Raw genomic sequence first — 72,089 nt, 5'->3', positions numbered from 1 at the left:
ACTATTCATGCCATCTAGTGGGAAAAAGTGAAAGCAAACAGCTGGAGGTAATTAAGCATTTCCTCCTTTGCCCTGTAGATGTTTTACAAAAAAAATATTATAGGTAAATACAAAAGTGCTTGTAATAATGCTAAATGAAATTAGATCAAGTATAATATGTTAATACTTAAACAAAAATGCTTAAACAAAAATGGAAAATTGTAACAATGCTCAAGGAACTATTGTAACAGTTATTTTAAAGAAAAGATTTGAAAATTAATAAAAGTTAATGCAAAAAAATTAATAATTTTTTTTCTGCATCTCCAAATTTAATTGAGCTTTTAGTTGGACAATGAGCCTATTATGCTTATATGTGGTATGCAGCTGGATTGAGCTTTTAGTTGGACAATGAGTCTATTATGCTTATATGTGGTATGCAGCTAGATGGAAAACAGCGTAGTTTCATTTAAAAGATATAAACACACTTCAAATTTATGTTGGAAATGTGAACAGCAAAAGAAGGACTACTTCATCATGTTTGATAGATGTATAAAAAAAGCTAGACTATTTTTGATTAAAATACATACATTGATTCAGAAGATTTTAAAGATTAATATACAATTAATCAGAGTTACTGTGCGGTAAGATGGGTGGCCAATAAATTTTCTAAGTAACTACCGGTAAATTAAAATCAGAGGTTTTTCTTTTGGCATTGATAGACAAAAGAGTTGGGAAATATTAATGGAACTTTGACAGCTACAGTTAGAATATAGTATGCACAAAGATACAAAGATTAATTATTACTCATAATGGAGGAATGATTGGTGAAGATGATAAGAGCATGCTAAAATGGCTGAATTACCATATTCTTTGGAATATAAAATGCATTCCCTACCCAAAGGTGGTTGAAAATGTCAGGGTGTCCTATAGACTGAATATGGGCCCATTTTTGGCCTTCCAAACCCTCGATGCATCACATTTTGCCCTCCCCGGCCCCCAGGAGCACTCTGCAGGCCAAAAATGGGTGCGGTTTTGGCAAAAACAGGATGAATGGAGGGTTTGGGAGACCAAAAACCGGCCTGTTTTTGGCTTGCAAAGTGCTTCTGAGTGCCAGGGAAGCCAAAACCTTTTTTCCTTTGCTCTAAATCTAGGTGCACGGACAGCCTGCCTGGAGCTTTCACCAGCGGCAGTGCGAAGCAGCTCTGGTCACCTCTGCCGTGGTGGCTATGTATCAGAAAGAATTGAATCGAAAATTGGAAGTCATTTGGAGAGAAAAGGGTCTGTAAGTTTTTGTGCTGGAGGAAGAAGAGAAAGAGAGCACTTGGAATATGGCGAGCTTTTTTACAGGAGGAAAAACCTTTTTAAAACTGTCCTTTTGGACTTGCGTGTTAAAGATAAAGATAAGAGGGGGGGGGGAGCAGCTAATTAACATTGGAAGTGTTCAATTGTTATTGAAGAGACTCAGAAAGCCACAGCTAAAACCCACGTAATTGTTTTTCTTTGGGACTTACAATGTGGACTTATAAAGAACTTAAAAAAGGAAGCTTAAAATTTTTCCTGCTTCTAAAATAAATATAAAAGAATATAAAAGGAATTTGGTTTTTAAGTGGTGGTGCCATCTGCTGGTGGAAGATTTGTTGTGTGGGATGTGAATTGAGGTCTGTCTAATTGTGGACTGTGTGACTTTCTGGGCTTTCAGATTGAAACCACTGACTAAAATCACTATTTTCAGATTTAAATCACACTATTTATTAGAACACACAACATTTTGAAAAAGAGATATGGTTAAAGTGTTCATGGAGTATTTTTTCTTTGCTATGAAGTTATCAGATTAAAAGGTGCCAGCTTTGGCCTGATGGCATTCCAAATGAGATAAGAAAGAGAATGCAGTACAGTGATCCCTCGGTTAGCGCGGGGGTTACGTTCCAAGACCTCCCGCGCTAACCGATTTCCGCGTTATACTGGATGCGGAAGTAAAAAACCTTCTGCGCATGCGCGCCCTGGCCGCACATGCGCAGAAGGTGGAGCGACGCAAATTCGGAGGCTGGCAATGCAATGGTGATTTTTCCGGGCTCCTTGCCGCTACCCCCCGCCCGCCCGATTCGCCCCGCTCACCGGCTTTCTTGGGGCAGCGCTGGCGGCAATGGCAAACCTCCCTCCTTCCCTTCTCTCCTTCCTCTCACCGGCTTTCTTGGGGCAGCGCTGGCGGCAATGGCAAACCTCCCTCCTTCCCTTCTCTCCTTCCTCTCACCGGCTTTCTTGGGGCAGCACTGGCGGCAATTGCAACCCTCCCTCCTCTCCTTCCTCTCACCGGCTTTCTTGGGGCAGTGCTGGCGGCAATGGCAAACCTCCCTCCTTCCCTTCTCTCCTTCCTCTCACCGGCTTTCTTGGGGCAGCGCTGGCGGCAATTGCAACCCTCCCTCCTCTCCTTCCTCTCACCGGCTTTCTTGGGGCAGCGCTGGCGGCAATGGCAACCCTCCCTCCCTCCCTCCTTCTCTTCTCTCCCTCCCTCCTTCCCTCCTTCTCTCCCTCCCTCCTTCCTTCCCTCCTTCTCTTCTCTCCCTCCCTCCCTTCTCTCCCTCCTTCCTTCCCTCCTTCTCTTCTCTCCCTCCCTCCCTTCTCTCCCTCCTTCCTTCCCTCCTTCTCTTCTCTCCCTCCCTCCCTTCTCTCCCTCCCTCCTTCCTTCCCTCCTTCTCTTCTCTCCCTCCCTCCCTTCTCTCCCTCCCTCCTTCCTTCCCTCCTTCTCTTCTCTTCTCTCCCTCCCTCCCTTCTCTCCCTCCCTCCCTTCTCTCCCTCCTTTCTCAAAAAGCACTTAAACTGTAACTGTACTGTACTGTACTGTGTAATGACAGAATAAAACCCCCCAGCCCTCACCTGTGTTTGAATTTCATTCATTCACTCAGTCATTCATTCATTCATTCTTCTGTACAGACTGTGTGCCACTCAGTCCCAACACTTTTAACCCATAAATTACCATTTCCCATCCCCTTAATTACCATTACTGTACACATTGAATAAGACTCTTAAGTTATGAACAATAACATATTTATTTACATTTTTTGGGGTGGGGTGGGGGTTAGCATAACTGGGATACAGTAACTAGGGATCTTCTTCTATCACCATTTCTACAATGGACGCTGCAGGTGACAGACCTCTTGGTTTTTGTGACAAACATGGTCATGGGCAGTTGTTGGCGCCGTTTCTTTTTCTGGGCTAACATGGATCTGTATGGTGCAAAGATGTTGTCAAGGGAGGCGTTAAACTGTATAGAGCGAGTCATGTTGGGATCCCAAAGTTCCACCATGCGTTGTACATTTGAAGTGGCTCTGTTCAGTTCTGCAAGCCGCTCAAGCGTTAGGCCAACATCTTCTTCTTCCTCAGCTTGTTCAGCTTCCGCTTCCTCCTCTTCTTCACTCGCTGACCTGGTCAGCTCCTCCAGATCTTTGTCTGTCAGCGGTAGGCCATGCTCATCAAGCAAACCATTGACTTCCTCTGGTGTCATGTCAACGAAGCCTTCTCCACCCAGTGCCTGTGCCAGCTTCACAGAGGTCTGGACTGCAGCATCTTGGATTTCTTCGGGAGCAAATCCCTTGTAATCATGCACCACTTCTGGCCACAATTTCCTCCAGCAGGCATTCATTGTCTGTGTCTTCATATCCGTCAAGGCATTCTGAATGTTCTTCAGACAAGATGCAATTGTGTACTGACGCCAGTAGGCCTTCAATGTGAAGTTGTCATCAGCATCCATTGCTTCCACGATGCTTCCAAGAGAATTGCGCGTGTACAGTGCCTTAAATGCACGGATAATACCTTGATCCATCGGCTGGATAAGCGATGTGGTGTTTGGTGGCAAGAATTCAACTTGCACCCCATCATGTTCATGGTCCAGGTGATCATGGCCGCCAGCATTGTCCATTAGGAGAAGCACTTTGAAATCGATTCCTTTGCGAGCCAAATACACCTCCACCTGTGGGATGAAGCAGTGATGAAACCAGTCCCGCGTGAGGGGTTTTGTAATCCATGCTTTAGCATTATGCATCCAGTACACTGGCAATGCATTCTTATTTCTGTTCTTGAGGGCTCTTGGATTTTGTGACTTATAAATTAGCCCTGGCTTCAGCAAAAAGCCTGCTGCATTCCCACACATGATCAAAGTCACTCGATCTTTCATGGCCTTAAAGCCAGGGGCTTTGGCTTCATCTTGCATCAAGAAAGTCCTTGAAGGCATCCTCTTCCAGAACAGGCCTGTTTCGTCCATGTTGAACACCTGTTCTGGAAGGTAGCCCCCTTCTGCAATTAGGTCTTTAAACGTGCGCTGGACAAAGTTTTCTGCTGCACCTGTATCTGCTGAGGCAGCTTCTCCATGCAATGACACACTCTTCAGGCCATAGCGCCGTTGAAATTTCTCAAACCACCCTTTGCTTGCTGTGAATGTGGCTGGGGCTGAGGCTGAGGCTGCAGAATGACAGGAAAGGGAGAGAGAAGTGACTTGAATGAAAGCATAAAGAGTAAATGCCCACCTCCTTCCCTCCTTCCTTCCTTCCCTCTCTTCTCTCCCTCCCTCCCTCTCTTCTCTCCCTCCCTCCCTCCTTCCCTCCCTCTCTTCTCTTCCTCCCTCCCTCCTTCCCTCCTTCCTTCTCTTCCCTCCCTCCCTCCTTCCCTCCTTCCTTCTCTTCTCTCCCTCCCTCCTTCTCTTCTCTCCCTCCCTCCTTCCCTCCTTCTCTCCCTCCCTCCTTCCCTCCCTCCCTCCCTCCTCTCCCTCCCTCCTTCCCTCCTTCCCTGCTCCTTCCTTAAAAAACACTTAAATACAGTATCTAATGACAGAATAAAAAACCCCAGCCCTTACCTGCGTTTCCCTCATCTGCATCGCCTTCTTCTGTGTCTTCAAGACGGTTGTACAATTGTTGTGCCTTGGTTCTTATAGTGTTGGTATCCAAAGCAATGCTCTTTTTGCGGCAGTCTTGTACCCACAGGGACAAAGCAGCTTCCATCTTCATAAGCCGTTTGTTTCTAGGCGTCACCATTCTTTTTGCAGCCTTGTTGAATGCCATCAGAGAACTTTGCCTTATCTTTTTCTCGTCGTCACGAATGGTTCGCACACTCGATTCGTTGATCCCATACTGCCGACCAACATCTGCATAAGAGCGTCCCTCTTTCAGCATGTCCAAAATGTCAATTTTCTCTTTAATTGTGAGTATCCTCCTGGTCTTTTTAGCGTCGCCGCCAGCACTCCGTGCACAACGTTTAGGAGGCATCTTGCAACAAGTCTGAACAAGTTCCAAAAGTTCAGTTGCAAAGCTTTTTTTTGCGTTTGCAACGATTGGTCGAGATTTTGGCCAATCAGCAATCAGCATGACGTCATCGGGCGGGAAAAACCGTGGTATAGCAAAAAAAAACGCGGACTTATTTTTTAATTAATATTTTTTGAAAAACCGCGTTGCAGCGTTTCGCGCTAATCGAGAACGCGTAAATCGAGGGACCACTGTATAGAAGGGAAAAATCAGCTCACCAATTTTCTAACAGTCATTAAGCATCTGGGAAAAAGTTTTTAACAAGGTAGAAACCAGGTTTTGGGAGGGGCATCTTGGAGCCCTCTAACTCTAACACAGTCTCCATGAAGTGACCTTGAAACCCCACCCTTGAATTTCCCCAAATCCTTTGTTTTTATCCTAGCTGGGAGTGGCATCAAACCCCCAAGAGGTAGAGCTGCAAGCTTATTTCCTTTTGCTGTGCAAGTTCTGTTGTCTTCTCAGTAACCTCCTGTATCTAACATCTATAAGTGGGCCATCCCCTCTAATGTCTGCTTCATCCTCTGACTGGGACCACTCCCCCATTGGTATAACTGTCCTCTCTGGTGGTTCCTCAGGTTGCTCCAGGTCACTTTCTCCCTCACTCTCACTCTCTGCATCAGCTGGCAACCCCACTGGCCCAGGGTATCCAGAGGGGCCTGGCTCATCCTCCTCTGAATTTGACATGACCTGATGTGGACAAGGAGCGCTCACAACAGTGACCAGCTTTGACCTTGGAGAAAGAAAGAAAGAAAGAAAGACATGCAATAGGTGATAAAGAAGAAATGAAAGAAAACATTGTGAATACTGAATTTGAACTTTGAATGAACTCTGGGGTGGTGGAGATAAAGCTACTTTATATTAAAAATAACATAATGATTCCTGCAGAGGAAATAATGGAAGCGATGTATTAGGTTGAATTCTTTCTAGAGTCTCAACATCCTTTTTGCATTGTGGCAACAAAAACTGAACGCAGTATTCCAAGACGGCCTTACCAAGGCATTTTATTTTCAGCCATTTCCATATACAGTGGTACCTCTACTTAAGAACTTAATTTGTTCCATGACCAGGTTCTTAAGTAGAAACGTTCTTAAGTAGAAGCAATTTTTCCCATAGGAATCAATGTAAAAGCAAATAATGCGTGCAAACCCATTAGGAAAGAAATAAAAGTTTGGAATTTGGGTGAGAGGAGGAGGAGGAAGAAGAGGAGGAGGACAGTCGCTGCCGAAGGAAGAAGGTGAGGTGAGAGGAATTTTAAAAAATCCAAAACTTTAAGTTTTGTTTTTTTTAAAAAAGAGGGGCTCTGAGACAGCGAGGAGGAGCACACGCCTCCCATACACCAGGCCGAGGCTGTCTCCCATACACTGCGCCAGAGAGAGAAACCCAGGTGGGTGAGAGGGGGGAACCTCCTACCCCATTTGACCGAAAGGCAGTGGCTGCTGCTTCTCATGCTGAAGGGCTCCCCTCTTCTCTCGTTCGCTCACTTTGTAGCCGGCGTCTTTCCTTCATTGTGGTGATTCCTCGGTTTGACTGAAGCCGAGTTGATTCAGCCAGGGTGAAGTGCCCCCTTTTGCCTTTCCGTGCCCAGATGCTCTGGGAGGCAATCTCGTGCCGGGTGTGTGGGATGCAGCGCGAGGGAGTCACCACAGCGAAGTGGTTTATTCCCTCTCCAAGTGCCCAGAGAAAGGAAAATGCTTTGTTCGCTCTGGATTGCCAAAGCCTCCTTAAGCGCCACCAAAAGGCTCCTCTGGCAGCCCAGAAAAGTCCGAGATGGCCAGGATTAAAGGGGGAATGGCAGGAAACTGGCTGGTTCTTATCTAGAAAAGTTCTTAAGTAGAGGCGTTCTTAAGTAGAGGTACCACTGTACAGTGATATTATTAAGATATAGGAATAGTCCATTCAACTCATCTGGAAGGTATCATACTGATCGGGACAATTTTTGTTATCTCACATTTTTTCTGGGTAAAGGTTTTAAGTGGTGCTTCCACAGAGCATTCCACTGTCCTTCAGTCCCTCCTCCAATCCTCGGTTCCTTCTCCAAAGCATCTGAAACTTTTCATGTGAAGCCAAGTATATAATTATCCTCACCTCTGCTGATTGTAAAATGATGTGAATAGGCAGGGAACACATATTCTCCAACTGACCTACAGAAAAGCTCTGAAGTCATCATTCAGTCAAGGTCATTCCCCACTGAGCTAACACAGCTTCTGGAATAACAAGAATCTCTTCATTCCTGCTCCACACAGAAAGTGCAAAAATAATTCCCCATCCCCATGTTTGCGCTATTCAAACTATGCATAGTTTATGATCGTAGTGCACACAATCTGAATGTTGTTAGAAGATCAAATGTGACTGGCCAACAAGACACCGTTCTTCCTGAATATAAACTAGCACAGAGAGCCATTGTGGTGGCATGCTCTCTAGTTTTGATACCAGACATGTTACACAACAGTTTCAACTGAGTTTCATAAGTGTAGAATGGAACATTTATGACTGTCTCTCATTGTATGTGTGCATGTATGTGTGCCTGTGTGAGAGAGATGAAACAATAAAAAGTTTGATTTGTTGAAATTGACAAGACTTTTGCCAGTTTTGGCTTCTGGAATAGGGTTTCTCAACCATAGCAGCAGGTCAGCTGGGGAATTCTGAGAGATAAAGTCATTTTAAACATCTTTTTAAAGATCCCTCTGTTAAAGTACTGAAGTTTTCAGGTGATGCAACAATGATTGGTCTCATTCGAGACAACGAAGAAGCTGCATACAGATGGGAGGTTGAACAACTAACCTTGTGATACAACCAGAACAATCTTGAACTAAATACACTCAAAACCATAGAAATTGTGGTAGATTTTAGGAGAAACCATCCTATAATAAGACCTCTTAAAATACTAGACAACACAGTATCAACAGTAGAGTCCTTCAAGTTTCTATGTTCTATCATATCACAAGGCTTAAAATGGACACCTAACATAAAAAAAAACCCGGTAGGAAAAAATATGAATTTACAGCTATTCTTTCCACCTATTTTCTGTCCAGGCCTGGCCTAATCTGTTATCCTCCTGCATGTTGCCCGCTCTCCCTTTGCCAGTTGCACGAGTAGTCCTTTTTCCCCTTCTTCACAGGCCCTGGCCTTAGCCCCACTTCTTCACTTAGGACCACCTCTTTCTTTGGCCTTCTTTTCCTCTCATGGCAGCTAGTGGCAGAGGGGAAGGCAAGCTCTCTTTCTTGGTGTAACTACAAGAAGCCTTTGCAGCAGCAAGACCCTTAATTGCAGCAGCAGGTAATGGGGTGCACCTGCATGGCCAGGGCATAGGACAGGGAGGCGGCAGCCACAACATGTTGGAGAAGTAAAAGAAGTAAAAGACTGTAAAAAATATGATTTCAACAACCGAGTTATCGAAGCATGGAAGTCATTGCCGGACTCAATTGTGTCAACCCCTAACCCCCAACATTTCTCCCTTAGACTCTCCACGATTGACCTCTCCAGGTCCCTAATAGGCCAGTAAGGGGCGTACATAAGTGCACTGGAGTGCCTTTCGTCCCCTGTCCAATTATATTTCCTTTCTCTCACTTATCATATATATTTTCTTTCTTTCATATATCCTCTCCTCTAAGTTCACTTTTACCCTTATATATATTACTACATGTCTATTTTTTGTTCCTATGTATTTGTGTATTGGACAAATGAGTAGAATGAATAAATGAATAAATAAATAAATAAATAAAAAAGTGGAGTGGAGGTAATTTTCACTGCATTTTTGGTGTAGCTGGACTCCAGCCACCACACCGAAAAAACTGTGGCAACTGCAGGCATCTCGCAACAAGGGGAGTGAGATGTGGCCTGGCAGGTAGCCAGCGGTGACAACGGCTCAGCCCTGGCTTCCCTTTCCTGGCCAGCCACAGGAGGAAGGTAAGGTTGTAGCCATGGGATGATGAAAGAAGCATCTGTGGGGGAAGCAGGAAGATTAAGGGCTCAGGGTCTCTGAAGCAGGGGGAATGGGGCAATGCATCGCACTTAAGGGAGAGCAGGTGGCAACTGGGCGACAGCTCTGGGGCAAGGCTGGAGTCAGTGAGGCAACTGGTGAGGTGATTAGCTGGACTGGCAACATATATAGGGTGGAGGTGGGCAGGACAAGCATTGAGCGGGGGGCGGAGCGAGCAAGCTTGGAGTGGGCTGGAATGGCAAGTGAGTGGCAACCAGGCACAGTAAGCAAGCTGTGACTGGGCAACCAGGCAGGGGTGCAATGTACCGTCTAATTTTTTTCCGGTGTGGGCGGAAAAGTATAGTGTCTGAGCGACAGTCCCTTTGGGACTGGGTGGCATAGAATAATAAATAAATAAATAAATAAATAAATAAATAAATAAATAAGAAAAAAATCCCTTTTATTAAAATAAATTAATAATTTTAAAAAAACCAAAATCCATTACTATTAAAACTAAATCAACCAGCAAAACCAAAAACATAACTATTAATAAAAACAGGTGAGGGCTGGGTTTTTTTTCTCTGTTATTATTTAAGTGCTTTTACCATATGCTTTAAATCAAGTCACTTCTCTCTCTGTTTCTCTCTCCTGTCATTCTCTGCCTCAATCATTTTCTCATTTCTCTTTTCTCCCTTTTTTTGTATCATTTCTCTCTATCTCTTCCTTCCACTCTTCTCTCTCTCTCTTGCTTTCTCTGTCTCTCTCTCTCACTCTCTTCCTTCCTCTCTCCTCTCTCTCTTTCTTTCTTTCTTTCTTTCTTTCTTTCTTTCTTTCTTTCTTTCTTTCTCTTTCTCTCTCTTTCCCCCTCTTGGTCTCTTTCTTTTTCTCACTTTCTCCCTCTCTTGCTTTCTCTCTCTCTCTCACTCTTTCTTGTTTTCTTTCTCACACTCTTTCTCTCTCTTGTTCTCTCTCTTGCTATCTCTTTCTCTCCCCCCTTTCTCTCTCTCTCTCTTTCTCACTTTCTCTCTATCTTGCTGTCTGTTGCTCTCACTCACTCTCGTTCTCTCTCCGTTCTTCTCAGCGGAGGCTGGTAATAATATTCAATGTCGGGGGGGCGCGCGCTGTTGCGCGCGCTCCCTATCTCCATACCAGGCCACTCGGAACATTCAAAATAAGAAAAGCCTTCGCCGGCAGGCGTTCTTTCAGCAGAGGCCGGCGAAGGTGATATTCAATGTCGGGGGCGCGCACGCGGTTGCGCACGCTCCGTATCTCCATACCAGGCCACTCGGAACATTCAAAATAAGAAAAGCCTTCGCTGGCGAAAGTTTTTCTTATTTTGAATGTTCCGAGTGGCCCCGCCTCTCCTGCAACCCCCTTGCTGAGAGCCCAGGATGAAAGTGCTCTCAGCAAAGGGACTGAGATGGGCAAGGCGTGCGTTCCAGGTGCGGAGGAGCCGCGCCCAAAGGTAGGAGGCGGCGGCGGAGCAGAGGGGGCGGATTGGGCGGGGGGCAGTGACGAAAGGCCGAGGGGGCCGGAAGCAACATGGGGAGGCAGGGGCGACTGCGGCTCCCTTCCCTTCTGCTGCCGGCGCCTCCCCGCCCCCGCCCCGTGGGACTGCGCACCCATGGAAAATGGGGACTGCGCACCCATGGAAAAGGGCGCGTGACCCGGTATTTTGGAGCGCGCGCGCTCGCACATGCGCAGCCTACAGGGAACGGTGCAGGGGTGTGTGGCGAGCCAGAAGTTGCTACAGGTTTGGCAACCTAGGCCAACCTAGGCCAAATTGTTGCTATCGGTTTGCCTGAATTATTGTGAACTGGCTAAATACACCTCTGGTGACCCCCCTTTCCCACCCCTGTTGCATTGCCCAAGGTTGGATAAATCCAGATTGAAATCTAACGAGATATCACAGGTAGTGATGGGCGAACCGAACCTGCACAATTCGGGTCCGTACTGAATTTTGCGGTGTTCGGTATGCCGAACACGAACCCAATTTTTTTTTAAACTTCGGGCAAAGTTCGGGGTCGTGTTCGGCGTTCGGAGCTTTGATGTCACTGGCAGGTTGCTAAGGATGCCAAGGTGATCACTTCCTGGATTCCATGGAATCCAGGAAGTGATCACCTTGGCGTCCTTAGCAACCTGCCGGTGACATCAAAGCTCCACCCCCGGAATCTCTTCATGGGAGGGATTCCCCATTCGGGATCGAGTTCGGGTTTGGTTCAGGTTCGGCTGAATTTTGCGTAAAGCTCATCCGAACTTGCCGAACCCAAACACGGGTGGGTTTACCCATCACTAATCACAGGACATGTACGACAAAACTGACCTGCTTCTTTCACATTTTCTGATTGTGAGAGCAATCAACCCACAAAACAGCTTGCCTTCAGAAGTTGTGTGAATTTTCAATACTGGAAGCTTTCAAGAAAAAACCTGGACATCTAACAGATGGGATTCTTCAGTCAAGTTAACTTTTGGTTCAGTTTGGAGAGTCAGCTGAAGCCTCAATCCTTTCCATCCCTCACAGCCACAGCCATTCCTCACCTTGTCGAGAGGGAGGGAGATGCCCCAGCTGCAAGGAAGCTCAGCAAAAAGGCTACAATAGGCTACAATAAACGCAGTGTTTCCCATCTCTTGTTCTTTCCCTCCCCAATGTCACAGCCTGCCTGGATGTCTTCTCCCTCACCGCCCGTCTTGCAGCCTTTTGTGGGGATTTATTTTTCTTTTTTTTGGTCTCTTTTATTTTCTTTTTGAATAAACTCTTCATGTCAAGATTCATCTGCTGCCAAGCTCCCCTTACCTGCCTCCAGGGAAATGAAGCAAAATGTACTGAACCACTTTAAGGCAGCTTAAATAATTTTTTCGCCCACTGCAAACAACTCAGCTTTTGTTGCTGTGATGTCCTTCCTGGCTGCCACGTGCATGCCGGCCCCTCCGCCCTTGCTGTGGGTTTGGATGGAAGCAAAGTTTGTCTCTGTGTGTGTCTATGTGTGTGTCTTGGATAGTAATGGCCAATTTCATCGAAATGAGTTTTTGTTTCAGGTTGGTCCCCTACCTTTACAAGAGGAGAAGGAAAAAGGAAAGGAAGGAATAGAAAGAGAGAGAGATAGAAGAGAAAGAAAGGAAGAAAGAAAGAAAGAAAGAAAGAGAAAGAATGAGAGAGAGAAGGGAGAGACAAGAAAAGAAAGAAAGAAAAGGGAAAGAAAGAAAAAGGGGGAGAGAAAGAAAGAAAAAAGAAGAAAAGGGAAAGATAAGAAAGAAAGAGGGAAGAACGTAAAGAAGGAAGGGAAAGAAAGAAAGAGAAAGAAAGAGACAGACAGAGACAGACAGAGAGAGGGGGGGAGTGAGGAGAAAATGAAATAGATATAGTTGGATGGATGGATGGATAAGATACATGGAGGGAGGGAAAGAGAAAAAAAAGAAAGGAAGGAAGGACCACAAACCCTGGCTTCAGAAGACTCTTTGAAACAGCACAGCAATCTTGTGCTGGAAGGGGTCATCTTCTAGTCCACCTCCTGCTCCAATAGGAGATCCTTACAGAATCATAGAATAGCAGGGTTAGAAGGGACTTTAGTGGCCATCTAGTCCAACTCCCTGCTCCAGCAGGAGAACTTATATCCTCTGAATTATTTTGGGGCCTCTGAGAGAGAGGAAAAATGCCAGAAAAGGGAAGGAGTTTATTAGGACAAGGCTGTCATGCAGAGATAGTTCTTCACTTATGAGCACAATTGAACCCAAAATTTTGGTTGTTAAGCAAGAGCGTTGGTAAGTGAGTTTTTCCATATTTTACTCAATCCATGGCATCTCCTGCTCTTTAATGGACATGTCTAGGCTAGGGAAGTAAATCTGCATGTGGAATGTTCTAATGTACAGAAGTTATAGTTAAATATGTGGCAGAAAATGGACTCTGGGTGTGTTTTTCGAAATGCAGTAGGTGAGGTTGGATGTGTATAGAGGTGTGTATGTACATACACATACAGTATATATAGTAGATAATGTATCTTTTTGTGTGCCTATACACACACTATACTATGTAATATGTCTGTACACATATGGCATGCATACATAGGATTAAATAGTGTACAGTGATCCCTCGATTAGTGCGGGGGTTACGTTCCAAGACCTCCCGCACTAATCGATTTTCCGCGGTATAGTGGTGCGGAAGTAAAAACACCATCTGTGCATGCGCGCCCTTTTTCCATGACCGCGCATGCGCAGATGGTGGAGCCAGGGAGCAACGAAAGTGCGGAAGCCGAAAAAGATTGCTTTGAATGTCGGCTGCCCCCACCCCCCAACACCCGCCCGCCCGCCGTTCACCCGTCTGCCCGGCCGCTCGCTCGCCGTTCACCCGTCCGGCCGCTCACTCGCCCGTTCACCCGCCCGGCCGCTCGCTCGCCCGCCGCTCGCCCATTCACCCATCCGGCCGCTCGCTCGCTCGCCGCTCGAGAGCAAGAGGGGGAGAGATAGAGAAAGAGAGAGAAGGAAAGAAAGAGATGAGAGAGGGAGGAAGAGAGTGTGAGAGGAAGAAGCAAGATAGAGAAAGAGAGAGAGAAAGAAAGATGAGAAAGGAAGGAAGAGAGTGAGAGAGAGGAAGAAAGAGAGAGAGAGAAGAGTGGAAGGAAGAGAGAGAGAAATGATAGAAAAAAGGGGAGAAAAAAAGAGAAATGAGAAAATGATTGAAGCAGAGAATGACAGGAAAGAAAGAGAAAGAGACAGAGAAGTGACTCTTGGTGATGACGTATGACGTCATCGGGTGGGAAAAACCGTGGTATAGCAAAAAAACCGTGGAGTATTTTTTAATTAATATTTTTTGAAAAACCGTGGTATAGCGTTTCGCACTAATCGAGACCGCACTAATCGAGGGATCACTGTATTTTGGATGTTCAATAGTAGTAAATAAATTGTATATCGTTGAGGCCTTTGTGGTGAGGAGAGGCCAGGCCAGGCACTCTTTGACATGACTGATGTCAATTTGGCCACGCCCACCCAGTCACATGACCACCCAGTCACACTCATCTAGTCACATGGCCACCAAGCCATAGCTACAGAGCTGGTTGTTAAAAAAAATTGAATCCTACCAGAAAAGCCCCAAGGAGACATAAAACCAACACTAGGAAAATACTGATTATGTGCAATAACATATAATTATATATGTACTGAAGTAGCTACTGAAATAATAAGTTTTCTGTGATATACAGCAGTTGAGTTAGTACTGATAGTGTTTGCTTGCTGAAGAAAAGGAGCAAACAAAATCCTTAGCTACTATGATTAAGTGATCCTGTTCCTGTTAACAGTGGTGTACCCCAAGGCAGCAAACTAGGACCAACATTCTTCATACTCTATATAAATGTCCTTTGCGATCACATTACAAGCAGCCGTGTTTTCTTCACCGATGATGTAAAACTCTTCAACACCATTGATGACACTGCTACCCTCCAAAAGGACCTTGACCTTGTGTCAGAATGATCAAACATCTGGCAACTCAAAACCTCAACCAGCAAATGCTCTGTCCTACACATTGGCAAAAGGAATCAGAACACCAAATACAAGTTGAATAAACAAGACTTTGCAGACAACCGTCACTGTGTAAAAGACCTTGGAATACTCATTTCAAATGAGTGCCCACAGCCCAAAGCCCACTATAATAACATTGTCAAAAAGGCTTCAAGAGTTGTTACATCGCTTCTTCTCCAGCAATATCACACTACTAACCAGAGCATAAAAAACTTTCACCAGACAAATCCTTGAATACAGCTCTGGAACCCACACCACATTTTGGACATAAATACATTAGAAAGGGACCCTTAGACTATCCACTGTTGACCTCATCTGATTCCTAAGAGGTCATTAAGGGGTGTGCATAAGTGCACCATCGTGCCTAATGTCCCTGTCCTAATGTTTCTCTCTTATTAGTACCCATCTCATGTATATAAACAGCGTTACAGTATATTTATGCATACTATCCATACACAATCTGAAGTTAGTTGGGGGAAAGATCAAAAGCAACATGAGAAAATATTATTTTACTGAAAGAGTAGTAGATCCTTGGAACAAACTTCCAGCAGACGTGGTAGATAAATCCACAGTAACTGAATTTAAATATGCATGGGATAAACATATATCCACCCTAAGATAAAATACAGAAAATAGTATAAGGGCAGACTAGATGGATCATGAGGTCTTTTTCTGCCGTCAGTCTTCTATGTTTCTATGTTTCTATACGTACTTGACAAAATAAATAAATAAATAAAATAATATTTTGACTCGCCACCAGATGGAGATGTTGCTCCATGGAGAAATATTGGGACAAAAAGTACTTGCTCCAGAGATCAGCCTCCACAATTTGTTATTTGGACGAATCTTTGTCCCTGTCTCACACATCCAAGTGGCAGAGCACATGCTTTGTATGCAGGAGGTGCCATGTTCAATTTCAATAATCTTCAATAATCTTTGGTAGGAGAAATGGTTTCTGCCAAACTCCCTGGACAGCAGCTGAAAATCCAGCATACAGAGTTCTGCAGCAGATGGAGAAACAGTTTACTGTCGTCCAAGAGAACTGAGGGAAATGTCTGACAATCTTCCAGACAAATAAACAAGGATCAGATTATTCCTAAGAATGAGCTAACCTCATTAGCCTTTCAGAAGCTGTGATCCAAAGACTTAGATTTCAAGGATGTAACAAATACCTCTTAGTATTGCTCTGCTAGCTCAAAACCATCTAGGTTATTTCATTCATGTAACAATGGAACGTAATTTTCTGTTTAGTTTTTCGAGCTAGACTCTCACAGGCCCATTTACAAACATAAAATAGAATATATATTTCTGTATATCCCAGATACAAGCACAGCTGCAGAAATGGGAAGATAAGAAATGAATAACTAAAGTAACTAAATAACTATTGTATCTATTTTATTGAACTTTATGTACTTTTAAAATTGATTATATGGCATCAATTTGTTTTGATTCCTAGCAACCACATAGAATTTCTTCATGATGATATTTCCATTTTTCAAGCCTCTCAACCATGCATTTGTCACCACTTACTAGTGTTATAAATGTAAATGTGAAACAGAGTTTATGCTGCTTTTCTACTTTAAAAGCATTCATTATAAAAACTGTACAAGGGGAATTTTTGTGTTCCTAAATTTTGACACAGAAGGCGGCTGATAACTGATATGGACGATGCAAATTTTCCAATTACTTTGAAGAACTTTCAGAGCCCTTTGCACTGAACAATAATTGGCACACAAGGTGTAGGTCCATCCCCAAGCGGTGTTTGAGAACAGCTGTGGCTTCCCTTTTATGATAACCAGCATAACTGGTTGAATTTCTTATATTTAACCTAGCCCTTAATTTCCAGTTTATTCTGTTATTCATCAATTATATCACTGAAGCTCTTCTGTTGCATTATTCAGTTGCCTCTTAACACTAGAGTGAAGATGACTGAACTCAATGGTAAAACATAAAATATGCTGCAATAGTACCTCATACTTGTAAGTAAAAATGAGTGTGAGAAGATTGAGTATGGGTCAGCATTGCATTGTAGATATTTTTGCTTTGGCATATTAGTTGGCATAACATTTAATTTCTTGCATCTTCCCTTGCACAGCATGATTAGGGAATTATGTTTCCTTGTGGTACAAAAGCAGAGAAAGACTGGAAATCAAGTAGTAGCTAACAACAGAAATTCAAGAACAGCCCAACAGACCTATTACATAGTACTTTCACAACGTTGGGGTGTAAACCAGGATTTTCTATCAGGTGTGTTGATCATACTCAACACACGGAGCAATGCTTTGATTTGGACCAATTCTTGTTGTTGGGGGAGTGTAGTTGTAGACTTGGCCCTGCTGGCTGGAATCTCTGTTCCTGTCCACTGCTGACCCACAGGATGAAAAAAAAAGTCCCTATATTTTCTTATTGACATATGTTATGGTTCGTTGCACAGTCAACTAGATGTTCAGATGGCATTTGGCATTTTTATCCACCTATTGAGACCTTCTCAAGGACCTGGGTTAGGCAAATGTTGATATTTAGAGTTAGAGTTGTTTGTTTGATATTTGTTTGTTAAATGGTGTTAGAGGTATTGTCGTGGGCTGTAAACTGTTCCAAGTAACGTTGCCTTTTGTAATTGACTAATAGTGAATTTGTCAATGCCAATAATATTCAAGAGATGCTCCAATTGTTTTGAGATTGTACCCAAAGTGCCTATTACTATGGATACAACCCCTTACTACTGGTTCATGTATACACGCGATGCTTCTGTGCATGCACAGAAGTGTCACAGATGGGTGGGCGGAATCTCCCACCACCGGTGCTACCAGTTCTTAGAACTGGGCCGAACCAGGAACAACCCACTGCTGGTACAAGCCTTGCTTTCTTTTGCAACAGCTGCTCTATTTCTATTTGCAGGTCTTTGTATCTTTTTATCTTTTCCAGCTCTTTTTATTCTATACCTTGCTTTCAGGGACTGCCATGTCCACTATCCAGACTTTTTGATGATGATGATAATAATGACGACGATGATGATGATGTTCATCTACTACTATGCAAGTCTCTCCTGGAGATTTTGATTCCCAGAACCAGAACTGGAAATGGTATCTGTAATGACGTATTTCTGTTTGTGCTCCAAGAGACAAGCAGAAACTACTTGTTCAGATTCTCTGCTAATCACTGACTTAATGAGCTACTTAGCAAAGGAAAAGGACAACCTTAATTTATTATAAATTCCCATCAGCAGACAGGCATATTTTTTTTTGCTTTCTGCATATTATACAGAGACATTACATCAGTACTTAACAAGGCTGGTCTGTCAGAAAGCATGGCATTGTGACATAGAACAAGCCTGCAATAAATCTTTAACAGCATCTTTCTGCATCTCCCCTTCAAAAAGTGTGTCTCTGAAAAGTGGAGAAGCCGACCAACAGCAAGGGCACTGCTGGCCCTTGGTTTCATCCAGAGTTGGACTCTTCTCTCCCTCAAATGTCCAACATATTTATCTTTTCAATAGTTTTTTTAAGCTTCGGTGCCTTATTGCACTATTGATCAGGCAAAGCCCAGAATAATCAATGAGGCATAAAGAATTTTCCCCAGATGACAGGAGAGCAATTAACTGAAGTAAAGGGACAGAGCCTTGGCTCTTTTAATTAATTAATGAGGTCACTTTGGCAAGCGTTTCATTAAAAAAAAGAGAGAGGAAAACCTCTGGGAAGGAGGTTTCAAGCAGGGTGGGTCCCATGAGGGAAGCCATTTTATATCACACGCTTAGACTCTTCACCTGGGCTGTTGGAGGGGAATCCAGATGCTTTGAAGCCCAGTGCAGAAAGAGTTAGATTCAAGGAGGGGGAAAAATTATATTTCATTTTAACTCAGCAGGGGATGACATGACTTTTCTTTTCAAAAAAGCAGGCCAATTTTTTGAGTGATGTGGCAAATTTCCCATTAGGAGAATGGCATGAGCAGGGAGAGAAGAGAATGGTAATCAGGATTATGATGCAAATTCAACATCCCAGTTAACCGTGACAGAAATACCACCTAAGAATACCGTTAACCCTTAGAGACTGGAGTTCATTTCATCAGGCACATGAAGAGGATTCTGTCCCTTGTGCATTTAGGCTGTTAAAAAAAATTGCGAAATGTCAAGATGTTATACAGTATCATTGCTTTTGCTGCACTAAATTCACAAGGGTGCTACCTTCAATTAAATGCAGGCTTCATTGTTTTTGGAAAGATAGCGGCTTTTTGAACCTGGTGGGAATTCCTTCTGCATTTGAATGTATTGTTCATAGGTTGGTGCAGGTACTTCTTCAGAACAAAGTAAGACTTTTGTACATGGACTAATTTGTAAGTTGGCCTTCTCCGGGTCCCGTCGACTAAGCAATGTCGTTTGGCGGGACCCAGGAGAAGAGCCTTCTCTGTGGTGGCCCCGACCCTCTGGAACCAGCTCCCCCCAGATATCAGAGTTGCCCCCACCCTCCTTGCCTTTCACAAGCTCCTTAAAACCCACCTCTGTCGTCAGGCATGGGGGAATTGAAATTTCCCTTCCCCCTAGGCTTATAGAATTTATACATGGTATGCTTGTATGTATGAGTGGTTCTTTAAATTTGGGTTTTTAAGATTATTTTTAATATTAGATTTGTTTACATTGTCTTTTTATATTGTTGTTAGGAGAGGGGCGGCATACAAATCTAATAAATACAAATACAAATAATTTGTAAGGACTGGTTTGTAAGGGCTCCCAGAACTATTATGAAAATGTCTATAAGGAAAAGTATTGTCTGTAAGAGATCTTCCACTAAATAAGGAAGCTTTAGATTTGGCTGTTTCTTATCTTTCCTATAGAACGGGACACATGTAGGAATCTTTTTGAAGATGCCAATAAAGGAGAATATTTGTAGCTCAGGGTTGAAATGAGAGATCCTTGGTGCTCTCTGAGTTTGACTGGTTTCTTGCAGACATTTCATTACCTAACTAGGTAATATCAACAGTGCTAGTACTGACACTGATGATGTTACCTAGTTTGGGTAATGAAATGCCTGCGAGAAAGATGCAAGATGCTGTTCTGATTATTTTGGATTTCAGCTCACTTCATTCTCAGCAGGTATGTATCAATGGCATGATATTGGGAGAGTTGTAGCGAGACGTCCAGCGGGCATCTAGTTGCCTAACCCTGTCCTATGACATATTCTGACCTAAGTGACAAATTAGTCCATATACAAAGTGTTACTTTGTTCTGAAGATGTACCTGCACCAACTTGTGAATAATGCATTCAAATGCAGAAGGAATTCCTGCTGTGCTCAAAACCACTATCTTTCTGAAAACAATGACCTAAAAGATGCAAAGAAAGATCTCACATTTTGCACTGATATGAGTTTAAAATATTTGGGTGAACCATATAGCATCATAAATTTCTGCATCAGTGTTCTTCAGGTGGCAATAGCAATAGCATTTAGCAATAGCATTTAGATTTATATACTGCTTAATAGTACTTTCTAGCCCTCTCTAAGTGGTTTACAGAATCAGCATATTGCCCCCAATAATCTGGGTCCCCATTTTACCCACCTTGGAAGATGGAAGGCTGAGTCAACCTTAAGCCAGTTGTGAGATCTGAACTGGCAGTTAGCTGAAGTAGCCTAACCACTGCGCCACCCCAGCTCCTGGCTTGGACTAAAATTGCCATAAACCTCAAATTAAGGGAATTCTGAACGAAACTTTTAGGAGTGGTACCCAATCTCACCTGAAGAGCACTAGGTTCTGCACCAGGTCGCTCTGTCTCTCTCTCTTTCTCTCTCTCTCTCTCTCTGTCTCTCTCTCTCTCTCTCACTCCTTCTCCCTCCCTCCCCACCTCTCTTTATCATTATTTGTTTGTTTGTTTGTTTGTTTGTTTGTTTGTTTGTTTGTATGCCGCCCCTCTCCGTGGACTCGGGGTGGCTAACAACAGTGATAAAAACAGCATGTAACAATCTAATACTAAAACAACTAAAAAACCCTTATTTATAAAACCAAACATACATACAAACATGCCAGGCATAAATTGTAGAGGCCTAGGGGGAAAGAATATCTCAGTTCCCCCATGGCTGACGGCAGAGCTCAAAGAGAGAAGTGAAGGATGCTACATACAGAAGGCTGCCTCCTAAAGCAAGGGTTCCTAACCCCTGGTCTGTGGCCCGGTACCAGACTGTAACCCATTTTGAACTGGACCATGCAAGCGGTGGGTCAGCAAGTGAAGCTCCATTTACACAAGTGGTGGGCATGGGTGTGAAACATCAATCACACACACACACACACACACACTTGCCGCTGCTAGTCTATGGAGCTGGAAATATTTGGGATTGCTGCTCTAAAGAATATTAGATTAACACTCTTCTAATACTTTATATAAGTATTTGGGGAATATTTCCCCATACTTGGGAAAGTATGGTAGATAAACAGAACAGGACTATCTCTGGTCTAAGTACTCTGTTAGCCATCCTGCTAGGAACTGGACCAGCTATGTGCAGAAGAGACCTGCCTGCACACTATTTATATTGCCACTTTATTTATTAATCCTCTAAATGTGACTTTTAAGGCCCCAGTGTTGCCTTGTGAATAATGAAGCATGTCCCACTAAAGAGTGTACATCTAGACACCGAATGCATTTGACTGGCAGCGTGGCTGATGAATGCTGAGTTTTACAGCCATCCTGTGTATGCAAAAATTAATCCATCTCCTTGGGGAAATTAGCTATGCCAGAGGAAGAGGGAAGGGCAGGCAATGTCTCTGTAGAAAAAGAAAGCTTATCCCTCCATCATTCTCATGTATGGGCTAGACAATTAACAAGAGGGCAAATTGGAGGCTTGGTGTAATGTGGGCATGTTGGACAATGGTGGGAGAGGGGGATATTGGTACGAGAGTGGAAACCCCACCATGAATCAAGGAAAGTTATTCAGTCCAAATGCAATTCAAAATTCAACAAGTTGCTTAAAATATGTTTGATTATGCTCCTTCAATTTCTATCAGATCTAGGCAGTGAACCCCAGACCATAATTTGAACAAATAGAGCCCAAAAATTATCCGCTGCAGCCTAATTAGTTGTCTATCCATATATGAAAGCCCTAGACATGTTTTCCTTTATTGCTGGAAAGAGCAATAAATTATTGAGCTGTGTGGAGTTGCATGAATCTTAAAGGAGCTTCAAAATAAGGCACCTTCAGACTGAACCTTCAGCACTTTGAGACTATTCAGGATTTGCTTCTGAAAATCAAAAGACAATGTAGAGATTCAATGTATGCATGCATTACAACATATATATATATGTTGTAATGCATGCGTACATTGAATCTCTACATTGTCTTTTGATTTTCAGAAGCAAATCCTATATATATATCAACTATATATTAACTACATGGGAAGTAGGATTCAGAGATTTCTGGTGACGTTTCAGCGACGTCCCACTCATCATCTTCAGGCTGGTGCTTCTGTCCTTCTTCTAGGGCAAACACATCGAGACCTCAGCTGCCCTCCCTCTATAAATACTGGTGGGTGGGTGTGGTTTGATGGCTCAGCAGCTGCAAGCTGTGTTGAAACTTCCTGGTGAGTCAGTGGGATAACTCCTGGGGTCGTTCATGTAATTGATGCATGCTGATTAGTTGATGTTTGTGGATTGGGGGTGATATCCTGAGTAGTTGGAGCTTGCAGGCTACTTAGCTGTTTTGTAATGTGTATCTGGAGTGTAACAATTTTTGTTTGGCTGCGAGTTTGTGGTCTGGTCATGTGTTTATGGTGTTTGTCGATTTGCTTTGTGTGCAAGTCAGAGGGGGCTGCAACAGTTGGGAGCACTGCTGTATTTTGGCTTCTGGGTGGTGGTTGTATTTGGTCTGTAGGGTGGTTGTGGGTTTGGGTCTGGTGGAGATGATTGGTGTAGTGTCCTGTGTTGTTCTGAGTCTGGTTTCAGTTTGTATGGCTGGGATACGTTTGTTAATGAGGGCTGGTTTCCAGATGTCTGGTAGGCGGGAGGTATCATCCCGCTTGTTCATATTGTGGGGATGTTTTTCTATCGCAATGACTACCATGATTATTCTTTGGTTGTATTGTTCTGTTTTAAAAATTAATTTAGTTCTGTCAAAATCAATTTCATGTCCTGTAGTTTTGAAGTGTTGGAAAAGGGAGGAAGTTTTTTCTTCTTTTTTTAATGCATTCTTATGTTCTGCATAAGCCCTTTGACTTGCATCTTCTTTCTTCAAATTTCTTCAAGAAAAGAGACAAAAACAGAAATAACAGATTTATTCTATTACTCTTGTTTCCATCTGGATTGCTCTTGTGTGATTTTGTTTATCCTCCACAATCCATATTTTTCCTTATCTCTTAATCTATTTGTATGATCTATATACATTATAATCCATTAGTCTATCTGCCCCATTTGTTAACACTTTCAATATTTATTTTATTCATCCTAAATCACAGTAAAAAAGAAAATCTTTTCTGGTTTCATTTGGCTTTTTGTCCATTCTTTATTGAATAAACGTCATTGTACAAGCAAGTCTGACAAAATCTGCTTTCTGATATATTACTGTACTAAATTGTAAACAATGTAGTGCATTGTAGTAATAGCTACTGGTTAAAATCCTGGCCTAGAAACCAAGAGATTATAAATTCTAGCTTTCCCTTAGCATGAAACATCGTGCTAAGGGAAATGAAAACCAGAGCCAGACCTCATGCTAAGCATGAAACCTGGGCCAGATGGGTATGATCTGGTTTCTTTCAACCAAGGCATGATGGATGGTTGGGACTAGAAGATGTGCCTCCTTAGATTAGAATGACCCTTACCCTGTTTTGGCCTTTCAGAAGGCCTTGAATACCTGGTTATGTGCTTGGGACTGAGCTTGTGAATATATGGGGGACTGTTTCCTGATTATGTTGACACCTCTAGTTTATAGGATCTCTTGTCTGATTATTTTTTCTGTTTAATTATTTTTCTATATTATGTTTTAATTGGCTTTTATGCTTGTTTGACATCCAGAGTCACTGGTATGAGATGGGCAGATAGACAAACAATCAAGCATCACCAAACATGTCTTGGCATCATCTTGGTTCCACCAGGTCCTCACAATATTGCCTTCATCACATTCCCAACCTTTGAGTGAGCTAATTGATCTCAGCTAGATTGGTCTTAGCTGTTTTTTCTCTCACTTTTAACCTGATAGCATTTTATTGCTACTCAAAGATGTATAAAATCTGTTACTCTGCACAACTCATTAATCAGAGGTAACATTAGGTGATCAGTAGTGGGTGGAAGCAGAGACAGACTTATAGGTCATTTCAGGCCGCTGTGAGCTCCTCTTCTGTGCCTGCTCACTCTTGGTTACCTTTGTTCTGTTGTCTCCCTATAGAGTTGCACTGGACTTGTGTTCTTATCTAAATTGTGCAATATTTGCTTAGCTGTTAGTTCTATATACTGGGTAGTACAAGGGTGGAGTAACAAAACACTGGAATGATGTGACTTTTGGAACATATGAGAAAGGAATCTGGAAGTTGGTACATTTATTTATTTATTTATTTGTTTATTTAATTGGATTTGTATGTTATATAGAGAAAGACAGGGAAAGGAAAGAGGAGCTAAATCCTAGTATATATAGATGTTTGTGATTCTTTGTGACATTATTTTTCTTCCAAGCAAAATAATGTGATTACATCACAAGCAACTGTGTCCTCTTCGGCGATGATGTAAAACCCTTCAACACCACCGATAACACAACTACTCTCCAAAAAGACCTTGACGCTGTTTCTGAGTGGTCTAACACATGGCAACTCCAAATCTCAACTAGCAAATGCTCTGTCCTACACATTGGGAAGAAGAATCTGAACTCCAAATACGAACTGAATAATCAAATTATCACAGATAATCCCCACTCGGTTAAAGACCTTGGTATACTAATAACAAAAGATTTAAGAGCCAAAGCCCACTGCAACAATATAGCCAAGAAGGCTTCAAGAGTTGTAAACCTAATCCTACGTAGCTTCTGCTCTGGCAATCTCACACTACTTACCAGAGCTTACAAAACTTTTTCCAGACCCATCCTCGAATACAGCTCATCTGTTTGGAACCCATATCGCATCTCAGACATTAACACCCTTGAAAATGTCCAAAGATACTTCACCAGAAGAGCCCTTCACTCCTCCACTCGAAATAGAATACCCTACGAGACTAGACTTTCAATCCTGGGCCTGGAAAGTTTAGAACTAAGACGCCTTAAACAAGATCTAAGTATTGCCCATAAGATCATATGCTGCAACGTCCTGCCTGTCGGCGACTACTTCAGCTTCAACAACAACAACACAAGAACACACAACAGATTTAAACTTAATATTAACTGCCCCAAACTTGACTGTAAAAAATATGACTTCAGTAACCGAGTTGTCGAAGCGTGGAACTCATTACTGGACTCCATAGTGTCATCCCCAAACCCTCAACACTTTACCCTTAGATTATCTACGGTTGACCTATCCAGATTCCTAAGAGGTCAGTAAGGGGCGAGTACAAGTGCACTAGAGTGCCTTCCGTCCCCTGTCCTATTGCTCTCCTATATCTCCTATACCTTTCCTCTATTCCTATATCTCTTCTTCTATTCTTTCATTGATATATTCTATTCCTATATCTTCTTTTCTATTATTTCTTAGATATATTTTACTATGAGTATCTCCTCTATAACCTTCATCATGTATTTTACTATGTGTATATTGATATATACCCACTAAAACCCTCATTGTGTATTGGACAAAATAAATAAATAAATAAATAAATAAATAAATAAATAAATAAATAAATAAATAAATAAATAAATAAATAAATAAATAAAAAATAATAAAAAAAATAAGCAACTTGTTGAATATATGGCGAGATACACAAGCAGAAGCCAATAGATCAGGGTAATATTCTGATTATTTATGATTTGTTCTATTTTGTTGTGAGCCGCCCCGAGTCTTCGGAGAGGGGCGGCATACAAATCTAAATAATAAATAAATAAATAATAAATTGCCAAATTCCTTTTTCCAATTACTTGATTGTTCAATGGGTTTCCTGTTCTTTAGTTACATGTGAAAGGGGGGGGTGGGTGTTAGCAAATCCAGAGGAATCAACAAATTGCTTTAACATATATAGCCCATACATAACCAGTACAATATTCTTTGCAATGCATCTAAAAAGGCACAACAGAGAGGCAGGTTAGGAATTGGCAGTGTGGACAGCCATCAACGCAACCTCGGTGGTGCAGTAGTTAGAGTGCAGTACTGCAAGGTACTTCTGTTGATCACCGGCTGCCAGCAGTTTGGCAGATCGAATCTCAGTAGGCTCAAGGTTGACTCAGTCTTCCATCCTTCCAAGGTTGGTAAAATGAGGACCCAGATTGTTTACTCTTTGTAAACCACTTAGAGAGGGCTGTGAAGCACTATGAAGTGATATATAAGTCTAAATGCTATTGCTATATTGTTATATTCTTTGTAAACACTTCACTTAGCAGTAGAGAAAGCCTGTTATTCATATGCTGTTCTTTATTTTTTTTCTTCTAGATATAGGTGAGTGTGAATGTGTGCTAGCTTTAAAAGAAAGATAATAGAAGAAAAGAAATTGAAGAAAGAAGTCCCCAAGGGACTGACATTTCAGGAGACTTCATCCCCTCACTCTTTTCCACCCCACCTGTTTAGAGGAAGACAGATGCTTCCATTTTCTCAAAAAGTCTCTGAAACGAACACAAAACAAATGAGTGTCAATATCTGGCTTTTGACACTTTAATCAATCTGGACTCAGAAGAAACTGTATTAAAATTATTCTAGAGTTTTATTTGAAATTTTCAGTTGCATCTAAAATCTGAGCAAGGACTTGTCTATAAGCCACTACAGAAAATACTGGAGCCATACAACACTAGTTGATAGTAAGCATAATTATAAATGCTGCCTGAAGCACCATTAAAAGTTAGAGCATTGCGCTCACTTTCAATCCTCTGAGAAGTTTTCAGCTTCCTGTCTCAAGGACAAAAGGGTGAACTTTTTATCAATTCACACAATAGAGATGGAAGCAACCTTTCCAGGTCTAACCTGCTAAGAGCAAAAATATTCTTTTCACAGGCATTTAATGAAAGCAGGTTCATCCTCACCAAATATAACAAGCAGGAACAGAATCCTATCAAATATTTGTTGCTAACAAGGATAGATCTCTGCTGAGCTTTTGAAGCTTAACAAGGGCAAATAGCAACAAACATACTGTACATAGTAAATAGGCCTATGTGCCCATTACTAGATATGGGTCAGTGATTCAATGATTTCATATTGAGGTCTACTAAGAGTATGCAAACATATGATTGACTGTGTTATGCAACAGTAATTCTTCATTACATACTAAAGAAGTATTGCTACCATCGTGACACAGAAGACGCTAAAAAATACTTGGAAACCTTATAGAAATATAACTAATGCCAGGTACTGCCTACTCAACCGAATTCAGACACTAATCACACCCAGAACTCCCCCACATATTCATTTGTCTTACCTTAGAATTGAAGTATTTAGCCTCCAGAGCCATTAGTTATATAAATGTTGTTGCCAATGGGGTGGAGGAAGTTCATGATTCTCTATGGAAAAACAGAATTTGTATCTTTATTTCTTAGTTATGGAAGAAAAGGTATGAGTATTCTGGGAATTCAGAAAAAGAATAGCCTGAACCTATTGGACTTCTTTTGGACTTATCTATGGAAATCAAATGAGAATCATTTTTATACCTGTGTCATTGACTAATAATGTTCGGTATCAAGTTCATGCTAAAAGGAGATTGAAAAGTTGGCTGTTGTAGAAATTGGGCACTTTTTGTTCATAGGAATCCAGAGAAATAGTTTGTCTGATCAAATCAGCAAGATATATGAGAGGAAGAAGCTCCTGGATTTCTGGAAACTAAAAGAGAAATGATGAAAAGCATGGCCTCCACATTATGAAAGTGAGAGACAGGGTCCTTCTGTAGTTTTCAGTGATATCATGAATAGTTCTAACTGTAGAAGTTCTATACTTTTTGAATAAAGAGCAGACTTTATTCAGTATTGCGGGAGGAAAGGTGAGGAAGAATTGAAACTTACCCACTGGTCTACCATATTTTCAGGACTGGGAAACCTTTAATCTGGACACCCAAAAAGTCTTCACCTCTCAGTCAAGAGCTTTGGACTCTCCTCAACCATGCCTCTGATCTGAGTTAATGTTATTTGCTCTTATATCTTATAGATCTTCCATTTGTTGCAAATTAAAGTCCATAAAGAGATATTTGCAGTCCATAAACAGACTGTAACTGGGTTCATACATAATATTAAGTGATAATGTGGTTTGCTTGTTTTTGGCTCAACAGTCAGATGGGTGCACCAGCCACTGATTTTTGAAAACTAAAGTTTAGTGTGGATTATAAGCCAACTGTTGCTTATCCATCGATCATGATTTAGAAATCTGTGATTTATCCAAAGATGGGAGACTTGCTTGTAACGCATGTCCTTTTTCAAATCTATCCCTGCTTATTTTTGACATGAGGCCTCCCCGCTGAGTTGAGGCAAGGCCCACATTATTTTTCTACTCCATGCAACATTATAGCTGAAAGGTCAGCTGGATGTGAGAACCAGAATGCCAAGATTCTCTCTGGATTAAAGAGAGAATTGAAGATTGTCCATATGTAATGTCTAACAACTCATTTTGTGAGTAGACAACATAAATGTTTTTTGCAGCCACTTGTGATCAATTGAGAATCACAGGATCCATCATATTCTGAGCCATAAATGCAGGCTTTCATAGACTCTAGGTTTAAATAATCTTTTAAACGTCTTTGGCATTTTACTTTTTTATTGTCTCTTTAAGATTGAAAAAAAAGTCCTAGAAACTTCAAAAAGCCTGGGTAAGTTTTCCTTCAATTTGTCTAAAAAGAAAGGATGTTATGTCTTTTCAACTTCGTAAGTTTTTTTTTTACTTTTACTTTTTGTATTTTTTTTAACAATATACTGCAAAGGAGTAACTCAAGTTGTTTCTAAAGAATTTAAACATTAAAGCTTTGTGAAGCTGATTGAAAGAAAGACTTTGAAATTAATTAGAATGATCCCTTAGTGTGGGGGAAAAACTGTTTTGTTTACATTTTACATGTAAAGCAAAACTTTGAAAAGTTGATTACAAAAGAACAGGATGGCCATTTCAAAGCAAACTTTTGATCTGTGGACAGATGAAATGCTTGAGTTTGTTCACTCTTTCCTGAAATATAACAGTTGCTATGGAAGATGGGTGAACTCCTTTAAAGTGGACTTTAAACTGAACTTAAAAAATTACAACTCATAAGAAAGAGATGGAAATACCGGATTTACAAGTGGAATATAATGATAATTTAAAAATCAAGTAATGTTCCCAAAGAGATTTATCGACTATTCTTTAAAACTGAAATTGAAATATAAGAAAGGTATTGGTGTTATTTCATGGGAATTAGAAAATGACTTGGATAAAGATAAGAATGTCAAGAGAAAAGACAAAATATTTGAATAATATTTTAAAATAAAATAAAATAAGAAAACAGGAGTTAGAGATTTGATTATGATTACAGTATATCCATGTTATATTTTCTTTATTAGTTTTATCTGTTTAATGTAATTTGTAATAACATTATTGAAAAATAAATCAATTAATATAATATTGACCCCAATGTGAAAAGTCATCATCAATCTCACCTTGCTGGTATTACTTTACTGTTAGATTTAGTCAATATGCAGCTTTTGCTTCCAAAGGATTATGGATGCATTTTTCTTAGGTTTACTATTAACAAGCGTTCCCTTGTGATCCATGGCTAATTGGTAGGTTTAATTAGCAGACACCTGCTGTTTGGGAAGAGGAATATACTTGGGTGATGAATTCTAGCTGAATCTTTCTTCTTTTGCTCCTTAAATCTTTGCAACCAAGTATGCTGAGACCAAAACTTTTGGTATTGATTCATGAACAGCAAGATTTTTGCAATACATTACTAGGCTCCTTTGGAGACAATGGAGCAATAGGGATTCAGTATGGCCTCTTTGTCTACTAAGAGCCAACTAATAGCAAGTTCTGTTTTGGGATGAAATCCTGCAAGGTGAATCCCTATGGAAGGAGTTGGGGGTCAGAGGTATAGCGTGACAATTTAATCATCATCATCATCATCATCATCATCATCATCATCATCATCATTAATTAGATTTGTATGCCGCCCCTTTCCGTAGGAAGTATTCCAAAAACTACTAGCCAGTGGCTATTTTCGATCAATATATTAGGCCTTCACTTGCTTAACTAAGGTTTCTTGAATAAATCACATGTCTGGGTTTGCCCATTCTGTTGTGCTACAAACCCATGCTTTACAAATTACAATGGTTGTTCCTCAGCCATTCATCAACCTTAGCGTGCCTGAGTCTGCCATTGCTGACCGTTTCATTCCAGGTGGCTGAGAAGTGTGGCTTGATAGCAGAAATTTCTTATAATTTATTTATTTATTGGATTTGTATGCCGCCCCTCTCCGGAGACTTGAGGCAGCTAACAGCAGCAATAAAGCAGTGTACAATAGTAGTCTGATGTTAGAAACAATTAAAAACCCATTAATATAAAAAACCAAACATACATACATACATACCATGCATAGAATTGTAAAGGCCTAGGGGGAAGAGGGTCTCAATTCCCACATGCCTGACGGCAGAGGTGGGTTTTAAGCAGCTTACGAAAGGCAAGGAGGGTGGGGGCAATTCTAATCTTTGGGGGGATTTGGTCCCAGAGGGCCGGGGCCGCCACAGAGAAGGCTCTTCCCCTGGGTCCTGCCAAGCGACATTCTTTATTTGACAGGACCCAGAGAAGATCCACTCTGTGGGACCTAACTGGTCGCTGGGATTCGTGCAGCAGAAGGCGGTCCCTGAGATAATCCTAATTAAGTTTGGGTGAAATTATGAGAAAGTAGTGTGCACCACTGATTTATTCCTTCAGCATCTACTCTTGCCTACATCAATGGACCCTCTTCATTCAGGCCTTGCCTAAGTCCCATCTTTGATGCCCTCATTCCAAATGGAGCACAAGACAAACTTACTATTCACAGCTGCAGCTTTGCAATTAAAACCAATACCATCAAAATCTGTCCACCTTCCCTCTGAAATGAGATTCCTCCTGGAACCCAGGTGGTTCCCACTTTGATGTCATTCTTGAGGGTCTTAAAGTCTGGCTGTTCACCTAAATTTTAGGCTAAGGTGATTGGAGCCTCCACTAGGTGCATGATAAAATAAATAATAAAAATAATAATAAATCACCGGCTCAAGGTTGACTCAGCCTTCCATCCTTCCAAGGTAGGTAAAATAATGACCTGGATTGTGGGGGCAATATGCTGGCTCTGTTAAAAAGTGCTATTGCTAACATGTTGTAAGCTGCCCTGAGTCTAAGAATGGCGGCATAAAAATCGAACAAACAAACAAACAAAACCAGTTTTATGTATACAACAGATTCACCATCTGTTTGCTGTTTACATGGATTGTTATTTTTATGTTTCCTTGTATTGTGAGCCACCCAGAATGAGTCTGGAGTGGGGTGACTCCTAAACTGAACAAGCAATAGCACTTAGACTTATATACCACTTCACAGTGCTTTACAGCCCTCTCAAAGCAGTTTTACAGAGTCAGCATATTGCCCCCAAAAATCTGGATCCTCATTTGACCAACCTCGGAAGGATGGAAGGCTGAGTCAACCTTGAGAATCAAACTGCTCGCAGTAGGCAGTGAGCTAGCCTGCAGTACTGCAATTTAACCACTGCATCACTATGGTCCTACAAGCTGAATAAAATAGCAACAATCCTCATAGATATCTCTTTCATAGAATGTATGAGGTCCCTCTACTATCTATCTATCTATCTATCTATCTATCTATCTATCTATCTATCTATCTATCTATCTATCTATCTATCTATCTATCTATTTATTGGATTTGTATGCCGCCCCTCTCCGCAGACTCGGGGCGGCTAACAACAATGATAAAAAACAACATGTAACAATCTAATTTAATAAAACAACTAAAAACCCTTATTATAAAAACCAAACATACACACAAACATACCATACATAACTTGTAATGGCCTAAGGGAAGGAATATCCTAACTCCCCCATGCCTGGCGACAAATGTGGGTCTTGAGTAATTTGCGAAAGACAAGGACGGTGGGGGCCGTTCTTATCTCTGGGGGGAGTTGATTCCAGAGGGCCGGGGCTGCCACAGAGAAGGCTCTTCCCCTCGGGCCCGCCAAACGACATTGTTTGGTGGATGGGACCCGGAGAAGGCCAACTCTGTGGGACCTTATCAGCCGCTGGGATTCGTGCGGTAGAAGGCGGTTCTGGATGTATTCTGGCCCAATGCCATATAGGGCTTTAAAGGTCATTACCAACACTTTGAATTGTGACCGGAAACCGATCGGCAGCCAGTGCAGGCCGCGGAGTGTTGCAGAAACGTGGGCGAATCTTGGAAGCCCCACAATGGCTCTCGTGGCTGCATTCTGCACGATCTGAAGTTTCTGAACACTTTTCAAAGGTAGCCCAATGTGTAGAGCGTTGAAGTAATCGAACGTCGAGGTGATGAGGGCATGAGTGACTGTGAGCAATGACTCACTGTCCAAATAGGGCCGCAACTGGTGCACCAGGCGAACCTGGGCAAACTCCCTCCTCGCCACAGCCGAAAGATGATGTTGATACGGCATTATCACATGTAATGAAGGACTGCCATCTTCGCCCCATACCAGTACGCCCTCCCAGGCTGTTGCGGGTGCGCGTGCATCCATCAGGTGTGCGCAAGTCTGTTTGCATGAGATCTTGCGTGAGAATGTGTGCGCGAGTGAGATTTTGCTGATTTTTGGCAATATTTTTACTTCTGCGCATGCGCAGAAGCAAAATACAGCAAAAATAGCTGAAATCTCACTCGCATGAGCATCTTTATACAAGATTTCACTTGCTGCACACATGCGCAGCAGCCAAATTGTGTGCAGGGGCGCACGGGGGTGCATCGGGGATGTACAACTGCGTGCACATCCCAATAATCGCTACCAGAGTATAGCACCTGACCGCTCTGGTATCAGGCCATCTGTGGTGATGTGACACATTGTGACTTCTCCCACTTCACATGGCATAGGACCAGACTATTTCCAAGACTGCCTTCTGCCACATGAATCCCAGTGACCGGTGAGGTCCCACAGAGTTGGTCTCCTTAGGATCCCATTGATTGGCTGGCGGGACCTAGGGGAAGAGCCTTCTCTGTGGAGGCCCCGACCCTCTGGAATCAGCTTTCCCCAGAGATTCGCACTACTCCCACTCTCGTTGCCTTCCAAAAGAATTTAAAAACTTATCTTTGTCACAAGGCCTAGATCTTCCCCCGACCAATGCATGTCTTTTAGTATGATTTGTTGAATAAATATTAATGGTAGCTTTTAAAATTAGAATTTTTAAGGATTGTTTTTATGTATATTAATTGGATTGATTTATTACTGTCTCTTTGTATATGTATATGCCCCAAGTCCTCGGAGAGGGGCGGCTTACAAATCCAATTAAACTTAAACTTCACTAAACTAGGTGTGGCCAGCACATGACACGTACGGCTCACGGGGTGTGAGTTTGACACTCCTGCTCTAAAACATTTTAGCAATGACCCTGGAACTTCTCCCTAGTCTGAAAGGTGGGCAGCACATACCTTTCTGTAAGAAAGAAAAGAAGAGAGAGCGTTGTCAGGGAGAAGTAAAGTGCCAACCAAGCGCTTGGCTCACTTGACTGCACCTGGAAGATTATATATCCAAGGAGCACTGGAATGACAGATTGCACCCCCCCTTCTCTATTGCCAGCAGCCATTTCTCCTCATTATTCAGAGCAGCAGCAAGGTGCTTTCTGTAGCCATTATTTCCTTGCTGAGCAAAACACCTCCTGGTCTGGGTGGAATACCATTTAGCTTAAGTCAGAACTTCTGCCCCCCCCCTGCCCCCCCTGTTCTTCCTTCCAATGCTATTTCAAGCAGTTCACTCTCTGGATGAATTCCTTCTGGAATGTCAGAATTGAAGCTAAACATTTCCCATTCCAGAGCTGTATTTGTGTAGTTTTACAAATATAAATGAAGGAGGGGGTTGGGGGTTGCCATCCCAGTTTCCTTTTTTTAATGCTTTTTAAACAATTAATGAGATCCTCATTGGATCAAAACTAATTTTATATTCTTGTATTATTAATAGGGAACATACATTATCCTCCTGGGTGATGAGTTCAAGTCAGACTCTAATGAAATTGATTTTCTCCAGCAGAGAAATGTTCCTAATATGAAAGTGCAGCATATATAAATCATGCTCTTGGTTAACTAGCTGAGCCCATTAAACTCTTCTTCAGGAATGTTGATAGCAGCTTCATGGGCTTCAGAGTGAAATTCAGAAAGAATCTACCTTCTGAAATTAAGTTCTGTCAGGCAGGGTTTTTTTGGCCATGCTGTGAAAAAAAGAGAACAGTCGGGTAGAGCTGGTTGCTTGAGATCAAGGTGATAAATCACCTATTTTCACAATCCTGAGCTAGCCGAAATGATGGACACAAGGTAGTATATAAGGCTTTGGAAGTGTGGGAAGGGCTTAGAGTGGAAAGAGAGAGGGTGCAGAATTGTGACCTATGATTCTTATGGCCTATGAATAAAGTTTTGTTCAGGTCTTATTTAATCACTGGGTGGAGTTTTTTTAAGTGTTAGTTGAGGACTTACAGTTTTACAAGTAGTCCTCAACTTATGACCGCAATTGAACTCAACATCTATATTAAGTGAGAGATTTGTTAAATGAGTTTCACCCCGTTTTACGACTTGCGAAGTGAAGCATTGCAGTTGTTAAAATAGTAACACAGTTGTTAAGTGAATCTGGCTTCCCCATTGACTTTGCTTGTCAGGAGGTTGCAAAAAGACTCCGGGACTCTGCAAAAGTCATAAATATGAGTCAGCCTCCGAATGTAAGTCACGTGACCATGGGGATGCTGCAATGGTTATAAGTTTCAGTTGTAACTTTGAACAGTCACTAAGCAAACTCTTTTAAGTCGAGAACTACCTGTATTGTGTTTTCCTCCTAAGCATGGAACAGGTAGTCCTTGATTTACAACCATTCATTTAATGACTTAAAAGTTACCACAACACTGAAAACGGTGGCTTATGATTGCTCCTTGCACTTAGTGTCACGGGGAAAATTAAATGTCTGTTAGGACCTTAACCCCGGAGGTCGATGGATAGAAGCCTTAATCATTTTCTTAAACAAGATTTATTCATTTTAAAAACAGAAATAAACAAATAAAAAACTGTCTCGATGGACAGCATAACATATACGTCTTACATCATGGAGATTCAGGAGGAGAAGGGAAGAAAAAGGAGGAAATGGTTGGCAGAATATTGCGACATAAGGGGAGGATCCAATAAGGCACATTAGTTAACTGTTTCATTACTGAATGTCTCTGAGGGGCTGTCAATATACAGCGTGACACTTAGAACTGTTAATGCAACCTCACAATCATATGATCAACATTTGGTTGCTTGGCAACCAGCATACAATTATAAAGTTGGAGTGGCCTAGACCTTTTTAACCAGCTTCTGACAAGGAAGTCAATAGACTGGAACCAGATTTGCTTAAACAACTGCATGATTCACTTAACAACCATGATTCATTTAACAACCGTGGCAGAAAAGCTCAATAAAATCACTTATGTGGATTCACTTAACAGCCATCAAGCAACAGAAATTCTGTTTCTAATTACGGTCATAAATTGAAAATTATCTGTCATAATTTTTATCAATTTCTCACAATTTAACCTCTAAAAATTGACAGTTCTTGGGGCAAGATCTAACAAGAAGGAACAGATTGTTCTACCTCATCCAAGGATCATACTATTTATATTGTTAATTATATTTATACCTATATATTTTATTTATTTATTATTTATTTATTTATTAGATTTGTATGCCGCCCCTCTCCGTAGACTCGGGGCGGCTCACAACACAATAAAACAGTTCACAACAAATCTAATAATTTAAAAATTTTAAATATTTAAAAAACCCCATTATTAAGCAGACATACCTACAAACATACCATACATAAATTGTATAGGCCCGGGGGAGATATCTCAGTTCCCCCATGCCTGATGACAAAGGTGGGTTTTAAGGAGTTTACGAAAGGCAAGGAGGGTGGGGGCAGTTCTAATCTCCGGGGGGAGCTGGTTCCAGAGAGTCGGGGCCGCCGCAGAGAAGGCTCTTCCCCTGGGGCCCACCAAACAACATTGTTTAGTTGACGGGACCCAGAGAAGGCCCACTCTGTGGGACCTAATCAGTCGCTGGGATTCGTGCGGCAGAAGGTGGGCTTGGAGATATTCTGGTCCGATGCCATTTTATATTTATATTTATTTTCTAGGATCAGAATGGCTGCTGGCAATAGAGAAGGGAAAAAATCAGGGAAAAGAAAAGAGGAAGAAGCTGAGCTTTCAAGAGGGATTACTTTTAGTAGTTTGGCTTCAAACAAGAAAAGTAGAAAAGGAAAGCTGCAAATTAAGATATCTTTTTACAAAGAAAGCAGGAGATTTACAGGTGTAACATTGAAGCTCTTGCAATAGCAAAGAAAGTAAGATGTTTAACATGTAAGTATTTAAATAGAAGTTTAAATTCAAGCGAGGACAGCTTGCATATATATTACACATCAAACAGCAAGCAGACTGGTTTATGACTATATCAAAAGATCAAAGGTTTATATCAAAATAAGTTGGAAAACAAAGAAGGATGAAGTCAGAAATCAAATATTTATTTGCTTTGTTTTTAAGGGATGCTTTTCTTTTTTCCTTTTTTCATTCTTTTTTAATCTTTATAAACTGTAAAAGAATGGAGCTTTTGTTACTAAGCTCAAAAAAAATCCTATTTCTTTTTTTAATATTATGAAAACAATCCTGCCTACTTTGCTTGGTATCTTCTTACTTTGCTTGGTGTTTTTTCATTAAAGTTATATTTGAGCATCAGCTCTCCAATTGTAACTATGGTATTTGTCCATATATAGATATTATCTCTTTTAACAATATATGTTTTAAATTAAAAAAATGAAGCAAGAGCATTCATACATACAGATGGTACTAAAGAAGGTATTTGGGGACATCAACACACCATAATTTGGGACTAGTGAAGGAAAAGAAGAAACTGGCATTTTGGTTGAGAAAGAGAAAAAAATAGTTTCTGCTCCAAGAGGGAAAGAAATACAGTACATGCATTCACAGAATTGAGAGGCCGGGTGAATTACGCCCATCCGACATTTGCTGAAGGCGGGAACCAAGTCGGCAACGCCTATCAGCTGGGGCGATCCCACGGGTAGTGCAGGAGTGCCCCAGAGTACCATTGGCTGCTCGGGCATTCTGGGAAGCAGGGTGGGCAAGCCCCCATTATTAGGGCCTGCTCACCACCCTGGCTTCCCTTGCTCTCCAAGATCAATGCCCAGCAGACACCCACCCACCCTCCACTCAATCCAGGGTGTTTTTAAAGGTTGCAATCTTGGAGCATTTGCTACGGATTGTTTTTTCGCCTACTCCATCCTGGATGAGTGAAACGGGATGCATCTGTTAGTAAATAGGTTTTGATTCAACAATTGGATGTATATATACTTGGTCACTATATGGCAGAAATGGGGCGGAAAGGGTATTGAGTCTCCGGAGAGGGACGGCATACAAATCCAATAAATAAATAAATAAATGAATGAATGAATGAATGAATGAATAAATAAATAAATAAATAAATAAATCAGTAGCAACTGTCTGTTCTCCTTTGGGCATCTTTTGTAAGATGATTGGCACCCCTGTTGCACAACTCATGCTTCCTCCCCGGATGGAGAGGTGTGAAGGGGGTGCCCTTGGGGCTAACCTACATCATTTCCGGTTCCGGGTCATGCAGGGTGAGCCCTCCCACACGTGGGGCATCGCTTTACGGGCTGGGTGTAGGCGGGGCATGCCTCATCCTGACCAGGCATGGAGTTATGTCCATTTAGTTGCCCAAGCACGTTTGTGTTCAGGAAACTCCACCCCATTTAGTGACCCCTGCAGGTCTTTCTGTTAATATTTAATAAAGTGACCCATTTTACCCAGCTTGGTGTCTGAGTGTTCATTTCCTGTCCGATGCAATTACTTTTTCAGGCAACCTTTGACTACTTTTGCTGGCTTTGCAAATAGATCATTGCTCAGTTTCTTTGGGGGAAACAGACATAAAAGGAAAAGTTATTTAACTGAGTCTGAATCCCTCTTACCAATTTGCTTTGATTGCATATTTTTTTAAAGGGGAATTTAGAATTTTTTTAAACAAGGCAAAACAAAATATTTCAGGATTTTAGAAATCAAGAATGTCAGACAATAAGAAGGGGAAATTATTTTTTCACTTCTCTTTCCTCAACTAAACGGGAGATTGAAAAGAGGTTACAGATTCTATCTATAGTATTATGATAGATAACAGAAAGGGTCTTGTTGACCAGTATCCCAAACAATTATCTTCAAGAACAGCAGGACTAACTTTAAGCCTGGAATTACATATTGTTTCATTGTCCCAATGTTTATTTTACAGTGAACCTCAGAACATTGTTAAGATTTCTGTCTGTGGACATATACTGTACAAGCAAATGTACATTCTCAATCCCAGCACCTCTCCCTCTCTTTTTAACTCAATTAGGAAGGTTCAAATCAAAATGGATCTTCTCTGGTAACCATTTCTATGCTCTTAAACAATATCAATAACTTTGTCTGTTTTAATCAGTGGGGGGTGAAAAGCAATGAAATACTTTCTCTTACTTCCTCCTTATACAATCCAACATTTACAGGCAACCAGCAGCACAAGGAAGCCTCCTAGCAGATAGCAATCAGACTGCCATCAAGGCTAATATCTCTCTCTCTCTCTCTCTCTCTCTCTCTCTCTCTCTCTCTCTCTGAATTTCACCTCTGGTCCATACAAGCTGGCATTACCAAAGTTGTTATGATAACTTCTTAGGTGGCCTCTATGCCCTGGGGAGGGGTTTAATCAGTGAAGGGCTACCAAAATTTCCCTACCACACTGTGGGCATGGCTTATGCAGGATGCCCTGCATTTTCTTTCAACAACTTTCAGTGTAAATTGGGTGCTTTGTGGTGGAGCTCCATTTTCGCTATCCCACTGTGTTCAGCCCTGTCTGGGCAGTAGCCCACCCCTGGGTTTAATGTAGCTCATGAATAAATGGCCTCCATGGGCTTATCCCAAAAAAGGGACATAAACGCACCATTGTGCCTATTGTCCCTGTCCTATTATTTTATTGTCTTCTATCATTACTTTTCATCATTACTTTTCTAATGTTTTATTTATACAAATTACTATACTATAATTGTTTGACATTAATTAATTATGTCAAATTAATGAAATTAATGAATGAATGAATGTTAATCAATTAATTAATTAAGTCCCAATTCACATAGGAGAGACACGCTAGTTTTGCACTTCAGAACAGATGGGGTATGACCTAACTTGGAATGAAAGGATTTTAATATATTTTGTCATGGTCAGATAATTTCCAGATTGCAAAACATGGACACTCTGAACTGTAACGCCAGAAGACCAATTGAAATGCTCTGCCCCGGATGCCTAATAGATCCATGGGATTCCAGAGGGTGCTTTTTCCCCTGACTTTTTCATGGGTAACCCTGGCTAAAAAGTGGAATACAGAAACAAACAGTCCTGGTGTTTGGTGAAATTGCTCCTCTGAAACCCCAAGCAGGTTTACTGGAGATGTTAAAGAAATAAAGCATAGATATTATTTATTTAGTTGTACATATTTTAACAGCAGCCAGGATAGTCTACGCACAAAATTGGAAGGGGGAAAGTATCCCCCAAAAAGAAGACGTAGTTAAAAAAAAATTGGATTGTGCAGAGATGGATATGATGACAAGAAGGCTGAATGACCAAGAAGAATCTGATTTTTATATTATTTGGAATATAGTTTATAAGTGGATAGATAAAAATAAAAATTAAATGTTATGAGAAATGTATGAATATATTAAAATGACTTTAGAATTTTTTTCTTTTGATTAATTTAATTTTATGTTTATTAGAATATATAAACAAAATTCTTCTTTTCATCTAGATTAATAGGTTGACTTAATGAACTAAGAATATATTGTTTTTCTGTATTAAAAAAATAACTTCTAAGAAGAGAGGGGTAATTGTAACCACTACTACATGTTTAAATGTTTGTATGTCTGTGTGTTTTTTTAATGAAAAAAATCAATAAAGTTTATTAAAAATAAAGAAAATAATAATAATAATAATAATAATAATAATAATAATAATAATAATAATAATAATAATAATAGCATATGAAAATGCCCATAGTAGTAAAGGTAGAAAATAGCAAATGGGCGCTTACCTGGGCATTGACAAAATCTCATGCTTGAGCCGACACAGTGATGATAAGAATGGGAAAGCATCATTTCTTTTTCTCTATGCTTCTTGACTCTACAGTTTCATCCTCAATATCTCTGCACAGTATTATCCAGATTCTTTCATGGAAATGCCGCTTGGATAAAATCCCTGCAAGCATGTCAGATGAGTTCATGGATATTTTTTGCTTGCAAAGTGACTTGTATCCACTCAGAGTTAGATGCCAATTAGTCAGAAACCATTACAGTGACTGAGGTGATGTCCTATGTGCTAATCTGACAATATTTTGAGGTTGTAGAATTCAAGGGAATAGGTAGAGTGCACTGTGTTGACTGGCACCAAAATTGACTTGATTTATCTCCATCTTTGGCTCCTTCAGGCAGCCAGACAAGACATAATATGCTGATCTATGACTGTAATAAAGATTGATTTAATTTGATTTGACAAGGCTTAAACAGTTGGTTCTGAGAGTTTGTCAATGCTCCAATGAGCGAGAGTATTATTTTGCCTTCCTTGAAGCAGCCCACTTTTGAAGAAACTTCTCTTTTAGGCAACTATTGTCTAGTCTCCTGTAATCAAGTAAACTGCTTGAGAAACTGATGAAGAATCAGCTGCAGATGAATGGAAGATTAGAATCCTATTCATTTGGAATTCAGGCCAAGATCACACTTGGACTAGCACATTCTGTTTTGGTTTGTTGTTGTTAGTTGTGAAGTCATGCCCAACCCACTGTGACCCCATGAACAATGTTCCTCCAGGCCTTCCTGTCCTCTATCATCCCCCAGAGTCAATTTAAGCTCATGCAAATTCCTTCAGTGACTCTAGCCAGCCACCTTGTTCTCTGTCACCCCTTCTTCTTTTGCCCTCAATATTTCCCAGCATTAGGCTCTTCTCCAGTGAGTTCTTTCTTCTCATTAGGTGGCCAAAGTATTTGAGTTTCATCTTCAGGATCTGGCCTTCTAAAGAGCAGTCAGGATTGGTCTCCTCTAGGACTGACCGGTTGGATCGCCTTGCAGTCCCAGGGATCACAGGAGTCTTCTCCAACACCATAGTTCAAAGGCCTCAATTATTTGGCGGTCAGCCTTTCTTATTATAGTTCAACTTTCACAGCAACTAGGAAAACCATAGCCTTGACTATACACATTTTGTTGGCAGGTTGATGTGTCTGCTTTTTAGTATGCTGTCTAGATTTGCAAAAGCTTTCCTACCCAGGAGCAGGCATCTTTTAATTTTTTGGCTGTAGTCCCCATCTTTGATGATCTTGGAACTCAGAAAAATAAAATCTGTCACTACCTCCATTTCTTGAATTGCATTGAGAGGGTCAGATGCCAACATCTTAGTTTTCTTAATGTTTATCATGCCCATTTTTGCATGGAATGTTCCCTTCATGTCTCCAATTTTCTTGAAGAGATCTCTTATCCTCCTTATTCTATTGTTTTCTTCTATTTCTTTGCACTGTTCATTTAAGAAGGCATTCTAATCTCTTCTCTGGAATTCTGCATTCAATTGGGTCTATCTTTCTCTTTCTCTTTTGCTTTACACTTTTATTCTTTCCTCAACTGTTTGTAAAGCTTCCTCAGACATCCATTTTGCTGTCTTGCATTTCTTTTTCTTTGTGATGGTTTCAGTTGCTACCTCTTGTACAATGTTGCGAATCTCTGTTCGTAGTTCTTCAGGCACTCTATCAGATCTAATTCCTTAAATCTGTCGCCTCTACTGTACCTTCATCAGGGATATGATTTAGTTCGTACCTGAGTGGCCTAGTGCTTTCCCCTATTTTCTTCCATTTAAGCCAAAATTTTGCAATGAGAAGCTCATGATCTGAACCACAGTCAGCCTCTTTGGGTTTACCCACAATATAAAAAGATGTTGAAACTCTGGAAACAGTAAAGAGAAGAGCAACAAAGATGATTGAGGGGCTAGAGCAGGGGTGTCAAACTCACATCATCACGGTGGTATCACTAAACTGGGCATGGTTATGGCCAGTAGCCAGACATGTTTGGTCTGTGGGGTGGGAGTTTGACAGCCCTGGGCTAGAGGCTAAAGCATATGAAGAACAGTAGCAGGAATCGGGTATGTCTAGTCCAGTGCAAAGAAAGAATTGGGATGGGGAACATGATAGCAGTGTTCCAATATTTGAGGGACTGTCACAAAGAAGAGGGAGTCAACCTATTTTCCAAAGTGACAGAATGCAAGACAAAAAGTAATGAAGGGATTTCTCTCTCCCTCTCCCTCTCTCTCTTTCAGTGAGGGGGCTGCGAGAGCGCTTTCTCTGAGTTCTTCGGGAACGCCTGCCTTGCCTCTACTGCAGCCCCCTTGCTGAAAGCTCGGGAGGAAAGCGCTCCCAGTGAAGGGGCTGTGAGAAGGGTGGGGCGGGCATTCCCGAAGCGCGCGGAGAAAACTCTCTCTCGCAGCCCCCTCCTGGGAGCGCAGGAGGCGGAGGAGGAGGAGAGGGGACGGATCGGGCAGGTGGGGGGCAGGGCCGAGAGGCCAGGGGCGCGAGGGGGCCGGAGGCACAGTGGGGAGGCAGGGGCGGCCGCGGCTCCCTTTCCTTTTACTGCCGGCGCCTACTTTTTTCCTTGTTTTCCACCTCTAAAAATCTAGGTGCGTTCCATACTCTGGTGCACCTTATACTCCAAAAAATATGGTAGTTGTTTAGCAGAGTAATAGCATAGGGTGAAAAACTGTCTTTGTGTCCCGCTGATTTGGTGTGCAATGCCCTATGGCATCGTCTTGAGGGAAGAAGCTGAAACAGTTTATGTCCAGGATGCAAAGGGTTTGTAGATTTTTTTCCACAGCCCTCTTTCTCATTTGTGCAGTATACAGGTCCTCAATGGAAGGCAAGCTGGTTGCAATTATTTTTTTCTGTAGTCCTAATATCCATTGAAGTGTTTGATGGATCATTTTCATGCCTTTTCTTTACTCATAATGGGTTGCCAAGCTGAGTTTGGGCTTGAAATGATTTATTTCCATATTTTTCATCTTATTATTGCAAACTGCAGAAAGGTAATATAAGATGGGTGGTATATACTGTGCATAGATTAAAACAAAACCAATAAAGGAAAATTTTCCTATAGCAGCATATAACACAACAACATGGTAAAATGAAGTAGCCTGGGCTAGAAATAGCTTTCGTTATAGTAAATGTCACTTTTAACAGAAATAAAGGGAAAAAATTATTCAACATCCTAATGCTCTTTTTTTCTTTCAAACATAACCCATTGGTTTCATTTGCACAATTTGCTACAGATGTCCCAGGATTTGTTTTGATGGAAGGTGTGTGAACCTAAAATATAAAACACACAAGACAATCTGTTACTTATTTATACAGGCAGGTGTTTTCTATTACTTCTCTGCCTATTGATCCATAGCTGTTATGATTTTTCTTTTGGGAAAAATATTTTGATTTTTCATTCCTCTTCCGTTTCTGTCTCCCCAGACCACTTAATTTCCAAGAGCTGTTTTTATTTCTCAAGGTAGAGTAGAGAAGGCATCGTGGATGCCAAGGTGGAGCTTCATTATGGCACTTAAGCATGTGCTTCATCCTCCAAGCAAAACTGGTGGGTTCCTCAATGGTTAACTCTGAATGTATTTTCCCTCCCTGTTTTTTTCCCTTCTTTCCTGCAAATTGGCTGAAGTGAATTATAGCATGCACTTTGGTATTGGTTTAGTTTACAGGTACAATTGTACAAATTCAGCATTCATTAAGAGGAAAGAGTGTGAGCTATCTATTCTGAAAGGAGAAAACACAAATACACATAGAAAACACATAGAAAACGTCATAGGTGTGAGTTGGGACTGTGATGACGAAAATGGAATTGAAATAGAAACATAGAAACATAGAAGACTGACGGCAGAAAAAGATCTCATGATCCATCTAGTCTGCCCTTATACTATTTTTTGTATTTTATCTTAGGATGGATCTATGTTTATCCCAGGCATGTTTAAATTCACTTACTGTGGATTTACCAACCATGTCTGCTGGAAGTTTGTTCCAAGGATCTACTACTCTTTCAGTAAAATAATATTTTCTCATGTTGCTTTTGATCTTTCCCCCAACTAATTTCAGATTGTGTCCCCTTGTTCTTGTGTTCACTTTCCTATTAAAAACACTTCCCTCCTGAAACTTATTTAACCCTTTGACATATTTAAATGTTTCGATCATGTCCCCCCTTTCCCTTCTGTCCTCCAGACTATACAGATTGCGTTCATTAAGTCTTTCCTGATATGTTTTATGCTTAAGACCTTCCACCATTCTTGTACCTCGTCTTTGGACCCGTTCAATTTTGTCAATATCTTTTTGTAGGTGAGGTCTCCAGAATTGAACACAGTATTCCAAATGTGGTCTCACATGTGGTCTCACAAATATGGCCAGAATGCTCACCTGAATTCAGGGCCTTGCCTGAATTCTGGAACGAGGAAGGGAAAGTATAAGATCTCTTACAAGGCTCATAATTGGTGCGCTCCATCCCAGATGATGGACCCTCTTCGTATTGGGAAGAGCAGGTTTATTGTGCTTCTTTCGAGAATCATTATTGGTGGACCAGGAAGAATCTTCAGATCTAAAATCTTTCACAAAACAATCATTTTGCAGAAATCCTGAACTCAGACTAATAGAGTTTCCTTTGAAGGGAAGTTCTTGATTCAAATCTTTATGTGCTTGGGTCCATCTCACTGGGTTTGAAGACTGCAGTTAAGCATGGTGACTAGTGCAAGCTAATTTCCAATTCCATCCGCCCCAACCTTCCTCATAAATAAAAGCTTACAAGACCCTATTCACTAGTAGGAATAATTTCCATATGCGTTAGTGACTGAGTGTGGGGTTCAGGTTTATAAATTCTCATTCCTAAAAGCAAGCATGGAAACAAGGTTTCTGGATCTGTCTCTTAATTTTCTGAGCAGGACTCAACTTCTGAATGTTGTCATCCAGATTTTTCTAGCACTTCAACTTGGAACCGCATTCTTCTCGGTGTGTTGCTTGTCTGTTTGGAAGCCCTTCTTGAACCTTTGGTTGGGCTTCTCACTTTTGAAAGCTTGGCTGCTTTGCAGCTTCTTTTGAAATCTTGACATTGTAGACTTTTAGAAGGACACAAAGAGACAGCGACGGAGAATGGGTTGGGTGTCCCTCATCTATCTTGCTCTCCTTTTAAAACAATTCAGGCTCTGCTGACATGAAAAACAATGCAGTGCCACTTGAGAAAACCCCAAAATGTTGTGTACCAAAGCAACTCCATTGTAATCACTCCTCCTCTACCAAGAAGCAGGCCATCCAATCTTTGTAGTTTGGGGACCTCGGTTTGTAGAGGCCGAGACCTTTCCACTGGAACAAGAAATATGTCAGGGTTTCCAAATAGCATCGAAAATTAAATCAGTGTCTGAGGAAAAGTATTCCTCAAAGTTCCAATTTATTAGCAGATCCATGGTGGTACATCTGGAACCCGAATCTGAAGCTATGAGGGTTTCTCCACCCAGTTTAAAGTTTATTCCCTTCTTCCCCACTCACATGTTCATCATGTAAAGCAGTCTTCTTCAGCCAACATGTCCATTACTCCCATTAGTTTCTGGGCAGGTACTGAACAAAAAATGACCTTGAGAATCTGTTCTGCCGGGCTCTCTGATAGGAGCCTCCCGAAAATTCAAGGGTACAAATTTCAGACACACACACACGTTTGAAAATTCAAAACAATGTTCTTTATCACAAAATTCAAAATAAACAAAGCACTCTTTTTGTATTGCAAAGAGCACTCTTCCCAAAACAACCGGGTAGTCTGTACAATTTCCCTTAAGCAGTCATTAAGTACTTAGCTAGCAGCTGTGAAAACACTTCACACCCCTTCTTCTTCCAACAAAGTGAGACACACACACACACACACACACACACGTTGCTCTGCTTTGGTTTTAAAGGCGTGAAAAAGCAACAAAGTCCAGCAACACAAGATTCCTGAGGAACTCCGATCAGATATTCTTCCACAATGGCCAAACCCACATGCTGCGATTTATAGCAGCAGCCCTAATTACTGGAGCCCCACCCAAACACAGGTGGCCTCCCTTATTTCCTGTAATATGTTCTTATTTGGTGTCTTCTACACATAATTCTGCGCTTGCGTGGGTCCAAAATGTCATCATCTGAATCAACGGAAGATAAGGGAGAGTGACTGCCTGGGCTGTGTGCAAAGCCCTCCTCTGCCGAGTCACTCCCACCTTCTTCTTCGTCCGAGGAAACTAAACTCTGAACTGATTCTGTCAGCAATAACACAGGCCTGTGACATGTTGAATTTTCCCCTGCATCCACCTCCCCATTCCCTGGGGCAGGAGCTGGGCCAGAGCCAACCACAACAGAATCTAGAAGAAATTTGTTATGGCTACATCTCTACATCCCTCATGCAACAGCCCCTCCCAAATTTCCACAACAGGAACACATTCTACAGTATAACTGTGGCAGTCCAAAGTCTCCAGTTCAACGATGACTTTGGTCTGACAAAACGTTTCTTTTTTAATGCTAGGATCACACAGTTGCAATGCACTCACAACACACTTTTAACCCCCCTTTTCCTCATTAAGTGCTTCTCTACATATTCTGCACTTTTCTTTCCTGACCTTTTATTTGTCTAATCATGCAATGAATGCTGGGTTTAATCATGTGGATTTCCCTTTGAGGTGCAAAGCTCTTTCTGTGGATTTGTTTTTTGGGGGAGAGGGATAAGGCTCCATCAATGAAGTGATGCTCTTGATAAAATAAGCCCCTAGAGTGTTTCTTGCTGAGCACGGCAGGCATGGCATGAATTGTGAGCAAATAAACCCAGAGCTGGAGGTTGCCAGGAGTATAAAAGGGCTGTAATGGTTTTGTGGGGGAATGTACACTGTCAATAGGGAACAAGAACCTCCCCCTCCCTGGCTGCATCCTCAAATGACAAACAAATGATTGTTCAACTTCTCTCTAATACCAAAGTTATTCTCTACCTCTGCTTCTACAAGAATAAGATGTGCTGCAACAGGTACAATCCTATCAGCAATTATCATCCCAGAAAGATCCCAGTCTCCCCATTTTAATTAACAGCTGGACTGCTGCTAATAGGCACCTAGTATGGCCCTAAGGCTTTCAGAGGATGGTATCTGAGCACAATTAGACACCCTGTTTTTGAAGCTGCTTTTTCAGCTTTCTCATTTAGTGTTTACATGTATATGCAGCCGAAAGAAGACCAGCAATAAGCAAGCTTTCTCTTTCATATGCTTCTTCTCTCCCCAGCCCCCCAAGGACTCATGATCATCCCCACTCTTTTTTAAATCCCGGGTGAAGATATATAGGGAGCAAATTAGGAGGACTGAAGAGTTGATTTGGTTGGACATTGGACATTCCTGATTGCAGCTCAGGAAAATCAAAAATGCAGCTCCATCCATTCCTTTTCCTTGGAGCCAGCCGCCACTTCCGCTATTCTTCACTAGGGGGAGCGCGAGAGTCATCAGCTGCCTTGGGCGGCTTGTTTTGACAGAGTCCACCAGAGTGGTTTGGTTAGGATCTCAGACTGATGAATTTTCAGATACTCTCTCAGATCTTTAATTTTCCCCTGGGATGTGCAGTCTGCTTTGCTGGAAACATATGGGGGTTGACAGGAAATAGTTCTTTTTGAGGCTGCCACTTTTAGGACGTTCTGTAGCTGGATTTGTTTTTAATCATCTATTGACAACTGGAGAGAAAAACACAGCAAAAAAGCATTTTCTTCTCAAACTGAAGAAATCTTCCCAAAGTATAAACAAAGTGCTATGCTGACAGTGCCAATCTTCGATAGTTAAGCATCCCATAAAGAATACGGCATGGAATATCTTCTGTTTCACTTTCCATAACCTGTTCCATTCTTTCCCAAAATTTAATACTCTAAATATTTGAAAATCTCTTCTTCTTCTTCTTCTTCTTCTTCTTCTTCTTCTTCTTCTTCTTCTTCTTCTTCTTCTTCTTCTTCTTCCTCCTCCTCCTCCTCCTCCTCCGCCTCCTCTTCAACTACAACTAGTGGCCCACCATACTGATAGACTCCAACCTTAACATTTCTGTAGAATTCACTCTTGTGTTCTATATACAGTTTTCAATTTATAAAAGAGAGAATTGAATGTTTTTTCTCTTTGAGCGAGCTTCTGAAAACAAGCAAGGAATTTAATCTGGTTTGGGGGAGACAACCTAACTCTCATTCAGATTTGCCGATCTTGGCACCGTCAAAATTATAACATACAACAACTTACATCAAGCCAGAATGGCAAAACCATGAAGCTTAGGATAATGAGATTGTAATCCAGGATGGCAGAAGGCCCCAAGAAGAGAAATCTGTTCCAGCTCAGAGACTAAGGTTTTTTATTGCTCCAGTTAAGCAAAACCACAGAAAGGCTGGCAATTTCTCTGATCACACCTTCTCTCTTCCCCACATTAATTGTGCAAGAATAGGATAGCTTTCTACCCAGATTCTGTCCTAAAGGATGAGGTGCCATGACTAAGAAGGCCTCCCTGGACAGTGACTAGTTGTGTGTGGCCAATTTGAGGCACATCTTCATGAGCCTTCTGCTGGTGTCATCGTAGCCATCTAAGAAGGAATCATTACTTTTGTCTTATTAATGAAGTGATAACACCGTAGGCTCTTTTGCAGTTTCTTTCTCTCGTTTAAAGACTAAATTCCTCCCAGTGCAACCTAATCTTTCCTGTCATCCTTATTTTCTTCCCAGAAGTGAGACATCACATCACACAAACCGGGATTGAAAAGCTCTCAGAAGAGATGCTCAGATTTTTATAATATCAGGTGAATATTATTGAACAATACAGGTAGTTCTTGATTTACAACAGTTTGTTCGCTGATTGTTTGAAGTTATAATGGCACTGAAAAAAGTGATATAACCGTTTTTCACACTGACAACAGTTGCAGCAATCCCCAGTTCACGAGTTCAAAATTCGGACACTTGTCAACTGACGGTTGCAGTATCCCAACCTTCCGACAAGCAAAGTCCATGGGGAAGCCTGATTCACTTAGTTGCTAATTTAGCAACTGGAGCAATTCACTTAACAAACATGGTGTCAAAGTTACAGGTAGCATTCAAACTAAATCAGAGTCCGAGTCAAAGTAATCCTCAAAGTTCCAATTTATTGCCAGAGCCATCCTGGCGCCTACACTGGGAAACCTGAATCTGAGTTTCCCACCCAGATGAAAGTTCACATCCCTAGTCCCCCACCCACAAACTTGTCATGTTTCCCACTAATATTGTGCCAGCATGGCAAGTCCTCCTTCTGCTTCCGCCCAGGTGGGTGGGCATAAGATGGCCTTGAACCACTCGAAAAAATGCTTTGTGGCTACATCTTTTCCCTGATGAAAATTATTTCTCCCAAGTTCCCATAAACATCAGGCCTTCTTTAGATAGTGTGGCAAAGCGTTAATTTATCGTCAACTTCTGCACTAGCTTGACAGGTAGCCAGAAAAGTCGTAAAGGGGGGGGGGACTCACTTCACAAATGTCTCACTTAGCAGCAACAGAAATTTCCAGCTCAATTATAGTTGTAAATCAAGGACTACTGTAGATAATCCTTTGATGCCCTTATAGAAAGCAGAAAGGGCAGATGTAGGAAAAGTGAGAAAACTTTAAAGACCTTAGGCTTCGCTTCAGGTCAAGTCACTGCTCACTGCTTTTGGGAGGGCCATATGGAGGATATAATAGAACCCAGGAATTTGGGCACCAGTTCAGTGTGGCAGCTAATATAATAGCAATAGCACTTAGACTTATATACTGCTTCATAGTGCTCTTAGAACCTTCTCTAAGCAGTTTAAAGAGTCAGTCTATTGCCCCCAACCATCCTTTCATAATAATAAAAGCAAGTATTTATGGATTTACTGGGCTACAAGGTTTTGAATATTCCAGTGCAAGCAATGTCATTTGCCTTTTCGATTGCATACTAAGGGCAAAGCCTGTCCTGTTCATAATTGACCTGGGAGTCTTTTCACCTAAAGAGCCAGGTAGAAATGATTAAAATAAAGCAATAAGATAGAGCTGTTCTCCATGAATATATGCCAATCCATTTAAAAGGGACATTGATGCTTTGCTGTTGACAGCAACCACATTTTTGCTGCCACGCTGTAAACCAACCTGTTATCCTATTTGTGCAAGTTTTAAACAAACTAGTACAACTTTAATTACTCATATTAGTGATTTGTGTACTTCTCCCCCACTCCCCTGTCACCCACATCTCAAACTTCCATGCTTCACAAATTATCTTTTCATATTATAATTAACAATAAGGGAATAGAATTATTAAAACAAATAATTTGCCTGTGATTCTCTGCTGAATTCTGGTTGCTAAGAAGCATTTCAGTTCTTCTTTTCTGAGTGGAACATCACACCAGGATGGCACAGAATCCAATAACTTTTTTTAAAAAAACCACAAACACACCCTTCCTTCCTTCCCTTCCTTCTTCCCCCTTACCTTCTTCATTCTATTTTATTTATCTATCTATCTATCTATCTATCTATCTATCTATCTATCTATCTATCTATCTATCTATCTATCTATCATCTATCTATCTATCTATCTATCTATCATCTATCTATCATCTATCTATCATCTATCTATCATCTATCTATCTATCTATCTATCTATCTATCTATCTATCTATCTATCTATCTATCTATCTATCTATCTATCTATCTATCTATCTTTCTTTCTTTCTTTCTATCTATCTATCTATCTATCTATCTATCTATCTATCTATCTATCTATCTATCTATCTATCTATCTATCTATCTATCTATCTATCTATCTTTCTTTCTTTCTATCTATCTTTCTATCTATCTATCTATCTATCTATCTATCTATCTATCTATCTATCTATCTATCTATTTATTTTGTCCAATACACAATGAGGATTTTAATGGGTATATATCTATATACACAGAGTAAAATACATGATAAAGGTTATCGAGGAGATACTCATAGTAAAATATATCTAAGAAATAATAAAAAAGAAGATATAGTAATAGAACATATCAATGAAAGTATAGAAGAAGAGATATAGGAATAGAAGAAAGGTATAGGAGATATAGGAGAGCAATAGGACAGGGGCGGAAGGCACTCTAGTGCACTTGTACTCGCCCCTTACTGACCTCTTAGGAAACTGGATAGGTCAACCGTAGATAATCTAAGGGTATCTCTTCTCTTCTCCCTTCTCCATTTCCCCTTCCTTTCTGCCTTGCCTTGCCTTCTTCCTTCCTTTTCAACTCCCCTTTCCTGAAAATGCTAAGTACTGCTTGCCATGTTTAGGCACTCAGCTGAAATTTTTGCATCTGAATTGTTAAAGACTTTAGTACTTATTGCATTTTAAGATTGTCAACCATCCCCCCAAAGGAAACAATCAAGATAGCAACAGTTCAAGTGTATTAGTATAGCAAGGGCAACTGTTAAATAAAACAATCTCTGTAATATAAAATCAATTGGATTACTTTATAATACCATAGCAAACACTCATTCTCAAGGCACATATCCAATATATATCAATAGTTCTACAGTAGCTGCTTACGTCCCCTAGCTATACAGCATTAATAATCCATCAGACAGAAAGATCTATTGGTACAATACGCTGAAGAAGAACCCGGGCATGACAAAAGTGAATTATGCAGCTGGTTATAACAGTTATACTTGTCTTCTCTCTTGCTATCCTTTCAGGCTCTGCTCCAGCCCTGATGAGCTCCTTGCTGCTCACAACAGCAGCAAAAAACGTCACCAGTAAAAAAAAGCAAGATGAAATTGTGTGAACGAATTGCCATTGCACTCCAGTGCTTCACTTTTATGCGTAATTACAGTTTTTGCTCTCTTGGCAGAAGATGCCAAGCACAGGCTGCAATCAACAATTGATCCAGGATGCCTCTGGAAATGATCTGGCGTCAGCTAGCCGAAGCATGCAATTCCAGAGTCCCCGCTTCTAAACTTTCTTGACTACTAATCTCTTGCCAAAGGCTATGCAAGATGCTCGTCCTTACCTTTAAAACCTCAAACTGTTGCAATTAAGCATCTCATGGATTGTTTCGTCACTTATACTTTCTTTTTTATTTTAAGCTAAGAGCAGGAATCTGCTCAGCCATGTTGCTGGGTAAGATGCTAAGATCTTCTAAACAGGCAGGGGTTCCAACTTACTGCCGCTACCGGTGATGATGCCCGTGCAGATCTGGGTGACTGGCGGGCGCGCACATGCGTCGGAGTGAGATTTGGTTTCTGCGCATACACAGGAAGCAAATCTCACGAGAAGGTGTGCGGGCATGTGAGATTTTATTTATTTATTTATTTATTTATTTATTTATTTATTTATTTATTTATTTATTTATTTATTTATTTATTTATTTATTTATTTATTTATTTATTTATTTATTTATTTATTTATTTATTTATGTATGTATGTATGTAGTTAGTTAGTTAGTTAGTTAGTTAGTTAGTTAGTTAGTTAGTTAGTTAGTTATTAGATTTGTATGCCGCCCCTCTCCGAAGACTTGGGGCGGCTAACAACAATATAAAAAGACAATGTAAACAAATCTAATATTAAAAATAATCTAAAAAAACCCCAATTTAAAGAACCACTCATACATACAAGCATACCATGTATAAATTCTATAAGCCTAGGGGGCATGGGGGAAATTTTAATTCCCCCATGCCTGACGACAGAGGTGGGTTTTAAGGAGCTTGCGAAAGGCAAGGAGGGTGGGGGCAACTCTGATATCTGCGGGGAGCTGGTTCCAGAGGGTCGGGGTCTCCACAGAGAAGGTTTGTTTGTTTGTTTGTTTGTTTGTTTGTTTATTTACTTACTTACTTACTTACTTACTTACTTACTTACTTACTTACTTACTTACTTATTTAGATTTGTATGCCGCCCCTCTCCGCAGACTCGGGGCGGCTCACAACAAGTGAAAAAAGACAGTTTGCGACAAATCTAAATTCCTACTAAAAAACATTTTAAAAAACCCCATTTTCTAACACACATATATACACACATACCATTCATAAATTGTACGCCCAGGAGAGATGCCTCAGTTCCCCCATACCTGACGACACAGGTGGGTCTTAAGGAGCTTATGAAAGGCAAGGAGAGTAGGGGCAGTTCTAATCTCCGGGGGGAGTTGGTTCCAGAGGGCTGGGGCCGCCACAGAGAAGGCTCTTCCCCTGGGGCCCGCCAACCGACATTGTTTAGTTGACGGGACCCGGAGAAGGCCCACTCTGTGGGACCTAATTGGTCGTGGGATTCGTGCGGCAGAAGGCAGTCTCGGAGATATTCTGGTCCAGTGCCATGGAGGGCTTTAAAGGTCATAACCAACACTTTGAATTGTGACCGGAAATTGATCGGCAGCCAATGCAGACCAATACAGACTGCGGAGTGTTGGTGAAACATGGGCATACCTAGGTAGGCCCATGACTGCTCTCGCAGCTGCATTCTGCACGATCTGAAGTTTCCGAACCCAGGTTCTTCTCCTGGGTCCTGCCAAACGATATTGGTGATTTTTTTTGCTTCCGGTAAAAATTCAGTGAAATTTCATGTGCTTGCGCATCCTCTCATGAGATTTTGCTTCCTGGGCATGTGAAGAAGCCAAATCTCACTCTGTCGCATGAGTGCCAGTCGCATGTGCCAGTCACCCAGACCTGTGCATGTAGCTCCATTCCCACTGTTCCCCCCCGCACACCATCCAGATAGGAACCCAATACATAAGAACATAAGAAGAGCTATGCTGAATCGGGCCAAAGCCCATCGAGTCCAGCATTCTGTGTCACACAGTGGCTCACCAATTGTACATGGGGATCTTGAGCAGAAAGAGAAGGCAAGACACCCCCTTTCCCCTGACCCCCAACAAATGGTACTCAAGGAAATCCTGCCTGCCTCAACCAACATAGAGGCGGCACTTGGACATCCATTTCAATAACCACCGATACACTTGGCATCCATGAATCTGTCTAATCCTGCCTTGAAGCTAATACTGCTTCTAATGCAGCAGGGCCTTGGGCTGTGACATTCTTATTATGTTTGTTATTTTAAAATATTTGTGGGGGAGTACAGGTAGCCATGGACTCACAACATTTCAGTTAGTGACCGTTCAAAAATTACAACGGCACTGAAAAAAGTGACTTATGACATTCTTCATACTGGCCATTGCGGCATCCCCAAGGCGACATGATTTATATTTGGATGTGTGAGAACTGAATCACATTTATGACAGTTGCAGTGTTCCATTGTCGTGGGGTCACCTTGTTGCAACCTTCTGACCAGCAAGCTGAATGGGGAAGTCGGATTCACTTAACAACCATGTTACCAATTTTGCAGCTGCAGTGATTCAGGTAATACATGTGGCAAGAAGAGTCATGAAATGTGGCAAAACTCACTTCGCAAATTTCTCACCTAGGGATATAAGTGCAGTCAGGCGGTAGGGAAAGCAAGTAGGATGCTTGGCTGCATAGCTAGAGGTATAACAAGCAGGAAGTGGGAGATTATGATCCCACTATATAGAATGCTGGTGAGACCACATTTGGAATACTGTGTTCAGTTCTGGAGACCTCACCTACAAAAAGATATTGACAAAATTGAACGGGTCCAAAGACGGGCTACAAGAAGGGTGGAAGGTCTTAAGCATAAAACGTATCAGGAAAGACTTAATGAACTCAATCTGTATAGTCTGGAGGACAGAAGGAAAAGGGGGGACATGATCGAAACATTTAAATATGTTAAAGGGTTAAATAAGGTCCAGGAGGGAAGTGTTTTTAATAGGAAAGTGAAGTTAATTGGGGGAAAGATCAAAAGCAACATGAGAAAATATTATTTTACTGAAAGAGTAGTAGATCCTTGGAATAAACTTCCAGCAGACGTGGTAGATAAATCCACAATAACTGAATTTAAACATGCCTGGGATAAACATAGATCCATCCTAAGATAAAATACAGAAAATAGTATAAGGGCAGACTAGATGGACCATGAGGTCTTTTTCTGCCGCCAATTTTCTATGTTTCTATAAATTTTGGGCTCAATTGTGGTTGTATGGTTGAGGACTACCTGGATGCACTCTTCCTGCTGCTATAACTGGAAATTGGCCCTTTCTGAACATTTTGATTATATATAGCTGTGATGGCGAATCTATGGCACATGTGTCAGAGGTGGCACACAGAGCCATGCGTACTGTCTCCCCAGGTCAGATCTCCATGGCGTTTCTTTTGTGAACTTCTGTTTCCCTGCAAATGATGAAACAGAAGCACATGAAAGAAAAAGATCTTGCCTTTGGCTGTGCTGCTGCTGTTGGGATGCCCCATCTCCTGCCAGCCGGCTGGTCTTCGGGTCTGCGATGCATGCACACATGTCTGTGTGCACATGCATTTGTGCATGAACATGCATCTTTCAGTTTGGGGCATGCGCACGGAGTTTGGGCACTCAATGTCTAAAAGATTTGCCATCACTCTACTTAAGAACGCCTCTACTTAAGAACTTTTCTAGATAAGAACCAAGTGTTCAAGATTTTTTTGCCTCTACTTAAGAACTATTTTCTACTTAAGAACCCAAGCCTTGAAAAATTTCCCAGGAACTTGAGAGCGGCATGAAGGCCCAGCCAGTTTCCTGACATTCCCCCTTTAATCCCGGCCACCCTGGGCTTCTCTGGGTTGCCAGAGGAGCCTTTTGGTGGTGCTTAAGGAGGCTTTGGCAGCCCAGAGTGAACGGAGGGAGGCGTGTGCTGCTCCTCGCAACCTCATAGTCCCTCCTTTTTTTAAAGCCTTAAAGTTTTGAATTTTTTTGATTCCCCTCACCTCACGTTCTTCCTTTAGCAGCAACTGTCCTCCTCTTCTTCTTCCTCCTCCTCCCACCCAAATTCTGAGCTTTTGTTTCTTTCCTAATGGGTTTGCACGCATTATTTGCTTTTACATTGATTCCTGCGGGAAAAATTGCTTCTTACAAACTTTTCTACTTAAGAACCTGGTCACGGAACAAATTAAGTTCTTAACTTAAGAATCTTAAGTAGAGATACCACTGTATATAGATTTCTGATTATGTACTTTAAAATATTTGTCCTATAGGTTTTAGTAGATAAAATGCACAGTTCTTTGTTTTTAATTTTATTATTGCAAAGCAATAATATTCATGCTGGAAATGGAAGGGGCAAAATAATAGAAAAGAGTGAGTCAATAGATAGGGGAATATTCTCCCACTGAAATCTCCTAGAGATGAATTACTCTCAGAAAGAACAAATGAATGTTGAATTATTCTCAGCTTATCTATTTTGCCTTGAGGGTCTTCCCAAACTCATCTGAGATTCCACAGGGAAGAAAATGTTGGGCCAGATATATTTCTGGCCTTATTCTGCTGAGCTGTTCTTGCATTCTTTAGTGCACCCAGCTGCCTATAAGGGAGCTATTAGCCAATGTGGGCCATTACAATGTTAACAAGGTTGGCTATCTAATTCATACAAAATCAAGCATGAAACATAGTTTAAAGTAACACGTGGAAGGAGTTCAAGCACTCACCCTATTCTTCCTTCAAATGGTAATTTTTAAGCAGAATGTGGGAGTGAGATACGGTTTCCTTGCTTGGTGCCATCGAATAATTGTATCTTGTGGCACAGCATTTGCGGCTACATTTAGCCTTCAGGAATTCCTTTGAAGAAAAATATTTATCTAACTGAACTTAAACTACTCAGCAGGAGAGACAGATGAAAATTACTTCCCATTTCCATGCCTTACACTCTCTTCCCACTTTCTTTTTTCCCTTTGGGAAAGCATTGAAATTACCATTAATGTGGTTCCTGGAGCAAAGTGGGCAGAGTGTGACACTATTTACATGTGCCCTCTAGTCACCGAGATTCTTGAATGAATGGAATAGGAGGCTGTCTGCTGGGATTTGAAACAAACCTGCGTTTGAGCAGCTGGCCTAAAACTCATACTGAGAAGGGCAAAGGAAAATATCTCGAGAAACAGATTATTGCTGCTCTTGTAGTTGGGGACCAAGATGCCATGAGAAATCTCATGATAAGCCCAAAGTGCATCTGTTGCACGCAGGTCAAGTGGAAGAGCTTCCAAGGGCGGGATCAATAGCAATAGCACTTAGACTTATACAGTGGTACCTCTACTTAAGAACTTAATTTATTCCGTGACCAAGTTCTTAAGTAGAAAAGTTTGTAAGTAGAAGCAATTTTTCCCATAGGAATCAATGTAAAAGCAAATAATGCATACAAACCCATTAGGAAAGAAATAAAAGCTCGGAATTTGGGTGGGAGGAGGAGGAAGAAGAAGAGGAGGAGGACAGTTCCTGCACAGAGCAAAGGGAGCATTTCTTTTCTCTGGGCACTGGCAAAGGTTTATTCCCTCTCCAAACGCCTGGAGAAAGGAAAATACTCTGTTCGCTCTGGACTGTCAAAGCCTCCTTAAGTGCTACCGAAAGGCTCCTCTGGCAGCCCAGAAAAGCCCAAGATGGCCGGGATTAAAGGGGGAATGGTAGGAAACTGGCCGGGCCTTCATGCCACTCTCAAATTTCCTGGGAATTTTTTCCGGGCTCGGGTTCTTAAATAGAAAATGGTTCTTAAAAGAAGAGGTAAAAAAATCTTAAACACCCGGTTCTTATCTAGAAAAGTTCTTAAGCAGAGGCGCTCTTAAGTAGAGGTACCACTGTATACCACTTCACAGTGCTTTTACAGCCTTCTCTAAGTGGTTTACAGAGTTAGCATATTGCCCCCAACAATCTGGGTCCTCATTTTACCAACCTTGGATGGATGGAAGCCTGAGTCAGCTCTGAGCCTGGTGAGATTTGAACTGGTGAACTACAGCCAGCAGTCAGCAGAAGCAGCTTGCAGTACTGCCCTCTAACCACTGTGCCGCCAAGGCATCAGGTAGGCTTATAGACTCATGCAGCAGCTGCAACAATGGAGTCTGTCAATGGCACTAATAAGTGGGATTCCCCAAACTGTGCCATATTCAAGGTGGTACATTCGTTGCAGATTGCAGAGCAATTGTTGGCACGGGTGTCAAAAGAAAGGAGTTTTTATGCACATGTTCTGGGAGTGCACTGAAGTTCAAAAATTCTGGAAGGAAGTGCAGAATGAAATAAATAAGATGTTAAACATTAAGTGGATAATTACAAAAGAAATAGGGGTATTAGTTAAACAAAGAGAACTGAGAGATTTTAAAGAAATAAAAACTGCAGCACTGGAAAGCGCTCAAGCAGTAGTGGTATTGGGTTGGAAAGAGGCTAAAAAATGGACATTACAGAATTGGTACAGATACATGGTGGATCACATTCACTTTGAAATTATGGAAATAAGATTAAACAACTTTAATGAAAACAAACTGGAGAAACTGATGGAAGGATGGGAAAAGGTGAAAGATTATATGTTAAGTAAAATTTGCGACGAAAAGGTGAAAAATAAACTCCAATCACTCTTTGAATTGTAAATAAATGCAAATCAGAGCTGAGGAAATAACAGAATATATACTTGTAAATATTTGAAGCCCCCAATTGGTGGTGGGGAATGTATGTTTAGTCGGGTGATGGGAACACATGCACAGAGCACCGTTGTATGCTGTTTGTATTGTGCTATGTATGTGCAAAAACCAATAAAATATATTAAAAAAATAAAAGGACATTCAGGGGATGAATTTCATTAGGTGACAAATTCCATTAGGTGACAAACATCACAGATCTAATTGTTCTGAATGTAGCTCCTCATGATAGACAGTCTATACTCCTCTAAGGGACAGAGCACCTAATTCTAAACTGTCAACCACTGGAGGGTAGATTGGGTCACTTACTATAAAGAGTGAAGTGGAGGATGTAGACAAAGAGAGGAGAGAGCCATTAACAAAACAACCAGAAGCCAAACATGGCTTGAGTCCAAACCAAGAAAAAAGATGCACAAATTTCTCATTCGCATGTGTATAAGAAAAGGAGAAGATGAAGCATAATCAGACATGCCAATTATTATCTGTTATAATAATTGTAATATAATCTTAATAAAAGTAATTTCAGATTTCTGTCGAGTTTGTTTATTGGCTAAATTTACATCATGGGGTTGGAATCCTGACTCTTGCGCTGCTAAAGAAAAATTAAAATTGGTTGTTTTAGAACTGGGGACAAAGCTAAGAAAGGACTCTGGAGAAGCTGGGAAAAAGGCTAGGTAAGGAACCAGTTTGGAAGTCCCAAGAATTTAGAGCAATCCAGGAACCTTGAGGGAGAGGTTTCATTGTGCTTTAGAAAGTCTTATTCAGTAGAAAGAGGCAAAAGTCTGCCCAAGAACATGTATCATGCTACTGATTTATTTTTCTATGTTGTGCAAGTCTAACATTCTTATTCCTGTGTACACATTATAAAAATTGTCAGTCTTTTAGTCATATGTTAGACTATAAGTGAAGGTATGAAATCTTCACTAGATTTTGCAATAATAATCCATAATATTAACATGAAACCAGTTACCAGTCTCTTTTGATGGATATTTTGAGCAAAAATCAATCATTTGAAGAAGTTTATTAGCAAGTTGTCCTCTCAGAAGGTTTTTTTTTTTTTAAAAAAAACAACCCTTTAAAGTCTGGTTTTCTGAGAACATTTGTAATTAATTTCCTTCAACTTGGAAAATTTCCATGTTAATATTTAAAACTTATCCCTTTGTTTTAAATAAAGTTCAATTTGGTTCATCTCTTATGAGACTGGCCTATCTGCCAATGGGGAGGGCAGAAAATAATAGTCTATAATAATCTACCTCAAAGCCTTGACATTATTTGGTTAGAAGGCAAAGATGCTCTTTTCCTTTTTAAAACATTTATGTATGTATGTATGTATGTATGTATGTATGTATGTATGTATGTATGTATGTATGTATTTGATTACTATGCCACGCTTCTCAACCGACTCAGGGCAGGTTACAACAGAAATAAATACAAATTCAAAGTGTGTAAGAAATCTAATATTAATAATTTCTAAAATTTCTAAAACCCCATTTTCCTAAGAAACGATCATCCACATTCTTCCAATTAAATTAACCATTCACGATAGCCAAAATGGCTATCCATTCTGTAAGATCCAATTTTTCAGCAGAGTTGGGGAAATACACCAGGTGAGGTGTTTAATTGTAGATAATAGTAGCAGCAAATTGAAACATGTTTGAAATAATGGTTCCAACTGTTTTGTCTATGATTGACAGTTGGAAATCAAGACACTATGGACACAATTACATCACTATATTAATGAGGTTACACCTTTTTTCCTCTTTTCACCCAGCAGTTGAGCGCAAAAAAGATTTCGCTAATCGGCATTAATTTAACTCTCATTTCATCTGAACCCCTTAGATTTAGTATGGTCCTTCTCCCTGTTTAGAAAAATAGAATAAATTGCATTTCTTCCTCCTATCTTCCATGTAGCTATGCTTGTACATTTGTGAACATTTGTCCTCTGTTTTGCCTAAATAAATAACCCAGAAGGATTTTGAAAGGAAGCAGTGCAACAGGGAAATCAGCTGGTAAATTACATTGCACTGAAAATGGCTTAAACCCCTCCCCCCCCAACAACTTCACTGATGCCCAGCAGCAAGGATTTGTTGACATTGAAATTTACGTGATGTCTTTTAATGTTGACATATCAGCAATGCTGCACTGGGGCATCCTTTCCTAATCATGGAAAGGAGCACATTGCATCCAGTATTGTATGCCGCCCCGAGTCCGTGGAGAGGGGCGGCATACAAATCTAAATAATAAATAAATAAATTAGTCTCCATGAAATAAAAATAAGATGTTGAGACTCTAGAAAGAGTGCAGAGAAGGGCAATAAAAATGAATAGGGGACTGGAGGCTAAAACATATGATGAATGGTTCACATAGGACAGTGATGGTTAACCTTTTTTCGGTTAATGTGTCAAAAAGGTGTTTGTGCATGTGCTAGAATGCGTGCACATGTCCACACCCTTACCCCCTCCACTCGTGCGGACCCCCCCATGCTGCCCGGTGGATGAGCACAACCCCCCTCCCCACATGCATACAGGCATCACTGAAGCCTGGGGTGATGAAAAAAAAGCCAAACCAGAAGTTCAGAAAAACAGACTTCCTGTTTGCCTGTTGTGCTGGGTTTTTTTTTTTTTGCATTCTGGAGGCTTCAGGGAAGCTTTTTGAAGCCCCAGAGTGCAAAAACAGCACAATGGGCAATCTGGAGGTTCATTTTTTGAATTTCTTGTTTGCTCATTGTGCTTTTTTTCACACTCTGGGGCTTCAGGAAGCTTTCCTGAATCCTCCAGAGTGCAAAAAACAGTATAATGGGCAAACCGGAAGCCAATTTTTCCAACTCCTGATTTGCCCATTGGGTGTTTTTTTGCACTCTGGAGTGCAAAAAGATCTGGAAGGTGAAAAGGTCTTCCCCAAGGCCAAAAAGAAGACAAGAAGACCTCAAGGTCCCTTCAAATTTTGAGGTCCCTTCAAATTTTGTTATTCTGTTTTCTACTACGCAAAAGAACTAGAAACTTGGAGAGTGGTTAAGCAAGAAACCCCACTGATGAAAAATGGACCAAATTTCCCTTTTTATGACCCAGTCAATTCCTTAATTGGGGCAACTGAATGGAGTTGAGTATATATTGGCCACATGTCCTTCCTGATACTGTCTGGATTTTTTCAGTAGATACTCCTCTCTTGGAAAGAAACAACTGCTGCTACCTAGGATTGAACTCCCAATCTTCTGAGTGGGAGGCAAGTGTCTTTATCACGAGGCCACCACACCAATCTGATGAAATATAGACTATGCCTTGAAATTCAACCTTAGATCTCTATCCTTTGGTCCTGGTGCAAGGTTAGATCTTCTACTAACAATATGTGTTGGTGTGTCTGTGTATATGTCCATATCAGGGGTGGGTTATACTTATTTTCCACATTGGTTTGCTTCATGGAAGTGCATGTTTTGAGTATCCCTTCCCGGAAATGACCCTCGGTACATGTGCAGAAGGCTCTGCACATTGCAGAGGTCTAGTTCAGGAGTGTGGACTGCTCATCATCACTGCCGGTTCAGCAAATGGTGCCAAATATCCTCTACCAGTTCTATAGAACTGGTCTGAACTGATAGCAACCTACCGGGCCTATATCAGTGACGGCGAACCTATGGCACAGGTGCTAGAAGCGGCACACAGAGCCATATCTGCTGGCACATGAGCTGTTGCCCTAGCTCAGCTCTAATGTGCATGTGTGTGCCAGCAAGATGATTTTTGGCTCTCACAGAGGCTTTGGGAGGGTCTCTTTGGCTTCCAGAAAGCCCCTGGGGATGGGTGAGTGATGGTATTTTTGTCGGGATGGAGAGACCCCCTTACCTTAGACAAGGCGCTCAGCCCGTGAGGAGTGAGCCAGGAGCTTCCAAAGGCGATGGATATTGAAGTACAGACAAAGCATGTTCGAATGAACAAGTTACTTTATTTTAAAAGCATAAAATAATAATGTCATGAGAGACAAAGATGGCACATCTTGTAGCTAAGCAAAGATGGACCGGAAAGTTTGAAAGTACAATGGACTCTGGAATAGAGACCGCCCTTCTTCATCAGAAAGAGGGGATGTGAGCAAACAGGTTACATCACACAGGAGGAGCTATCTTACTAGACAGAATTAACTCTCTAACTACTGGATGTTTCTCAATGTCGTTGGGGGCTGGCAATTTCCAGCGCGACACCCCTTCTTTGTCAGTCATCAGGGACAAGAGGGACATCAGGACATCAAGACATCAATTCACTTAAGGCACATTTTGTTGGTGAGGTATTCATGTTGATCAGCTGGCAATGGCTTATTCAGCAAGTCAGCGATCTGCTCAGTAGTAGCCACATACTGAAATTTCACGAAACCATCTTTTACCTTCTCTCTGATATTTTGATACCGGATGTGAATGTGCCGTGAACGAGCTCCAACAAATTCAGCTTCAGCAATGAATGCAACTGAAATATTATCCTCCATACTAACAATTGGTGTCATAGGACCTTTCCAAATACTATCAATGAGAGGAAAAAGAGACATTAATGCATTACAGCAATCAGAAACACATGCATATTCAGATTCAGTTGAAGAGCAAGAAATAAACTTCTGCTGCCTAACTTTCCAAAAGAAAGGACAATCATTTAAAAACATGATATAACCAGAAGTACTTTTTCGTGTTTCTGTGTCACTTGCCCAGTCAGCATCAGCATAACAAATCACTTCAGGGTACCCAACATGATCTGGCTCAAGGTACAGCTTCTTGCCTTTCGTGAGCTTCATGTATTTGAGCAGCTTCTTTATGCAAGACCAATGAAACGTGGTAGCTTTTCCAACGTATCTGGACAGTAGATTCACACTCAGTGAAATGTCAGGTCTCGTCCAGCTGCTGATGTACAATAGCGATCCAATCACTGACCGGTACAATGTTTTGTTCTCAAAATCAGGATACTCTTCTCGGGTTAACCTGTAAAAGTCAGTTTGCATAGGAGAACGACAAGTATGCGCATCAGACATGTTACAATTTTGCAAAAGCTGGTCAACCTTACTTTCTTGTGAAAGAGAGAACCCCTTCTCAGTTTTCTCAAACTGAACACCTAGATAATCATTGATATGCCCTAGGCTTTTCAAGGTGAAATGTTTCTCAAGGCCCTTAGCAAAAGTTTGACTAGTGCTTTCATTGAGACCTACATAAACAATATCATCAACATAAACAAGAACAATTTCATAAGTCTTACCTTGCCCTTTTGTGAACACGCATCCATCAGATTCGGACTTAATAAAGCCCATTGAATTTAGCTTTTGGGATAATAATTTGTACCAGCAGAGGGCGCTCTGCTTGAGGTCGTATAAAGACTTGCTTAGAGACCAAACCTCTCCTTCTCGGTTCTGGAATCCAGGAGCACCCTTGACGTAGATCTCTTCATTCAGATCAGCGTTCAAATAGGCAGTCTCTACATCGAACTGAAAAACCTCTAAACCCAAAGCAACAGCAGTGATTAGGGCAATCTTGACACTTTCATTTCTGACTGTGGGTGAGTATGTGTCTGTGTAGTCTTCCGGATAAACTTGAGAGAATCCTTGAGCTATGAGTCTAGCTTTATACAGCTTTTCCTCATTAGGCTTTTGTTTGACTTTATACACCCAGCGTGTGCCAATGACTTTCTTCTTGTTAGGAGGCTCCACCTTCTGGAACACATTAAGTTTCTTTAAACAGTCCAGTTCGTGTTCCATAGCCTCATGCCATTTTTCTTGTTCAGAGTCAGGCAAAAGTTTGATCTGGTGAAAATGATCAGGTGGAAGTGTAAGATTGTTACACATGAAAAGATAAGGAGAGTCAGATACTTGCTGTGCAAATCTCTTTGGAGGTGTTCCTTTGGTAGTTCTCTTGGAACGTCTTGGAACGCTGGCCCATCCTTCATCATCATCTCCGCCTTCAAGTTCATCACCAGAGGTTTCCTCGGCAACTGTCGAAGGCTGTTCATCATCTGGAACATCAGGAATATCTGGCACAGATCCCTGGGCATCAGGACTCTGGACACTTTCCTTAGGAAAATAAACTGAAGTACCATTTATTATTTTATTTATTATTTATTACTTAGATTTGTATGCCGCCCCTCTCCGAAGACTCGGGGCGGCTCACAACATGTAAAAACAAATCATAAGCAATCAGACAAATTTAAAATATTTAAATATTTAAAAAACCCCATATGCTAACAGTCACACACACAGACATACCATGCATAAATTAAACGTGCCTAGGGGGAGATGTTTCAGTTCCCCCATGCCTGACGGCAAAGGTGGGTTTTAAGGAGTTTACGGAAGGCAGGAAGAGTAGGGGCAGTTCTAATCTCCGGGGGGAGTTGGTTCCAGAGGGCCGGGGCCGCCACAGAGAAGGCTCTTCCCCTGGGGCCCGCCAACCGACATTGTTTAGTTGACGGGACCCGGAGAAGGCCCACTCTGTGGGACCTAATCGGTCGCTGGGATTCGTGCGGCAGGAGGCGGTCTCGGAGATATTCTGGTCCGATGCCATGAAGGGCTTTAAAGGTCATAACCAACACTTTGAATTGTGACCGGAAATTGATCGGCAACCAATGCAGACTGCGGAGTGATGGTGAAACATGGGCATACCTAGGTAGGCCCATGACTGCTCTCGCAGCTGCATTTTGCACGATCTGAAGTTTACGAACACTTTTCAAAGGTAGCCCCATGTAGAGAGCATTACAGTAGTCGAACCTCGAGGTGATGAGGGCATGAGTGACTGTGAGCAATGAGTCCCGGTCCAGATAGGGCCGCAACTGGTGCACCAGGCGAACCTGGGCAAACGCCCCCCTCGCCACAGCTGAAAGATGTTGTTCTAATGTAAGCTGTGGATCGAGGAGGACGCCCAAGTTGCGGACCCTCTCTGAGGGGGTCAATAATTCCCCCCCCAGGGTGATGGACGGACAGATGGGATTGTCCTTGGGAGGCAGAACCCACAGCCACTCCGTCTTATCCGGGTTGAGCTTGAGTCTGTTGACACCCATCCAGGCCCCAACAGCCTCCAGGCACCGGCACATCACTTCCACCGCTTCGTTGACTGGGCATGGGGTGGAGATGTAAAGCTGGGTATCATCCGCATATTGATGATACCTCACCCCATGTCCTTGGATGATCTCGCCCAGCGGTTTCATGTAGATGTTGAATAGCAGGGGGGAGAGGACCGACCCCTGAGGCACCCCACAAGGGAGAAACCTAGGAGTCGACCTCTGGCCCCCTACTAACACCGACTGCGACCGGCCAGAGAGGTAGGAGGAGAACCACTGAAGGACAGTGCCTCCCACTCCCAACCCCTCCAGCCGGTGCAGAAGGATACCATGGTCGATGGTATCGAAAGCCGCTGAGAGGTCAAGGAGCACCAGGACAGAGGATAAACCCCTGTCCCGGGCCCGCCAGAGATCATCCATCAACGCGACCAAAGCGGTTTCCGTGCTGTAACCGGCCCTGAAACCCGACTGCTGGGGACCTAGATAATCGGCTTCTTCCAAGGACCGCTGGAGCTGGAGTGCCACCACCTTCTCGACAACCTTCCCCATAAAGGGAAGGTTGGAGACTGGACGATAGTTGTTAAGTACGGCTGGGTCCAGGGAGGGCTTCTTGAGGAGGGGGCGCACAAGCGCTTCTTTATAGAGTGATGGAAAAACTCCCCTCCCCAAGGAAGCGTTGGTAATCTCCTGGGCCCAGCTCCGTGTCACCTCCCTGCTGGCCGAAACCAACCAGGAGGGACACGGATCCAGTAAACAGGTGGCGGAACTCACAGCTCCAATGGCCTTGTCCACTTCATCAGGTGTCACCAGATCAAACTCCTCCCAGACAGGTGGACAAGTACGTGCCCCAGTCACCTCGACCTTTACTATGTATACTGGACCAATTTGTGTCTTCCTCAAATTCGGCTGAATTAGAAATGTAAACTCTGTGATGAGAGTCAGCAAATTTGTGGTACTTGGAGACTTCATCAAAACCGATGAATCTCATTCTTTCTGACACAGGACCTCCTTTTCTTCTCTGTTCAACTGGAATGTTAACAGTGGCATAACAACCAAAAATGTAAATATTTTGAATGTCAGGTTTCTTGCCATGGAGCAAGTAATAAGGAGTGTCTTGAATGACGCTGCTCCATGTTCTGTTAACAATGTAATTAGCATACCTTAATGCTTCGCCCCAGTATGAAAAGTCCACGTTTGCATCCTCAATGAGACAACGAAACATTGTCTGCAGAATCCCGTTCCTGCGTTCGCACACACCATTCTGCTGTGGCGTCCCGGGTGATGAGGTCTGCTGGCGGATTCCATTCCTGGCCATCCATCCTTGGAACTGTTGCGACATAAATTCGCCTCCACGATCACTTTGAATCCGCTTGATCCAGACGTCGTGTTGGGTGAGTATCTCTGCAGCAAAGCCTTTAAAAGCCTCAAACGCCTCTGATTTTTGTTTTAAAAGAAAAACATAGCCAAATCGTGAGTAACTGTCAACTACAGTTAAGAAATACTTACGTTTACCAACAGTAGGCCGAAATGGACCGACAACGTCGGTATGGACCAATTCAAAGATGCAATCTTGGGGACTGGGGAGTGCCGGGATTTTGCAGAATTACAAATTTTACAATCTAGGTAAACCTTGCAAGCCCCATCAATTGTGAAACCATCAACATATTCAGACATCTTTGCTAAGACGGGGTAAGAAGCATGCCCCAAGCGACGATGCCATCTGTGAATGCACCTGGAATGAAAAGATTTATTTGTTAACATATGTTTAACATTTTTAACAGCATTAGGAACCTCAGGGGTTTCATTGGTTTTAGGAACCTTTGAACTAGCGGTGGCACCAGGGTTTCTCTCTGGACCTGTGCTTACACCCTTTGGAACGCTTATACTTACACTACCTTTGCTGGCAGGTTTGGGTTGCAAATAAAAGACACCTTTGATGGGGATGGCAGTAGCAAGAAGTTTGCCATCCTTGATAATGTTGGTGTCAACAAGTTCATAGTTTATTACAACCTTCAATTCTTCTCTCAGGCAATATCCACTAAGGATGTTGTTCTTGGCAGTTGGAATGTAGAAAACATTTGAGATAAGGGAGTCCAGTTCTTTGACAAAGACTTTTCCTTTTCCTTCCACCTTGGAACGTAGATCACCAACTCCAAACACTTCCTTGACATCTGTCGGGTGTAGCTCACTGAAGGATTCCTTCCGGTACGCGATGTGTGCCGCTGCTCCGCTGTCTAGGGTCCATAACTCACGAATGTCGTAGAGTGGACTCTTGTCAGGAACAATGCTGAGGTGGATGGTACCAACATAAGTAGGTTTGTCATCTTTTGAGTCTTTGGGAGTTGACTTTGCAGCTCCAGAACTCTTTCCTCTGGATCCTTTCTTGTGTGCGCCTTTAGGCTGGGTTGGATAAGGTGGATGATCAGTCTCGGCAGACTTCACACTTTGCACATCAGGAGATTTGCGAGTGTCATCCTTCTTAAAAGGTTTCTGGCGTGAGTACTTTGGAGTACTTGTTTTCTGCTGACCGCCCTTGGCCAAGTTAGATTTAAATGCTGCTGACATAGGTCTAAGGCCAGTGTTCAGCAACTCTGCTTCTTCAGTTAGCATGTTACAGAGTCTCTGAGTAGATTTCTGGGCCAGTGGGAGTATACTGAACTTGTAAATAACTTCCTTCCATTCAGGACCAAGGGAAGTTATAATAGCCGCATTTACTTGATTATCATCATAGCGATATCCTCTTTCTTCTAAATCTTTGTGCATTGTAAGGATTTTAGAAAGGTGAGGTGCAAGTTCGCCCCCTGTTGGAAGTTTAGTGTTATTAAACTTGGCTATCAGTATGTAATTGCCTTCATCTGATATTGGCCTAAACATGCCATCTATTGACTGCAATATCTGAGCAGAAGTAATGTCATGTGTGTCATATCTTTGTGACAACTGTGAGTCCATGCTCATAAGAATGAGTAGCTTGGCTTTTATGTCAGCTTCCCTTTCTTCTGCAGTCCAGCGCCTTACTGGGGGATTATGAGCAATCCCATCTATGTCATGAGCCAGTAGGTGCAAATTTATTCTGTGAAGCCACTTCCGATAATTGTGTCCATTAGGTAACAGCACAAACTCACCTTTCAGAGCAGAAGAGGTGATGGTCTGCCTTGTTGATGCAGTCAGCTGGACCGCTTGGAGTTGTTGGGGTTGAGCCCCAACCCCTCCTGGCAAACCTTGTTGCTGTCCCACCTGGGGAAGTTGTGCTGGCATCTGTGGAATAAAAACTGGAGGTCTCTGCGATGAAACAGAAGTACCTGAAACAAATGGAACTTTTCTTTGCATTTCAGCTGCCATATCTGCCTGGGAAAGTCCCTGTCTGGCTTCTGGCAATGGTTTTTCCTTTCGGACGTTCCATCCACTAGTGGCCGCTGTTGCGTAACTTTTAGCAGTGGGGGAAAGCCTCCCCCTTCCTCTGTAATCAACAGTTTCAAATTGCAAAGGGACCATTTTTTTTTCTTCTTCGGGCTGGTTAGCCCTCCCTTCTTGGAAAGGAATGTGTTCTATGTTAGAGCCTGGCGGGAAGAAGTGTGTGACCACGGGAGGATTTACGATGTGCACATGCGTATCTTGGGGTGAGTGGGAGGAATGGATTCCTTCTGTCTCTCCCTTTGGAGAATGAGCATGCGAACTACCTCTCAGGGACATAACCTCCATCTTTTCTGTAAGGAGTTTAAGCTGAAGTTTCTTCAGAGATCGTAATTCAGTCCTGGCATTATCAGCCTTTTTTAAATAACTGAAATAGATTTCTTGCTGCTCTATATTTTTCATAGTAGGAAGGTTATCAAAGTGGAGACAGACTGATTCTAAAGCGTGAATCTCCTTCTCATCCTTCTCAATAAGCTGCTCAATTGTCTGCAAGTTTAGGGACGTTCCCTTTATGTTAGCAGAAGCGAGAGAGCTGAAATCATCTAGGTGCCTCGTCTTGGCTTGTGCCTTAACTTGCGTGCCAGATGGTTGTGAGGGGAAGAGAGTTAACGTCTCCTCCTCTTCATCTTCGCTAGGATTAATGGAAAGACTGCCGGAGGGGTCACCCTGGGTAGATTTACAATCCTGTTCCCTGGTTTCTACATCATCAATCAAGTAAGATAAACTTACGGTTTGTTGAATGCAGTCGTCAGCTAGAAGAGCTTCCTTCTCACCGTGCAAAGACATTGTAGGATTCCTTTTACAATCGGTTACACGAATTGTCTCCTTGAGTTGGGCTAACTGCTCACTCGTGAGGGAATCCACGTAGGATTGCGTGAGAGGATTATGTTTCTTTTTCGCTGGCATTAGGGAAGATTCCTAGGAAGCTTACGGGGTGTAAGCGGGGTCTATTACTTCAATAATAACCGTCACTCTCGCTACCATGTCGGGATGGAGAGACCCCCTTACCTTAGACAAGGCGCTCAGCCCGTGAGGAGTGAGCCAGGAGCTTCCAAAGGCGATGGATATTGAAGTACAGACAAAGCATGTTCGAATGAACAAGTTACTTTATTTTAAAAGCATAAAATAATAATGTCATGAGAGACAAAGATGGCACATCTTGTAGCTAAGCAAAGATGGACCGGAAAGTTTGAAAGTACAATGGACTCTGGAATAGAGACCGCCCTTCTTCATCAGAAAGAGGGGATGTGAGCAAACAGGTTACATCACACAGGAGGAGCTATCTTACTAGACAGAATTAACTCTCTAACTACTGGATGTTTCTCAATGTCGTTGGGGGCTGGCAATTTCCAGCGCGACAATTTTTACCTTCCCCCCGGCCATTTTTATCCTCTCCCCCGGCTCCAGGGAAGCCTTTGGAGCCTAGGGAGGGTGAAACATGATCCTATTGGGTCCACCAGAAGTTGGGAAACAGGCCATTTCCAGCCTCCAGGGGGCCTCTGGGCAGGTGGGGAAAGCTGTTTTCACCCTCCCGAGGCATTGAATTATGGGTGTGGGCACTCTTTCATGCGCAAAAGCACACACCCAGTGATGGGCTCCTCCGGGAACGGCCAGGAACGCAGTTCCAGTAGCAAAATTTGGAGCTCCACCCCAGAGCACCCAATTTGTACTGAAAGATGTTGAAACAAAAAGCATAAGCCACGTCTACAGTGTGGTAGTAAAAATTTTGGTAGCCCATCACTGCACACCCATGCTCTTTCGGCACCCGGAGGGAAAATGGTTTCCTATCACTGGTCTATAATATTCCAACATAGGGATTTCACTGCCTTCCAGAATCTCCCCACTACATGATATCACATTTGAAACACTGATAGAATTGCTTGCCATGCCTGCCTCTCTGGCACATATTAGTTTCTTACCTCCCTTTGCCCACATGGCCAAAGAAGGCTTGGTTGCAGTTCATTTTTCAGAAGCCAGCTGGAAAGGACCCTTCCTTTCTTGGGTGCCTACAGCTTAATAAACTTTTCCATTGTTACAAAGAGCAGCTTTAATGCATGGCAAAGCCTGTGGTGCTCAGAGCTGAAGACGGCAGGAGATGATGCATTTGCTTAAGCAGGCAGGAAATGCTCTCCCACCGAAACACCCACTTTCACACAGTTAATCTGTAGATAGAAAACTAAGTGATCCATCCACAAAGGAAATTAAAACAAGCAACAGAGCCAGCCTCCTGAATATTTAACAGCCAGGAACATGCTGTGAAGGGCACAGGGGCCATCCAGCCACGCAGAGTGCATGGATACCATTTAAACCTCGTTTGCATTCAGAGGAGGCTTTAGAAGAGATTGCAAGAGGAGCTAAACAGAAGATAGGAGGGGCTGTGCAATTCTGCAGATAAAGGATGGGTTCACTTTTTTAAATTTTGGTGGCCAAGGCATGACTTTCATTAACTGATTGTTTGCTGAATTTACATGTAATGCTGTGGGATAAAACATAGCTTGCAAACCACAGAAGCAGCTTCACATAATGCACTGAAATCAGCTGCATGTCAATCAGTGCAGAAGTTGGCTTGCCACACTATCTGTAGAAGGCCTGATGTTTATGGGAACTTGGGAGGGGTGATTTCAAGAGGGATCACCTGCAGCTGCAAAACATTCTTTTGAGAAGTTCAAGGCTATCATATGTCCATCACCTGGGCGGAAGCAGAAAGAGGAGTTGTCACACTGAGTGGGCAACATGACAAGTTTGTGGGGAGGTGAACTTTCAACTGGGTGGGAAACTCAGTTTCCCCAGTGTAGATGCCAGGATGGCTCCAGAAATAAATTGAAATTTTGAGGAATACATTGACTTGGACTCTGATATAAATTTGAATGTTACCCGGAACCTTGACAGTGCCCCTAAGCTGGATGCCCCAAAGATTCATGAATTTCAACTCCCAAAATTCATGAACAAGCAGAACCATTTCTTGACATTCTGAGAACATATATTTGGAAGCAGCCAGATTAGGGAAGACTCACATATTGACTCAATGCAGTGTGAATTTAGCCTGAAAAACATTTGTCAAAGGACATGAGTCACACATGACTAGCA

Source organism: Erythrolamprus reginae, chromosome 2 (assembly GCF_031021105.1).
Source record: "Erythrolamprus reginae isolate rEryReg1 chromosome 2, rEryReg1.hap1, whole genome shotgun sequence".
Lineage (NCBI taxonomy): Eukaryota > Metazoa > Chordata > Lepidosauria > Squamata > Dipsadidae > Erythrolamprus > Erythrolamprus reginae.
This window is presented reverse-complemented; position numbering follows the sequence as displayed.